The sequence below is a fragment of the Pararge aegeria genome, chromosome 14 (genome assembly GCF_905163445.1).
Source record: "Pararge aegeria chromosome 14, ilParAegt1.1, whole genome shotgun sequence".
In the NCBI taxonomy this organism is placed as follows: domain Eukaryota; kingdom Metazoa; phylum Arthropoda; class Insecta; order Lepidoptera; family Nymphalidae; genus Pararge; species Pararge aegeria.
This window is the reverse complement of record NC_053193.1, coordinates 7,529,411-7,601,499: the sequence shown is the minus strand read 5'-3', so window position 1 is coordinate 7,601,499 and position 72,089 is coordinate 7,529,411. Positions and strand designations below refer to the sequence as shown.

The window sequence follows — 72,089 nt, the reverse complement described above, 5'->3', positions numbered from 1 at the left end:
ACCCTCCGAAATTATCCAGCTAAACAGAGTAAGAAGAAAAATGCGTACAATACCCAAAGAATCTATTATTTTCCCAACTGGTATAAAAATACTGTTTGGGCTGTTTTCAGGATGCAAGAAATATCTGGTTCATTTTTTTAATAAAAATTCATAATTGTTAAATTGATGTTGCTTAAGTGAACTCGTGAAAAACACGACTTCATATCGAGGGACAAATAGGAGGAAATTTTAACTTAAAAAAATATACCAACATTGATTTAAGGTGAAAAAAGCATTGCCGCTTTTATTGTAAAGGACTCTGAATAACTGCGAGAGTTACACTTCACCATTCTAAGCACATTTTCTCGGGTGGATCGCTGAGAACCTTGGGATGTGCACGGGCCAAGAAAATTGAATCTTTCTTTAAGGTAGGGTGGTTTCCAAGGAAGAAAAAGAGTAGAGTAGAGGATAGATAATACATGCAGATTACGCCGATGCCTTATAGGAAGCCATTTTAGCTTGTTCCGATACACTGAGATGTGATCAAATTTCCGGAGGCCAAATATAAATCTGATACACAAATTTTGCAGTCGCTCCTGTTTATCAAGAAGGTCCTTGGTCAAGTCTAGATAACAGGCATCGGCTAATTAGTTTTATGACAAAATAATTCTAGCTCTCCTATAAAAAAGCAAAAGTTTACCAACACGATATTTTTGAGTATAAGTTATATATTTCTATCATCATATCACATCAACGACGATAATTACCGATCTCTTTACCAACGTCATAGGAGAAATGGAAATATAAGAGAAATATTATAGGGATGGAAAATGAGAATATTGTGACTGTCAGTCAATACTGTATCGCGTATTGTGGAAATTACCCTAATAACAATAAACATGACGTTAACAAACCCAACAACAAACAGATCGCAGTCTTACTCAATCGGAAAACTGCTTTACCATTCTTTTATTTATTCATTCCATTTGCGTCCTATGATTGTTCCACTGCACAGTGCGCCACAAGGCATATTGGATATCTGTCAGACGTCAAAAGATTTCCATAACGATTGTACATCTACTGCATTCGGATAGGTATTATTTTCTTCGTAAAGTTAATTGCAGACTACTGCAATAGAAAAAGGAGAAAGATGAAAATGCACCGTACACGTCATAAAAGAGAAGCTTTTGTAATAAACTCAAATTGAAATCATTAACACAGTACAATTCAGACTTTCATTCAGTGACAGCTCTTTAAACGACATAGATACACATTGCAATATTATATTTTATGATTTTGCAACATACTGCAATTATATGTTAAATGGAAAAAGATACTTAATATCCGACCCTTATTCCCTCCATCCTTAAGATTAAGGAATTCGCCATAATCTCTACTTGCTGTCGTTTAAGAAGTACACTGACTTATTTGTAAAATTAGTGACAGGTTGAGATCTTGAAAAGGAGATTTAAATTGCAACCGTTCCAGTTAAAACTTTTAACTTATATAATGTTTTTAATATGGAAAAATAAAGGCTGAAGAAGTGATACTTAAACGTAATAACATCTCTGACGTCACTCGAGGATAACTTGGCAAACGTTGGGCTTGAGGTCTTTCGTAATCCTTCAGACGCATCGCTAGTGTCAACATTTTGTGATTATTTGCGGAGCGGGCGTCTTCGATTTTAATTTACGGTTATTGAAGTGTTAAGACCGTAAAGGCTCATCTATCTCTACTAATAATACAGTTTTAATTGTTTAAACGCTCTAATCTCTGGAATTACTTGTAAGTTTTGAAAACTCTTGCATTTGATTTTCCAATTCTTGAGGACGGCCTATACGCCTCTATATTATATTATTACTTAGGGGATGAAAATTGTATGAAAGTTTGTTTGTTTGAAAGCTTTATTACACACACATTATATACAAAAATAAACACATATACAGAAGAAACAGAAAAGAAAATAGAGCGTGCAAAGGCACTAAATCGAAGCAATTTAAGTTTAAAATATATATGTATATATTATATAAAAAAATAATTGTAATAAACTAATAACCTATAAATTCTAATACTTCACACATCTTCTTTCATCCATTATACATCCAGTATATAAAATACCTACAAGAAAATTAGAGAGCAATCTTAGAAGGTTAAATTACTCTGTACTATTAGACCCTTTTCTAGATGGATGGTGGGACCGGGTTTGCGTCTTGACGCGATACTTAATGGGTTTGCAGACCGTTATTTCCTAAGTCGGTTAATCGATTTACCGACATTGACACTTTGATTAGTCACAATATAGAACGAAGATGGGCAATAAAATGGAAAGTACATTTTAAAATATTTATTGTAAGCCTTACAATATTTTATTAGTATTATTTTATAAACTATATACAACATTTATGGAACCTTCTGGAGAGGCTGCGCTTACCGTGATAGTGGCCTATAATGATTGTAATTTGGAAGTGAAATAATTTAAAAGCCTCTGAGATAAAATCAGTAAAGCACGTTTCAACGCACGTATTTAACCTTTAAAAGTACAACCGTGGTCATCGCAACAACGTATGCAGCGCACTCGCGTATTTGGTTGGTTCTTGATACCCCATCGCAATTTCATTCAAAATATCTGCATTTCGTTTCACTCTATTTCCTTATTTATTGTCTAATAATATATGATGACTAAATTGTTGAAAAAGTTTATGCAACAGTGTGTCATATTTTGTAGTATGCAGTAAATACACAAACATTGATTCAGATTCCAGATCTTTCAAAATGTATTTTTTTAGACATTGGTCACATTTATATATATTTAGAGCAGTTTTAGTTTTGCATATTTTATAGGATATGATAGATCTGACGTCTGATATTCGACGGAAAAAACTTAACTATTTCAATCTATATTATATACTATAATATTAGAAATATAAACCTAATTTATTTGAACGAGTTTATTTGGGGTAATCAGAGACCCCATTCAAGTACTTGCATCTTAAAGGTTAATGGTATATTAAATGGTATTTTCAAATAAGGCATAATTTAAACATCTTAAAACATTTTATACAGTAAATATCTTCTACTACTAGACTTTTTAAAACTATTATTTGTTTTAATGAGCACGTTTTGTGTAAGTAAATATTTAAAAATAATAAATAAATATATTTCTACGTAAAACCTATGTAGTCAATTTTTCTTTTCAAAAATTTTTGATTGTTTGCTCTCATCTTCAGAATATGAATTTCCTTTTGTGTACGTTGAGTGATATGAATTTTTAAAAAGCATTTCCCGGGTGGCGGGTAGAGTCAGTCGATAAAACAAACAAAGCAAGCGGCAGTTTTAGGTTTACAACGCAGACTACAGACGTACACGGTCGGTTCTAAAGCAATTAGTGTTGTTTGGCGTGGGCACGTACGAAGTGATATTTGCGTGAGCGAGCGGGTAAATGTGTTTAGTCGAGAATGTTGTGTGGTGTACTCCGTTGGACTCCGTGTGTAGTTGCCAATTATTTGTTTTCATTGCACTACAATATTGTCCACTTTCGAACTCTGTATATTTAAGTCAAAGACACACTCTTTTTAGAGCGATATTAAGACCTCCGTCCCTAGCGCAGTGTTGAGTCCTGCGATGATAAGTGAAAGTTTTCGGCGGGGGCGATTTGTAAATCTATAATTCAGATTTATGACAGATTAGAAAAAAAAAATTGTCCAGTTTGTTTAGTAATTAGCCTGTTTAACAATGTAATATATTATAAGTGCTATCAATGGGCCTCTTTGAATAAATATCTTTTTGACTTTGACTTGTGTTACAGTAATATAATCAAGTGGGTAAATAATAAATAAACAAATATGCTACGACAATACATACAACGCCAGCTAGCGCCTGTGTTATGGATACTAAGAAGACTGCCGATATTTTTATGAAAAATATATTTAAATTATTATTATATACAAATAAACACAGACCCTGAAAACATTCATGTTCATCACACAAACATTTTCCAGTTGTGGGAATCGAACCCACAGTCTTGACTCAGAAAGCAGGGTTCCTGCCCACTGCGCCAATCGGCCGACCATTTTTTCAAAAACCAATTAAACTTTTGATATCTATAAATTCATATTGTATTCAATTGATTAGGTTTTTACAAATACGCTGATAATTATATTTAATTCGTAAACATTTTTTAAGATAATTTAAAATTGTACCAATGTTCATGACATGGGTATAATATTGTGTTGGTGGGTATTTCGATATAAATACGACTGCATTATCGATAAACTTCAGTCCTACATGGACTCGAACGATGCAAAGATATCTCCCGGTGTCTTTGTCGTTATCACTTGACTATGGTACGGGAGGCCCTTTTTCGGTCGGGCAAAGATTTGTTAGATTCTGTCTGGGTTTTTCTTTTAATTCAAGAATAAACTATTTTTTTTATTATTATTATTTACTAGCCTGGATTTGGAAAATTGGCAGTCCCGCCCCAGTACCTCTGTGAGCACCTTCAGCCACCGATCGTGGTGACTGTTCTCTAGTGTAACATGTGAAAATTGTTATCGAGTCCAAATAGGTGACATTTATATTATTTTAATATTACTGATATAATTTTAATATTGTTGACGCTCTTGTTTTTGAATTTTAATCAAATGTCAAGGTTTTTAATATTAATCTTACATTTTAAAATAGCTATTCCTAAATTAAGGATTATAATAAACGATGGTAGTAAACCCACTGGTTTATCAAGATGGCAAAAAGCGCAATGTAAAGGAAATATGGAAATTGAACAATCAACTTCCTTTGTTAAGAAGCGCGGACTAAAAAGAGAAGTTTTAATTGAACTTGCTCTTCTTATAAAAGCTTTTACAGCGAATAAAAGTAAAAGTACAATGTTCGGGTCAGTAGTAGCACCTATATTATCATATATTAAGTAAATATCAGCCTCCATATCTATGTTTTAACTTTTACCAGGATAACGTTGTTAACGTAGACTCACTGCATTTATATACTATTGCGTTTTTGACTTTTGACTGGGTAGTTTAGTACCCCACAATTAGATAAATATTCAAAATTATTTTTTTCCAAGTAGGTTTACTTAAAAAGGACTTTTGACCCGTCAGGTATAGTGGCTCTTACACTGGTTTGAAAGGCAGAGTCTAACAAGGAACTCTGCAGTTGCTCTTTTTAACTTGGAAATTTAAAAAATTGACAATAAATTTGCGAACTTGAGGTAGATGAGAGGTTAGCCGAGTGCCTCCAACCATTCTCATCAACAAATGTGTTTCAACAGTGTTTCGGTTTTCAACTCTACTTCCCCACTTTCCCTTAAATGAATGCGAAAATTGTTAAATTTTTTTATAAATTTAAAATGCATATAAATATTTTCGGAACCGACAGGATTTGAACCTGTGACTCTCTTGCAGTCGCGGCCTGAGCGCTTTCTCCAATTAAGCTACGGTGCCGTCGATGCCGAAATTAGTATATGACTTTCACATCAGTCTTATAGCGACTGTAGCGACATCTAGTAGGAAACTTTGTTTCGATCTACTTTTTCAAAGGTCCATATTACATTGAGACACGTTTGAAACAAGAGATGACGCATTGCTACAGTGGCTATAAGACTGATGTGAAAGGCATATACTAATTTCGGCATCGACAATAGGAGAGCCGAAGCTTAATTGGAGGAAGCGCTCAGACCGCGATTGCCAGAGAGTCGCAGGTTCAAATCCTGTCGGCTGCGAAAATTTTTATATGCATTTTAAATTTATAAAATTGATAATTCCTCCAAGTTTAGGTAAAAACACTAATAAAAATTATGAATTGTTACATGTTACGGATAGACAGTCATAAATTCAAGTTCAATTTATAATATTACCAGGTCTCTGTAAAATGCTTTTAACCATAGTAACATGCAGAAGATTTGCACTATTCACATGACATTAGGTACATTATATTCATTATGATCATTGTCAACCTACAGGGTACGGGTTTACACTTAATGAGAAGGGTTTAGGCCGTACTCCACTACGCTGGCCTGTTGTGAATTGGTAGTCTTTACACGCCTTTGAAAATGTTAAGGAATATTGAGAACTCTCAGACGTGTAGGTTTCCCCACGATGTGTTTTCGTTCAACTTGCATGCTACCAGCTAGTATTTATTAATTGCAGAAATAAAGAGCACATCCTGAAAATGAGCATATGACTTCTAGGATCATGACATCTGTTGGTAGCTTCGGATATTCCACAACGAGGGGGAAGTTGTGTGCATCAGCTAGATTAATATATAACACGTAAAACCGTCCTCTGCTGCACGAATTGAGAAACGAAACCCGAGAAGCATGAATATAGATCTTCCGCGTCAGATATATTTAATGTAATAATGAAGTTCCACATAGCTGGAAGGGTTCCTCAAATTTGTTTTTAATGAGTTATCTAAAGAAAATGTCTTTGAGGAGTTGCCTCGCAATTTCTCGAAAAGGCTACAAAGTTGTACCTACCGAAAAGTTTAAGTCGCGGTTTGAATTTAAAGTTAATTAACTTTGGTCGACAAAAGTCAGGGTGGACGTTTGTACTATTTTTCATCGTGTTAATCATCCCTGGACAAGTAAAACCATTATATTAGATACTAGCTTTAACACACAAATTTGTTTCTTAATTATATAAAAAAACAGCAAATTATTAGAATAATATGTCAGTCTCCGTATCTTGAGTTATTTTATAAGTATACAAAATCACGTCAATCGACGAAAAATACTTTTCGAAAATTCGTTCTTATTGATAACTTAAACTAAATTAGCTACTGTACATAAAAGCAATCCATAAATAAAGTTTGAAAATAAATATAACAATGAAAATAAATTACATAAATTTATATTAATCAAAATCTTTTTGAGCTGTTCCCCGCGGCTTCATTCGCGTGAGATTGTAAATCATAACAAGAGCCACGTACTCATATAGATAGGAACTCACCACTTGAACGAACTCGTGACATCTATTGCTAACCACGTAATCGAGAATCCCAGAAATAATACGAATTATAACTTATTTTTTGATATCTCTTAAACTGTGTTTCAAAATGTAAAGGGCAAGGTTAATCTAAATAAGATTTTTCAAAACAAAGACTTTTTGTAAGGAATGTTATTGTATGTCCAATAATAACGACTGAAAAGCACATTTTAATTTAAGAATTATTTTCGAAATAAAATGCTTATCTATATAGATAACACGGCTTTGTAACTATAATTGAAATAATTAGATTGAATATTTTTAAACTACATACTAATTCACCATACACCATTATTTTAGGCTGAATTCTTATCATTACCGAAATAAAATACAGCCTGTGCTACTTACTCTCTGAGAATGTATCTTTCTACAGTTGAAAAAAAATTCAACCAATCGAAACAGTTTTTAAGTTTCGCCATTACACACAAAAAATCTAATCTTGCTTTCTTATAAAATTAGCCTACAGTTCCATAGATAAGGTAAGCATAAGTTAGTCCTGAAGGATCTATATTATTATCGATGCTTTTAGTGTATCTCAGGCAGATAATTACCTCAACAGTACCTCACGTTCTCTGAAACTGCCTCGAGCAGCAATTTGCTTATAATAGCAGAACATGCTCTTTATTATTAGTGCGGACTGTACAAATATTAGTTTCAAAACATAAAGGAAAATATTAATTATGGAATAATAACTGTGACACTATCCAGACTATCACGTTATTTGGTTGGTATACGTCCTACTAATTTTTAGTTTTTTTAATTCCTACTAGCACATTCGCGTGACTCAGCATTTTTTTTTTAGTCTACTACAAATCAGTTCTTGACTGCAGCCTAACCTGGTGCTAAGTGATGATGCATACTAAGATGGTAACGAGAGATAAGGTGATGGGAAAAGGGGAAATTTGGTGCGCTGTAGACTAAATTTTTAGGATAAATTTAAAATCGAGTAAGCAAAGATTATAGAATATTTTTGGGGTACCTATGTATGATGTCCGCTGAGGTTTAGCTAAAACCTTGTGTTATTTTCTTTTTTATCCATCGTGACATTTAGTTTTCCAAAGGAGTGAGAGCTAATTAAAAGCCAAACTAGACATATCAAAGTTAATAGTTCATAATATTTAAATATGAATCTACATATTCTCTTTTAGTAAATTTTAACGAAAATAAAGGATATTTTCTTGTCAAATCTCCCCAAAAAGAAAACAGATTTATTTGATATACTTACGAAACGTAATTCCGCAGGACTAGCTCAGACGCTTTCGTATGCACACAGAGTGGCATGCTCAATCAATTCTCAAAGAAGGTAAAGGCGGTACGGATGCTGCCGAGATCAAAGACGACGCCGTGACTCGTTACCTCACATACTTACCTGTGCGCCGAGCACCGAGCTGGTAGTAAAACTAGCCGGGCTTTATAAAATTGCCACCAAAACAACTTATGTATACTTTTCAATTTCTTTTTCAACGAAAATATAAAATAACTTGCGTATTTTACCGTTTTTAACCTGACATAAACTTCTTTACTTACTATAATTTGTCACGCGTAACTGCTAACTAGTGTTGCCCAAATGCAAGAACAAGACGAGACTTAGCCAGTCTTGGTCTTGGTCTTGCGCCAATACACCTGGTCTTGGTCTTGGTCTTGGTCTTGCGCTCCCAGTCTTGGTCGTGGTCTTGGTCTTGCAGCAAGAGTCTTGCAAGTCTTGCAATTACCTATTAGTCTATTACTATTTATTAAAGTTTACTTTAAATCTTAGAAAAACGTATTAGAATTGGAACATTGTGAGCTTGAATTAACATAGCCATAGTAAAGATCAAGCAGATTAATAAATAACTGAAGATTTGATAAGAAATTCGAAAAATCAACTGACCTATATGTCGTTTTCCATGGAAGTAACTGTTTCTTAATAAACATTTATGATTTATAAGCTTACATTTGCTAAAACATGTAAAAAAACAAATTAATTACAATAACTTGACTGTATTTTAAAGAACAATACTTATCTGTCTAGAAAGAGATTGAACCCTCAACTTATAAGAAATTTAATAAAAGAGTTTTACGATTTATCATTTATTTGAATAAAAAATAAAATACAACACAAATCAACAGCTTTATCATTAGGTTATGATACTTTATATCAATTCTTTTGACCAAGAATTAATACAAAGTAACCATCTGGCTGACTCATCACTTAACCTATTTCTATGTTTTCTAATTACTAATGATGCTTTAGAAAATAACCTCTCAGCAGGTACTGAAGTTGCAGGTATTGAGAGAAAATCACGGGCCATTTTCGATAAAATCGGATACTCTGTCTCATGCGTCCTCCACCAATCTAAAATCACCAATCTGAAACTTATTTATTCTTTGGAACACCTGTAGGTACTCTTAAAATTCGAAATTATTTTGCATGAATAGTGTCAAATGTTATGATTTCGGCGCGGCGGCAACGATTGTTTTAGATTTCAACAGAAGCCGCCGGCGCGTGTATCATAACCATGTACTTCCGAAAAGCGGCAAATTTCTTTGAGAAGTAAGTACAAAACCTTTGATGCCGCATTATCAAAGTGCCGATGGTTAAAACATAACTATGCATGCACTCAGTTTGATTTTAATAGATATTTTTTTATTCGCTATGTTTATGGTATTAGTCGTAATGCGCATAGGTCCAGTTTTTCATATTCTTTGATATAGTTTTTTGCGTCTCATAGAATTCCTAAGCGTACCTACCTACCTATACACCGAACTGTTACACCTAACTACTCCGTGAAATAGCGCTAAGTCCTAGCTGCAAGACGCAAGAGTCTTGCAGGCTATGTCTTGTTCTTGCTCAAGTCTTGCACGGTCAGTCTTGGTCTTGGTCTTGCTAAAAATACGCGGTCTTGTTCTTGGTCTTGGTCTTGCAAAAACGCAAGAACAAGACCAAGACTGCAAGACCAAGACTGAATTTGGGCAACACTACTGCTAACCTTGATAAAGTTATATTATAATTAATGTCATTGCTAAAATCATATTCTATGCAAAATTTGGCAAAGTGAAAAAATATTCAGATTCTTTGTTGGATGAAAACTAGCTCCAGCCAAAAGTAGTAGGACTATTTAAAAACAAACATTGTTACACTATTTAAGAAAATGTATTTAATAGTATAATCACCCTAAATACCCTAAAATCAATGACAAGAAAGGGCCACATTTATATTCAATCTGCGCAAAATGAAATCAGAATTCCTCATTCATTATTTCATCGGACTAGTGCAGAAACTTTTATATACACAAAGATGGCATGCTCAGTGATCAGTTCTTCAAAGAAGGCAAATATGCTGCCAAGATCACAGGTGACTTGTTACCTTACTTGTTACCTGTGCTTCGCACACCGACCTGGTGGTAAAACTAGACAGTCTTTATAAAATTGCCACCGAAACAACTTATACTTTACAGTTTGTTCTGCGACAAAAATATGAAATAAATTGAAGATTTAAACTTGGTTCAAACGTTCTTCACCCACAAAAGCGCGCAACTAACAATCCCGTCAAAGTTACTACACGTTAGCCTGCATAAAGGATACGGTAGTTAAACTAATTTTCTACGCTAATATATCTACTTTTCGAAGGTGCATATTAAGATTAGTCTCATTGTAATATGGAAATTAGAACCATTGAAATGTAGATCAAAATATAATGTTTCCTACTAGATGGCGCTACTAACATCGGGTATAAAATAATAGTCTAAAAAGCCAGAAACTATGTTTTGTGTTTATCTTACTCTGTTGGTACCTGCTACGGTTTTATAATTATAAGTAATCTAAAAAATAAGTTTCCATTGTTTTCAAGTTTCATACATTGATTTAAGAGGGGATACAAAGCAAACTCGCTTCTTTTAGATTTGATTATTACAGTAGTCCATCGAGTTTTATTTACCCAAAAAAAAACATCTAAAAACTACATCCTATTTCCAAGGGTATATCGATAGAAAAAATTACGTAATCTCACTCTAATTTTTAAATAGTATCAATTTGTTTTCAATCTGTTGCATAGTTCAGAGACAGTATTTAATTATACATTAAATTTATTCAATTTAGACAATATTTAATTTATATGAATATTATCCAGTGCCCATATTAGCCATTAAAAAAATGTATATTTAACGAGCTATTCTCTGTCTCACCACACTCGAGGTTTCACTCGAGATACAAATTTTATATAATATTTATCTCAAAAACTAGGCATCATAATATGTAATAATCATCATCATAAATTAAAGTTCACGCTTATAGTTATTGGGAACTGTAAAAGCTAAACAACGAAGTAATAATGGTAAATGTGGACTCCTAGAACTCAGCCTTAAAACAGTGAGCTTACAAATATAGTACCATAATAAGAGCGGTATAAAGCAAATAAAAAATCAAATATCACCCGCGCGCCTCATTTGCCCCGCTGTAGTCCGTAACGATGACTGTAGAAATGGCATTCATAATATTTGATTTAAATAATGTGAAACTTCCCTATGTTTTCTGACAACATAATGTTTACAAGATGCTCGGTAAAAACAAACAAAGAGTTTTTCTTTGAATATTTAGCTTCGGAATAAATGCTAACGAAGTTCCCTAACAACCCTTTTTCCAGTAAAAGTTTTGAATGAAAATATTTTTATATAAGACTGCAGTCCGGGACCTAGCTTCAGATTGTATTGTTGTAACCACAGCTTTTGTAACATTGCTATCACTGAGGAACCGTTGTACTATAACAGAGGTAATAAGTTAAAGAAGGCATGATTCAAATAATACTAGAAAAATAGTATACATAACCTCACGGGGGACTAAAAGTTCCATGCCGACAAATCCGCGAACCACAGCTGGGTTACATGCGAAAGTAAATATCAAAGAGCAAATATTATTTTTATATTGAGTGTTGATATTTGTACGGGAAAATTAACATCTTTACAATACTTTATATAATTTTCATTTATTTAGTCCACCAATCCGCACTTGGCCAGCGCGCAATCTACAACAAAGAAAATTTCGCCTAGACAAATAAAATAGACTATTACACGAAGCTATATTGTTTTTAATTCCACTACAAGTTCTTGACTGCAATCTCATTGTGTATATTAAACCTGTCTTGTTTTACGTTACTTTATTACGTTTCTATATTTTTCTGTGTAATTCGATAATGTAATTTTAATTAAAACATAGTATAAAACTATCCCACCTTACATTATTAGAAAAGGGCTTTATGTAAACTGTCAGCGCCAGTTAATTAACTCGGATTTCACATCGTGATTTGAACTTTTGGAAAGAAGAAACTTTGTAGCGTTTCAAAGGAGTTATGTTACTTTATTTCAAGTAAAATTCACACTGGACATCTATGTAATAAAATATGCTAGAGGTAATACTAGCGTCTCCCAAAGTTAATTTTTACTGAAAGATGTTTTATTTGACTGCAATCTCACTTGATGGTAAGTGATCATGTAGTCTAAAATGGTAACGGGCTAACCTGCTATGGCAGTTGTATTAACCCCATAAGCAATGGGTGATAACTAGCCACAAGACCAAATCAGAGAATATGAGAAATTATAAATTCCTTGATTGCTTCTGCCGGGGTTTGAACCCGGAACCATTCGTTTTAAACCACAGTGCACCCCGCTGCACCAGGGAGGTCGTTAAAAAAGTTCAAATGAAAATGAGACTTTGAAAACTAGGTTTTTCCCAGCGCATGACTTCAATCACACCTGATTGTTTGCCTAGAGGATGATTCCTTACTCTTGCTTTAAAGGAATCCTTACTGTTGATGAAGATGGAAGCCGTTAGGGCGGTCCTAATATTTGTGGTGACATTTTCTGCTTCCTTACCTTATAACATGAACTGACAGTTCATGTATCTGATATTTTTTCAATTACAAAGGAAATCAGAGGACATGGTATTGAATTTCTTTGTAATTTTAAACCTTTTTTGTGTGATCGGCAAATGAATAATTTCAGTTTTTCATAATACAGTATCGCGTAATCTCAATTTTTGGTCATTAACCTATTTGTCTGAGTGGGCCTCCGCTATCATATTCGTCGTAAACGTCAAGATTTACTTGAACTCCATTAATTAATGCATTCGAACATAAATTGTAATTGAGATAGCAAGGAGGAGCGGGGCACCTTCTCAATTAAATCTTATATATATATTTCTTGTGTGCATGTGTATGTCACTGAACTCCTCCTGGATGGCTGTACCGATTTGAATTAATTTTTTGATATACGTTTGGGTGGCACCCTGGATGGTTTAGATTCACAAATTAGCCCGACAGATGGCGCTGGGGTCCGCTAGTATAAATTTAAATTAAGCTTAACTTGCCATACTCCGCGAAAAACGGGAGAATCTGTATGGTTTCATTTATAAATTTTTCAATCCTTATACTCTTGCAGAGTAAACAAACATAACTACGCACGTTTCGCTCCGAAACCAGAGTATCCTCAGGGGATTTTATATTTTTCTGTTTAGTGAAAATTAGTTTGTTTTTTTCGATTTTCGAATGGACACTTGCCGATAACCACCTGAGGGGTTGCTACAGCGTCACCGGGAGAGTGGGGCGAGCGCGAAACCTCGCCATGAGAAGAGCCCCAGGGCTCGATGACATCAGGGGGGGTGACAAATTCACCAAATGTGCTTTTTATACCTTTCTTACCCCCACTTAATCTATCAAAGCCCCTTCCACCTCATTAGTACCTCTGAATATGTTCAATAGAGGGGAAGTTTATTAATTTTATTCGTTCGTTTAGTAATTTGAACCTCTTGCGCAAAGTAACGCCTGCTTCTATCCAATATATAAATGTAAAATTTAAAAACCATAGAGCTTAAAGCTTGAGACCTTTCCAATAGCTGGTATTTTAAAGACAAATACTTAATACTATAGGTAATCCTCCGATTAGAATGTGTCGCTTATACCTATAATGATTTTGCAATTTCAATGGATGTTGGATCATAGTTATCCGATTTCAAATAAAACCTTTATACTTTATATAAACACCACATTTAAAAGTTGATATGAGTTTTTTTGTAAAGTCCTAACTTAGTCCACAGAGCAACGTCTTCTGTACCAAACCCTGAACTACATACGGCAGAAATATTTATGGTTTTTCTTACCAGCTGCCGGCAAATAAAAATAACAAAAAGTGAAATCTGTATCTATGCATAGGTAGACCTTATGAAGACTCTCCAATGTTGTTAAGATTGATAGATCAATTAATGAACCAGCTTTGCAAGCATGCCACATGCCACTTACTTACCCCTTTATAGGGCCGTGAGTAGACCACTTTACATAAATGATATTGTACAGTGCACTGAAATACGTTTCGAGCACTGTATCTTGACGTGTATTGCTCACTTTAATATAATAATAATAGGTAAGTATTAAGTTTGTATACATATACTTAAAAAGTGCTGATAAATAAATATATATATATATGTTATATAAAAGAAAAAAAGGTTAACAAAACAAGCGGTAAAATTATATATATTTGCGCAAAGGCGCCCGCTCTTTACGGAAAAAGGTATAGTGCAACACATTGGTGCAGATACATAAAAGAACAACGCGTCCTGCAACATGCCACGCAACATTTAAATACAAATTAAAACTTTACTGCAATCTTGCCTCTGCTAGCTGCTGTGTAAGGAATTATATTAAAGCCATATCCCTAATCAGCTTGTACGCGGTATCGTACTGGAAAGCTAAATCGCTTGCCAATGGCGTGCTAACGAAACCCCTAAACTTACCAGACCAAAAAAAATTCAAAATTCAACAGTACACAAATTCCCCTTCCAGAAATGTAATCCAGGACCTCCAACATATAGCACCACAGCGCTCACCGTTGCGCCATCCAGGAAGGTTGACAAACATGACGTGATTGTAAGGTCTATCGCTAAAAATATAAAACATCGACTCTCTTGTTCTCAACTTTAGTAGTAGAATGGTTCTCGCCTCGGTTTGTAAGAAGAATATTTTCAAAGCTTACCTATATAAAGAGAAAATATTGCGAGAAAACTAGAGTCCTGGGTATACTAATTAACACATGAATTTTACCGAACGTCCGCGCTGGGATTTGCTCCAAGATTGCGCTTCGGTAAGCGATGTAATATATAGCGATTTTCCAGTTTCAGTTGTATTAGTACCTACTATATTATAATCATACTACCTGGGTATTAAGGAAGTGGGTATTGACAGCCTATTATATGTGACCTATTCTATGTACCTACTCTATGTGGCCATTACTAATTTATTAGTAGGTACAATCATTTCCTCAATACCCTTGTCAGTTGGACGCACACTTGGAAATAGGTCGTTCTTTAGAGATTTTCAAATACGATGGTCTTAGGCCGCTTAAGTCCAGCAGCGTCCAGTGACATATCTTAAGTAACCTTAAGAACCAGTGCGAAGTCGCCATTCCAGCTCTCTAGGACCCCAACGTCCATCGATTCTTCGATATATGTGGCTCACTCATCGGATCTCATTGAACTGCGACAGTTTTTAAATTTAACTTAGGCAATGATCATAAAGCGAGAAAATAAAAGTAAAGCTCAAAAGTTTGTTAATATACAACGTGTAAATAAAAACCGAAATAATATTTCACACGCTTTAGAGGTACATTATGTAATGTCTCCGAAACTGAAAACCTAATAGTTTTTGAGTCTAAGTCACTGCCACAGTTTTTACTAAATGAAATCCAATTCATACCTAACATCACATGCAAAATTAAAATCATGTGACTCCTATCACTTTGCTAGGTACGTGTCGCGTAGGGTAGGTACTATGCGCATGTCAGTCTTTTATCTTTAATAGGGTCGTCATAAGTAAACACTTATGATGACCAAACTTAAAACGATTAAACAAACATCCACGCTTACTATTTTACATTTGCTATGTTTTGCATTCGTTTGTATAAAAAATAAATATGCTTCTTTTCTTTTGACTTAATATTTTTATTTTACAGGGTGATTACTTATGAAGTATCCTTAGGCATCCTTCAACATTATTTCGTAATTCGGTTACACGTTGTGTATTTTTGAATGTTTTATCTCAGGAAACACAACTCCATTAAACCTAGGCGTGACAGAAACGTATACTAAATACCACTGGCTTGAGTACGCCAACTTCGGCGTAATATTTTCCCCTGCATTGTATACTACTATGCCAGCGGTATCCGTCAGGAAACCAGTAAATGCTAATTAGTAGTAATCTAAGATTCACATTGTCAACTTCCTTCAAACATTCTTAGGTATTCTTCGAATTTCTCTGTTTCTTTAAAAATTGTATATGTTAAATATTTATTCTGATTTTAATTTTAAATTTCCTTTGAATGCACTACAAATATAAGTGAAATTAATTCAGTGGCTTAAACTGTAATATCCATTAAAATGGATATCAGATTTCGCTTTAAATATTCAACATCCGATTTATGTTCAACCATCATTCCATAATATGCGAGTAAATTAATTCTTAATCGCGCCTCTACGAAATATTAAACGCTGTTTTCACAAAATCAAATGAACTATACACAATTAATGGCACAATTTCGTTCTACTTAATAATATCTGGATATATATTTAATGTATAAATCGAAGCTTGAAAAATTGGCGAGAAGCGACTATTTTCCAAATCATCAAACCGAATCAATCAAATCAAATCATTAAATCAATAAAATCAATCCTACTAATTCTATCCTATTCGACTATATTCCAAATCATCAAACCGAATCAATCAAATCAATCCTACTAATCCTATCCTATTCGACTATATTCCAAATCATCAAACCGAATCAATCAAATCAATCCTACTAATCCTATCCTATTCGACTATATTCCAAATCATCAAACCGAATCAATCAAATCAATCCTACTAATCCTATCCTATTCGACTATATTCCAAATCATCAAACCGAATCAATCAAATCAATCCTACTAATCCTATCCTATTCGACTATATTCCAAATCATCAAACCGAATCAATCAAATCAATCCTACTAATCCTATCCTATTCGACTATATTCCAAATCATCAAATCGAATCAATCAAATCATATCAATCCTATTAATCCTATCCTATTCTGCTAATATTATTAATGCGAAAGTTTGTAAGGATGGATGGGTGGATGTTTGTTACTCTTTCAAGCAAAACTATTGAACCGATATGTCTGAGTATGCAGATAGGTTATAGCCTCAACGCAGACATAGGCTGCTTTTTATTCTGGAAATATGCGCGGTTCTCGAGGGATTTATGAAAAACAGCACAAGTGCACTTAACTGCGGGCAGCAGGTTGATAATAAGACTTTAAAAAGACGTGAAATGACTAAATTCGCGGCCTTATTATTTTTTTTCGTAAAGGAATATTAGCGATAATAGGTATTTGCACAGAATTAAGAACATAACTTAAGGTGCTGGAATGGCGACCCCGCACCGGTAAACGCAGCGTAGGACGGTCCACAACGCGGTGGACGGATGACATCAGGCGAGTCGCTGGGAGCCGCTGGAGGCAAGCGGCCCAGGACCGTGGATTGTGGAACTCCCTACAAAATACCTATGTCCAGCAGTGGACGTCCATTATGTTTTAGATTTTATATTGTTTTTTTTTGGTACTTAGGAAGGTTATTTTTTTCTATGAATTTTTTTTATTAATGTATATTATTCCTTAAGGTATTCACCAGTTATCTTAGTCCGCATAACACGCTACGCTTACTTTGGGGCTAGATAACGATGTATATTGTCGTAATATATACATCTTAAAACAATAAATAAAGCTGAAGAGTTTGTTTGTTAACTTGAACCCGATGATCACAGGAACTACTGGTCACATTTACCGAGAATTGCTATATTATTTATCACGCTAAGACCACTGAAGAATATTTCAAAATCGGGTTTTTTTTTCTTTTTGAAAGCTTCTGCTGCGTAAACGGTTAAAGATTCCATCACATCATCTGTAACAAAGTTTTTACCCTATAAAAATTCTAAAAAATAGTCCACGACAACATATGTCTATCTTTAAAGTTACTAATACGCGTACAAAGTCGCGAGGGACCGCTAGTATTAAGTATACATGATTCTTCGCAAACTTAAGCAGCAGTTGAAAGGGCTGCTTTAACCTTATAAACCTACTATAACATTTTTATCCAGCTATTTGTAGTATAATTGTTAAAAATTATAAATCTTGCTTACTTCTTTTGTATCAAAAGAGCCGCCATTAGAGCTTCTATTTTCATTAAATTGAAAAAGATCCAATAAAATGCTCCCTTTGAAACGAAAGAAATAAAAAAGCATGCGGGGCAGTCTTGGGGACTGCCGATAGAAATTAAAACCTAACCTAGAGACGTATACACATCGCTCATGGGAAGCGTGCGGTGAAGATGACGCGAGTTTCACGTTTTTCAATTCTCCCAAAAAGTTCTCAACGCGCCTAAACAAGTTTTCACTTCAACAACAATATTCTTTCAATTTCGACATCGCAAACACAATATTGTTTGATTTTTTTTAACGAAATGTTAACATAGAAATAGTTACGAACAAAAAAGGGAGGAGTATTAAACTTTGAAAGAAAATTATTTTTGTAAATGTAGTTTATATTGAAAAGTTTCAGTTTCATTTATTTTTTACGCTTCCACGATACCTACACAACATCAACAATAACATTTTTTCAATCTTATCTAAAACTATTTCAACGAGACTAAAATTACAAAATAAAATTCTGAATAATTTTATGTTCCAATTTAATATTACTATCGTACACAGCCCGTAGCAAAAAAGTATAGCACTATTCACACAAATTCTAGGAATAGTAAATAATAAGTCATTGTTTTCAAGTATTGTTGCACTTTGTTGTTGTTGTTGTTTTCAAAGGTAATCCTTAAGTACTGAGTTTTTATGTCAAGAAACTATGAAAGACACTATTATAATAGGAAGTGTAAGGAGGTTACCTAATTTTAAAAAATGTTTCTAAGCTTCTACTACAAGTTTAGGCACAGAACAAATTTGAAATATTGTCCAAAAGCACTACTTAGATGTGATTAAATGTCAGGGCCGGTGATGTGGAACAGAAAAAAAGTTAAAAAAGGTAGGTACCATAATATAAAACATAAGTAACTACTCAAAAAAAAACAAAAAAAACTAAATTCATTTATTTCAAGTAGGCCTAATATAAGCACTTTTGAAACGTCAAGTCTGTTTGTGTGTAGTGACTCTACCAACGGTTTGGAAGGCAGATTCTACCGAGAAGAAGCCGGCAACTCTACTTTACTTTATAAAACAAGCAATGTGTCATCTCTTGTTTCAAACGTGTTTCTTTGAAAATTTGAAAAAGTAGATCGAAACTGCAACGTTTCCTACTAGATGACGCTACGCTACTATAAGACTTATGTTTAAGGCATATAATAATTTCAGCGTCGACGGTAGGAGAGCCGTAGCTTAATTGGAGAAAGCCCTCGGGCCGTGATTGCCAGAGAGTCGCAGGTTCAAATCCTGTCGGTTCCTAAATTTTTTATATGCATTTTAAATTTATAAAACTGTACTTTTATTATTGCAATGTATGAAAACGAAAGTCACGGTTGGGGAAAATAAAAACTTTCCTCTAGCTTTATACTAGTAAGCAGATCTTTTATTTTCTATTACCTCTATTGTATCACCTAATTTATGAAAATTTCATTATTTTCATGACATTATATGAAGTTTTAGCTAGAAAGTGTAATTAATTTATATTAAAACCGCCTACATTATTAGAAGAGGGCTTGGTTGGCAGAGTGTCAGCAACAGTTAATTAACTTTGAGGGAAACTTTAAAGGTAGGCGCTATTTTTTATCCCACAAAGGACCTACACGCAGTCTCTTTTTGTGACGACCTTCCTTGCCCAACGGTGAGTAGGTACTGTTAATTTCAGTAGGAGGTTCGATTCGCGGCAGGTGTAATTTAGAATTTATAATTTCTCGCGATAACTTCTTATTTAAATGTTCGATTAGAATGAATTTAAAAGGGTTTTGCTGCTAAATAAATACCCTTCAAGAACTCTCAAATTTAAATTACAGAATAATAGAGATAACTATTCAAAATAATATAAAAAGGCGATTTTCATAATGGATAATTTACAATTTGATTGGTCTTGTATTTGAATATAGCTTTATGCTATCCGCGCTGAATAAGTCTGTCTGCACATGCAATATTTTTATTGTAATTACATGCACAGACTTGGTGATCATGGGGAACACCGCGAAGCGCAACTAGTGTAAATCTAATAAGCATCCATACACGCATACATCTTCAAAAACTTTCACGATTATAATATCAGTGGGATAGGATTGGAATTGCATTTGGATATTGCTTTGAACTAATTGCATTGCACGTGAAACATTTAATATTAGCGATGCTTAAACATGGGAAGCGATTAGCAAGTCTTATGAAAACTGGTATATGGGGAAGCAGACTAATAATATATATAATTCTTAATTAGCCGTGTTATAAGTTTGACGTGTTTGTGTGAGTGTGTGTGTGCGCGTCTGTGGCATAGTAGCACCCGAACGGATGAACCGATTTGAATTGTGTTTTTTTTTTATATGAAAGATGAATAAGTCGGCAGTTTTCTTACCTATGTTTGCTAAAAGTTGATCCAAGATGGCCGCCGCCACAAAGCAAATTACTTTTTTTTTACAACTCCCTCTTCTAATATGAGTATCAAATGAAAGACCTGGGCTAGTAGAATAATGTACACTGTATTTGAATTCGGGGGTTTTAAATTTTATATCCATAAATTATGTGTCACCGAACTTTTAACCTCGAGAATATTTGAAACATGGATACGTTCCGAGGAATAATAAAATATAGCATATGTTATCTATGTAATGTTTTATAGCCTAACTGATCTTATGCAAATTTTGCGTAGAGATAGCTTGCATATAGAGACGTAAATACTTTTTACTATGGGAAAACTAAGAGTTCTCATTGAACAATTTTTCAAAATTCAAATAAACTCGAACGAAGTCGTGGGCGACGTAGTAGGAACTCGTAGAAAGCGGTATTATGCAATTGAACAGGCTCCATCCCAAGTAGGGCACTTAACTAACTGTAAATCAGGCATAGTGCTGTGCTTCGTAGAGCGTCATCACTTATTACATTCGCTTGCTTGCTAACATAAACATTGTCCGATACGGGCGTCTCTCGTTAGCAAACTTACGATCATTTTATATCTTCTCGACTCCTGGTACGAGGAATACGATACGACTCTCAATCGTCGATGTATTTCGATTTTTTTTTACTACAAGTTAGCCCTTATAGTTGATGATACAGTATAAGATGGTAACGGGCTAACCCTTAAGAGTGCTTGTAGCGGTCTCCACATTATAGAACTAGATGGCACCACAAAAATCCTGCATCGCGCTAGCGAAGTGTTCACAAAGAATGCCTATATTTACAACTTCCAAATTAATAATATTCACGATCACCTTTGGAGGAAGATCTTTCTATTGTTACTGTCGAGCGTATCACCATAGCTCCCGTACAGTGAGTGTCTGACAGTTATATTGAACCCATCCCATAATCAGTTACCGCGCGACATCAGACAGGAATGCTTAGCGGCACGTCTTTGTCGGTAGGGTGGTAAGCCACGGCATCCCCAACCAGACCAGAGAAAAGTAAGTAATCATAAATTCCTAAATTACCCCTGCCGAGGACTAAACCCGGGACATCTAACTTAAAAACACAGTGCCCACCGCTGTGCCAGGGAAATAAACTTCCAAAGCAAGATCAAGACAAATAATTATAGGTATAGAGTTTTTCGGCCAAAAGTTAGGTAAATGGCGGTATCAGCCCATTTGCAACGGAGAGCACGCTAAGCCATCCATCCCCGGCTATTACGATAGCCATGAAATAATAACCATCAGGGCCCACCAACCCGCATTTGTAGCAGTATGGTAGGTTGATGCGCCCAGTAGCGGAACATTTACAACCTAAAGATGATGACGGTGATCAGTAGATAATAGGTAGTTTTCTCACTTTGATCCAGGTATATTAATTTCCTTGTCGTATATTTAGCGGCATTCTAATTAAGGACATGATGTATCGTCGCTATTATTCTCAGACAGCAATATCTCGTAACCATTATTAAATCTCGTAACTTAAAACAAAATATAATATACATTATTTTACAACTAGCTGTGCCCCATGGTTTCACCCGATTGTAGCATAATTTTATATGTCCTATGTCATTAGCGTTTTAATATACTAAAAAAACCTAGAAACGAATTGCAGAACCACCAACCGGGCCTAGTTTTATTTCCAAACTAAACGGACTATAGGGACCCACTCAAACACAACATAACTTCGGATGAGTAAAAATTTAAAAAAAATATCTAGATCTCAATCGCAGCACCTCTTACCGGCTCCAACTGTGAATCCAAACTATTCAGCAACCCGCTCAAACACATACCTCGTTTGTTTGCAAAAAATCTTCTTAAAAACACTAATGCCCGTATTCACTAAAACTAGGCATCGCCTAAATCGCCTTGCCTAGTGATTTCGGTCGTCTTTAGAAAAAAAAACGTTTCACCAACTCTTAGGTGATTGGTATTGGTAAACGGTTGATGTGTGCGTAGGAATCTCCTTTCATTAGGCGTTACTTAATTAGGAATTTTTTAAATTTGTAACCGTAAAGGTAGTTTTAAATTTGCCTTGTTCTTTATTAGTGAAAACAGTCACTAGAACTAGATTGCAGTACCAACCATTGAGTGTAATTTAGATAAAAACGGTTGTTAAGTTGGACCAAATGACGTGTGTAACGTGTGCATTTTTTTTTAAATTTATCGATTTAATGCTTTCGAAGTTCATTTGAGACGGACACAGTGTCACGTTATTTATATTAAACGGTAGCTGTGCCCTGCGGCTGCTGATACAGCAGGTACAGATAGTAAAGATAGAGATGCTACTTCTTTCGACATATTCCAAAAAACTGGGCTGTGTGCGAATATATTTATTCTTGACTTGGAGCTTCAAACGCTCGCTATTCGAAACCTTCAATCACGTAAACATTACCAATCTCCCTGAGACCTGCTCCAGTTTTACCTTTTATTCTTTCAATTCTCTGTCACAAATGACTACAAATAATATGGCTGAGTAGGTATAAGTAAGCAACGTTGACCGAAGTCAGTAAATGGATGGGTGCTTGACTTTGGATGCTTGAAAAAAATTAGCATCCGTCAGTCTCAGCTCATATCTTTAATGAAAAGTAGAAAACCTTAAAGGAAGAGTAAAATCTCAGTTAGTTTACTGGTATGCAGAAGGGTAATCAAGAGCATATTAAATATTCAGTGTTTTCGTTGGAGACATTTTTTCTTTCTTTTATGATTTTTATACTCGTCGTAACTTCTAAACGATAGGTCCAATTTAAATAGTTTAATAAGCAATTTGCAGGTCCATAATCAATCTTAATGATAAAAGCATTCATTTGGATTAGAATTAATATCATGATAGAAATATCACCATCTTTCGATTGTACCTGTGTTTTAATTGACAAATTATAACAAAAGGCGGTTATTCTGACTAAAATATAACAGTTAGACATAGAGCCTCATGGACTTTTCTGTAGATAATAATGATTACTTTAAACACGTAGTACATTATTTTTGTGGTATAGTTCCGGTACCGGTCAACACCGGTAGAGTCACTACAAACAAAGAGACTTAAGGTTTCAAAAGTGCTTATATTGGGCCTATTTGAAATAAATGATTTTTGAAATTTGAATATATGAGCAGATGAATTGAAAACTTTTTTAAGTAGGTTACACATAGAGCGTATGTTCGAAATATAAACTAGTAGATAAAGGATTTTTAGATTTTCTAGATAATTTTCAGATAATACAGTAATAGTTTAAAAAAACATCCAGTCTGAAAATGTCCTATTTTGCGTTCCTTTTATGTAAATTAAATATTACCATGCGTGTTTAAAAAAAAATCTTCTACTGCCTATAAATATTGTAAGTTTGCAATTCATGTATTCCTTTTGAAGTTGTACCTCATTTCGTAATGCCATTCGCTTGGTCAACATCAAAGGCAGAATTACATTTAACGTATTCCTTGATATCCTTGCGGTGTTATTCTCAATCGCTATACTGTTTGACGAGTTCGCCGTTGAATACAACTTGTGACCATGATAATATTATACTTATACCCTCAAGAATATTATATCGGTTGTCGATGACACCAATGACTCTGCCATTGACAATCTAAATATAAAAATGTCAATGAGCAATGATCGAAAAACTGTTTCGATCGTGAAATGTTAAAAAACATTAAACCAAATTTACATATTATTACACGTACAAACGAATTAAAATTTGCTGTTTTATTTACATAGTACGTTACTGTAAAAAATATGGTATTTGCTTATGAGTTTGTGCAAGTATTTTCACATTAGGCAAATATAACATTCTATAACTGTTGGTTCAATTTTATCACAGTAGCCCGAGGCTTCAGGTCTTCCACACAATGTAAAACCCGCTGCGTAGAAGATGGACAGACCAACCAACTCACTTTTGTATATAAACATTAGCTTTTTTTTAAATAATTGTAATTAAAGTATCCTGTTTATTATTCCATGACCTCAGATACCTACAAAATTTAGCAAAATGTTTTCGGTTATTTTAGCATGAAGTGGTCGTTAGAGAATTACGCTTTAGATCCATGCCGTAAGAAGCGTACACCTTTCCGGGACTAAAGAGTAGCCTATGTAACTCACGGGCCTTTAAACTATCTCAAGATTAATAAAATCACCAAACTCACTTTCAACTGAAAAAAAAACACTTTCTAACATTCAATACTAGCTGCACCGCACGGTTTTACTAAGTCTGTACATTTATTTATTTTTATTCTAATAACGTACCTATACAGACTTATTCTGCGTAGGTAGCACCGTAGGGCGCTACTTGTATAAATCTAATTTCTGGGAAGCAAACTATATTTTAGAACATTGACATGAAATTCAGTTTTTCACAAATCGTGCGGGAAACATAGATTGTCCCGGTGAAAAAAGTAGCCTATATGTCAATCCAGGCCATAATCTACCTTCATTCAAAATTTTAGCTAAATTTATCTCGAGTAACAAGCATCCTCACAAACTTTCTTTCTTTTATAATACTCATCATAAGCCTATAGCTGTCCACTGCTGGCCTCCCCCAACGGTTTGCCCGTAAAAAACACGCTGGGCAGGCGGGTCGGTGATCGCAGTAGATGGTAGCAGTCGCAGTGGATGGTAAAGGAATATTAGTAGGATGAAATTACGGATCATTTTCGCTAAAACTGACCAACATACCGAAACAACATGATAGACTGTACAACCTTTATTACTATGAGTGGACTGTGACAAATGGTAGGATATTAGTTGGACAGATGATGATACATTTTCTTCTCATTGCTGACTCAACGTTGTATGTTAAGCTGTTGAATTTAAAGAATAGTTGCTGCACTGGTTTACCGGAGCTGCACTCGGTCAATAGGCACATAGGTACACGCGAGGTAACGAGTCACGGCGCCGCTGCCTTTGATCCCGCCAACATCCCAACGGCGTTTACCTTCTTTGAAAACTGATTGAGTGCAGCACTCTGTGTGCATACAGAAACATGTCCGTACAAGTCCTAAGATTTACTTTATTTCTCTGCCAGTAAAAAGATTTTTATGCAGATTTCGTGCCAAAACTCCCTTTCGTGAGTTACTTAGTGTTTATTACAGTTATGCAAAAAAGATCATTAAAATAGTGTCTTGATTTTTTGTATAAATTTAATTCCCACAGGTATTCATATAGCTATTGTTTTTGAAGCTGTCAAATAATGGTTATGGAACCAAATAACTATTTTGAATAGTTATTTGGCTCGTTTCCGTTCAAATTAGAATTAGAATAATTTTGTCTTCGTTTATTCATGACATCAAGATGAGCTGATGGAAAGAGCTCTGGACATGGCTGTAGGTCGCAATTAGAATCACTTTGTGTTAAACGTGCCTACGTTATTAGGGGGCTTTACTCCGACCTGTCAGCGATGAGACAGTTAATTAACTTGATTCACGGCGTGATCTTACGATCTGACTACGCGGAGACCGGTAGCACTGCGATCCGGTTCTAAGTAAGATTATAATATAATCTAATTAGATAATATAGCCTGATTTGTACCACCATTAAATAGAGCCTCTTTGTAATAATTTAGATTGTAATTAATCCGTTATAAAACGTGAAATGTGTATGAATATGTGCTTATGCAGATTTAAGCATTGAATGACATTTTGCAAGCGTCTGTGTACCTTTGTCTTCATTATCAATCCATTATCGCTCGCTACATTCATTATCGGCACGAGTCTCGACTCAAAATGAAAATGGCTTAAGCCTAGTCTGCCACGCTGACCAATTGCAAATTGGTAAACTTTACAAGCTTTTAAAAATATTATAGAGAGCTCTGAAGTATGCGGTTTTTCTTACGATTCTCACCGCTAAAGCAAATTGTGTTTAATTGCTACAGAGAGAAAAGTTAGAGGTACCGGGGATCAAACTTAGCCGAAGCTTCACAACAGAGTTACCTATGTCTTAGGGCCTATACCCCTAATATAAAATAAATCATCAAAAATTAGTACATTTTTAAGGTGCTTAAAGAAAACTCTCTGAAAATTTAAAAAACGTCAATCACAACGGAGCTATTGGATGATGATGTATTACCAAATTTAACCAGACATAGATTAAAATAATATATTTTAATCCAAAGCGCAAGATAATTCCAAATAGAATAAAAATAAGTATAGTTATTTAAGTGCATGGAGCTTTTAGCTGCTTACTTTTATCGAGTGTCAATAGGATATTGGGAATAATAGTCCAGAAATGCGATATTTCTTTATAGATACGCGATACGACGGGGTAATGTTGAACGCAATGTCTGCCGGAACACTAGCGGTGATCCCATATAACTGACACGGAAATCCCTTTTTACTTTAGGTTCCGTTCATCTTTTATGTTCATGATTAAATCAGATTGTTCACAAGAATTTTTAACCAAAATACCGAAATCTTTGTAGATTTGTCATTGGAAGTTTTAACAAAGGGGGTAGGGGAGTTCATGAAAGTAATAAAAATTTAAAACCACAAGCAGTGAAACTGTTGCAACAAAGCAGTATTTTCGAAGTTGGTTATTTGACACACATTACCTTATGTTAATAATAAAATAAGACATGCATATCATCTGCAAAAGTTACCAAAGTTAAAAAAATAATATTTAAGGAGCTTCTTCTTGATCGCATTTATATTCTGTCCAGCATTGGTTAAGCACTAAGATTTTAATCAAAACTACATATATATAACGCGACAAAAATCGATTGAGCTTTTGTTAAAGTTCATTATATTAAAATATTATTAGTATTATTGGTTACAAACAAAGGCTTCGTTTTATTTGCTTTAATTTATTTTTGTTCACGACTTTTGTTTATAGACAAATGAATTCTTCTCGAAGAATGAATTCACGATAAAAGCGTAAATTTCAGATAACAATCCAATTGTCTCGCAGAGCTGTAAAGTCGGTGTCGCCCCACCCGTTTATTGTGAGCAAGATATACTAAAAGACAGGCGATTATGTTAATCTTTTCTCTCTGTAACAGGTATCAATTTTGGTTTAATGCACGTATAGCAACGATGCAGAGGATGTTGGTGGAAAGGAAGTATTAAGACTTTATCCGGCCTAGTTTGCTGTGGGTTTTCTTTTCATAGCACGGTACGTTTAGAACTCTTTATTTTAAAGTCACTATCATGTATCGATAATGCACACCTATTAACCCACCATAACACCTACTAATCGGATGTATAACCTCAAACATATTATCTAACAGTTTTTTTTACGATTTGAATTTTTTTTTATGGACTTGTTTTTCTTCTCTTTTCTTCTTTCTCCTTTTCCTGTATAAATCTCTAAATACTTTGCGACAGTCACTCAGTTTTTTTCCGTTTCAACATTTTATGCACCAAACTATCCGATTTAGTGTTGCGGTTTGATGTCGCGTACAAACCGATTATGACTACCATACTCCTTAACAGGTTAGCCTGTTACTATCTTTGACTGCATCATCACTTACCAATAGGAGATTTCAGACGAGCGCTAACTTGTAGTGGAATAAAAATCGAACATTTGCAAATTTCTATAGATAAATTGGATACTACTTAATCAATCCTATCCACAAACTATTAACGACTAACGTAAAACTCTTACAATGCGGATTAGTGGAAAGATTTGTAATTTTCTCCTCTAGATAATAAAAATTTATATCAACGCAATTACTGATATTGGCATTATAGATTAAGGATGGCAAAATATACGCTTGATCCATCTAGAGTATAATACCTACTGGGTATGGAGAGTAAATAAAACGTTTTGATTTGAAAGTTGGCTTGGACCGGATGACGTTTATTAATTTCCAGCTCTTATTTTATCGTGATATTGACTTAGTAATTCCAAGTCTAAACTTCCTTCATTTCATTAGATTTAGTTGAAGAATTTTTTGATGTTTTCATCGAAGCAAGGTAATAACGGTGCCAGTTACATTCGCTAACACTAAACTTGGGGTTATTTAGTATTACAAGGGTATCAGATGCCCCCTAAAGAGAGGCCGATAACAACCTTAGCCAGGTATTGTTATGTTTGCATCCAGAATTAATTTTAGGACGTCAAGTTTCTCGTGACTCTACGCTTGATTCGCAGGGCTGATTCTGGTGAGAAGAATAGAAATTGCAGCAGTTCCAACAATTGCAGTTTAGTATTTAAGTTAAATTTTTCTATCTTATGAGAGATGAAAGCAGGACCGAGTGCTTACAAGCAACCTAATCATTAAGAAATTAATTAATTACATGATAAACTCGCTGTTATATATATTTTAACATATTTTTAAATTAATGCATTGGTAGGTTAATCATATTATAAAATCAAATAGGTACTCAATATGCAGGTATGCAGATGTTACTAACTTATGTAACTAAACTAAGTACTTTTTTACAACACCAAAATGTAGCATTATAATTGATCAAAATATATTATACCCCATTAATATAGTAGGACATCAATAACGAATAAGTAGGGATCGATCAGGGGAAGTTTCCGAAAAAAGGTGTTTCTCTTCTCAAGAACGTGCTCCAGTGACGTGACTTTGATAAATTATTCCCTTACGTGACTATTCAATGTTCATTCACGCTCATAATGTTGGTTGCGATGTTATTTTGAACGTTTGTAGCAGTTAAATGAGGAGATACAGACATTAATTGTTGGTTGTGTTGCACAAATTTGTTACAGTTATAATTGACTTTCCGGCTTTGGATTCTAGTATTCTTGATCATCAGGCATACCTAATTTCTAGAAGAGGATTTTTTGGATGCAACTTTTTAATGTTCTTTTTTTTAATTTGTTACAATCTTCTTGCGGGCAGACTAGCGGGCATATAGACGGGCAGATAGGCGGGCCGACAGGCGGGTAAACAGATGGGCAGGCAGGCGGGCAGACAGGCGGGAAGACAGGCGGTCAGGCAAGCGGGAAATCAGGTGGGCAGTGCCCTGTAGTGGGACGGTAATGGGTTGATATGATGATGATGAATATAGGTGAGGAAAGGTTTTATTAGTTGAATAAACTTTTTAGAATACTCCCTATAATAGAGATGATTGAAGTTATTTTTTTTTTGCTTGCCGATGCGCCATTGAACCAAGGCGTCTTGTTTGGCCACAATAATCGATAAAATATATTAGATTTTTAAAGGGTCAACAATCCGCTTTCTTGCGACTACTACATTGAAAAACCGCATTCCTTAAGTTACGCGCACACGAACAGCTAATACAGCAACAGATCGTCTCCTATATTTAGTCTAAACTGAAAACTGTCACGTCAATATGCGCCGAGTTCCATACAAGGCTATAGTCTCAATGTGGCACACAGCTCACTGATGAGGGTTTTGACGACTTCCCTGACTCAGTAATGAGTGCTGTCTTACACGTAGAGGTTCCGGGTTCGATACCTGGGGTCGGGAGATTGGGACTTTATAATTTCCGAATTATCTCTGATCTTTTCTGGTGGGGGACAACAACATGCCGCCCAGCGATTAAGTGTCCTGGAACGTTGCTGCGTAGAAACCGAGTGTGTTTGTCATAATCTTAACAGGTTAGCCAGTCAGCCATAATCATTTACCACCGGGTGAGATTGCAGGTGAAGAGCTTACAGTGAAGAACTTAAAGTGGAATATAAAAATATAATGTTTTCTAATACAAGATAACCGACGGCTTAGCGTGTCGTGTAGCGTTAAAGGCACGCTCTGGAAAACCCCAAATTTCAAACTTAGGACTGGTAGTAAAAAGATATTGACAGAAAAAGTCAAGAGTAACAAGTTTTCCCCGATTCAGCAATCAGGAACCCGTGATCATTAACCACAAAACTAGAGACAGTTCACAAACCAGAGACAGTTTATGTATATCGCTGTAATTGAGTTAACATAAATAAAAGAATAATCAAAAAAGCGCACCGACCAATAAACGTGATTATTTCCAAACGCCTATCTAATAGTAAAAATAAAAAATGTTTAAAGGTGTAACATTCTAATATCGATAGCGATTCAAACGCGGATGCACGTTACACAAGTCAAAGTTTGAAGTCGGTATGCGAAATCTTATAACTTTAAGACAGATATCCAATATTCTCCGGAGCGGAATCGAGCGCGGCGGAACACTCATAGAACACAAATCAAGCGGGAAAAATGAAGGAAAAAGAAACAAGACAAAGAGCCTGCCCGATCGTGAGGAATATTGTAAAATATGCGCTATTTTCGATGGAAATTGTTTTTGTTTTCTACCAACTTACTCGTATATTACTTACTTCAGGCTCTGGAATAAAGGCTCTGTGTGGTAATTGCGTAGTGATTTCTCTTGTCTTCTTCTTCTTCACTTGGACTATTTTCTTTTGTACAACGTATTTATACAATTTGTATCTGCCTGTTCGTTTCTTTATATGATCCACACAATAATAAAATACTGCAGGTATTGATTAAATCCGTAACAAATGTATCCATTCTAGAAGTTAACTTAGGATTTAGGAGGGAAAATTAATAGATTTACAAAACCATTTAACATTAAAGTTGAACAAATTATTATATTTCCCAGTAGTCAGTAAGTAAGTGAGTGAGACCAATGCAGGTGTCTCAAGCTATGAAATTTGGCAGCGTTTTATCATCATTATTATCATATCAAAACCTGTGGACTTCACACGCCTTTAAGAACGTTACAGGAAACTTTCCGGCATCAAAATTTCCTCATGATGTTTTCCTACACCGTTAAAGAAAGTTGTATTGAATTACTTGAAACGCACTTAACTTAGAAAAGTTAGAGGTTTGTGCCGGGGTCCGAAGTCACCATAGCTTCATAGCAGCAATATACAATGCCATATTCCTGTTTCTCTTCTTCCTTAAACTCTCTCACCTCTAAGAGAAGAACTTGCATTTCGCACCCAGCAGTGCGACAATAATAGACTTAGGACGATGATAAGGGTATTTGTGTCTACATAAAATTATTTATAACTATGCTATTTATATGGTAAATAAAACTTTTGCGAAAACAAAGTGAGCTCGTGTACGCACACCCTTAGGGTATAAACTGCGTTAAGCGTGCCTCTCGCGTGTCCATACAAAAACGACCCGCGCGTGCCCATGCGCGTGCACACGCTCGTGAGCCCGTCGCGTGATACTTCCGTGCAATGGGGCACGCATGCACGCGACGTGATCACGCATCACGTTGGACGGGTCCACGCGCGAAGCCCGCTAGCGGGTGCACGCGCGTGCTTGTTCAGTTGACAGCGCTATCTCGAACCGACCGCACGCGCGTGCCCGGCCCATAACAAAAAATGACAAATTTTGATACAGAAAGGGTAATTGTTGAAGTTCAGTGTCGTCCTGCCATATGGGACCAATCAAGCGAAATATTTAAAGACCGGGACGCTAAATCAAAAGCATGGCTAGACATTTGTAAAGTACTGTTTGAAAATTTTGATGACTGGAGTGAAGCAGAAAAAAACATACAAGGTAAGTACCTACACTCTTTTTTTATTTTATAATAACGTAGGTTAGGTAAACTATTCTTTGCGCCTAATTTTTATTTTTAATAATCTATGCAATTAGTTATATATAATTAGTTATTTCAATTGTATTTGTGTCAATTAAATGTTTTCAACAATTAATCCAACTATAAAATTAAAACTCGGAATATTTACAATAATTTACCTATGTAAATATAAAATCATGCTTATATTCAAAACTAGTGCAGAGATACTGCGTATTTCTGAACATTGTGAAATTCGTGTGAACAATGTCCCATAATATTGGTATGGTTTTATATAATTATTGCTCGATAAATTCCAAAGTTCTTTCTTTCGGCCACGCGGTCGCCGCCATTTTGCGCGTCACGAGACAACCAGTATGTTCACGACTGCGAGCTTCACACTACTTCACACTATCGGTGTATTTAGGGTTCAAAATCATTTTAGGGCAGAAACAGTGGATCGGTAGGTAAATAAATAAAACAATTATCAACTAAAATATTTATTATATTGGTTTTAGAATTGGGCTAGTAACTTTGTAAAATAAGCGTGCGTTTTGTAGTTTTGTAGGTTTTTCTTTGACATCTCTCAACTTTAGTTTACAACAATCTAAGTTATTTGGTTACATCCTATGATTTTATATAACTAGATTAGTTATACGCCCGCTTTCAAAGGCAAGAGCAATGGAAGGTAATTGCCTACCATGCAGTTAGTCACGCTCCAATCGGTGTCGCGTCTACATGTGTTTGAGTACCAATAATATTTTAGTAAAAAAGATGCCTACTTGTGTTTTTAGACACTGTACAAACTACACATCACTGGATGTGTAATGAAAGAAAAAAAGTTTCATTTTATGCGTAATTACATAACATTTTACCTATTTAATGTAAGAATACTGAATTTCTTATAATTTTCGACTGTCATGGCGGCGCAACTGGTTACATCCGATGAATTTAACAAATAAAATCATTAGGTATAAAATGTCTGCTATGCTGCTGTCAAAATATGCCTGCTATGTTAATAAAAAATGTGTGGTAAAAAACCGTGAAAATTCAATTATTGAATGTACATAAATTATAAAAAAGCCTTCAATAAATACTGCGATCTTGCCATGACAGCTGTCCGTCTGCAACGAAATAATCTGCGAAGCTATCGCGTAATGTATACGAATCTCTGTGGGTATTTCCAATTAACCCCCGAACTGAACGTATATGGTCTGGTATAATGACAATATCATGAAAGTCATTAATTTGACTTCTTGATCTTATAAAATTATGCAAAATACAAATTGTTTTAAGAAAACAAATTGCTTTGTCTTTTCCAACGTTCAATGGACGATGGAGTATGCGAAATTTATTAGCCATGATACCAAATGTACACTCAATATAACGTCGCGCTCTCGTTAACCTATAATTGAATATTTTTTTTTTGTAGTTTAAATCGAGAGCTCGAGCATATGGCCGCATGACATGGCTAGATAACCCAAATGCTTCATCTCCTACAATAATATAGGGCAAAGCTGCGGTTGCAGCAATGTTGGTTGGTTTATCATTGTGTATTACGGGCAATGCTTTGGCAGGAGGAATATCTATTAAGTCATTGTTGATTTGTTCGTACAATCGGCTTTGTGTGAAAATTGCGGAGTCAGATTCTTTACCCTGCACTCCTAACGTTTATATAGGTAAACTCATAGTTGGCGTTACACATTGCAAGCAGTACAATAGAATAGTAATGCTTATAGTTGTAATAGAGGGAACCACTATGTGGAGGTCTTATAATGCGTATATGTTTTCCGTCTATTGCACCTATGCAGTTAGGAAACTGGGCTTGCGTTAAAAAACCTTTTTCAGTCTCTACCCATAGCGCACGGGAAAATTTTGGTATACATTCTTCCTTTAACCTTTCAATTATAATTTGACAAACTTCTGTTACTATTTTTCTGACCGTGGTTAGTCCTGTCTGATACGCCAGATGAATATCGACGAAGGTATGTCCACTAACTAAATATCTGTAATAAAATAAAATACCTGTGTTATTGTTTCAGTGAAAAAGCTGCAGCAAAGATGGAAAACTGCAAGAGACACTTATATAAGAGTGAGGTCTACTAAAAAAAAACTTAAATCAGGCTCCGGTTCCAGGGCAAATAAAACATACGTTTACTATAACATGCTGTCATTTTTAGATTCAAACTCGAATACTCAAGGAGAAGAATCGGCAGACAATTTTAATCAGTCAGTAGAGCAAAACGCGTCACCGAGAACTTCACAAAATAATACGATTATTGAAGAAGATTTGATTAATGTACCTAGCACCAGCTCCAGCGTTACCAAAGAAACACGATCTTCCAAGAAACGTAAGTGCGAATCGCCAACTGATTTCGAATTAGAGTTGTTAAATTACGTGAAGAATAACACTGCAGATAATATGGACGAAGACTTGAATTTTTTTAAGTCATTATTACCAACTGTAAAAAAATTGAGTTGCTTTAAAAAATTATTATTTCGTACGAAAGTATTACAAGCTTTAATTGATATTGAAAAAGAAATGATTATTACCATTGATGACCTTTCATTAACGCAAAATACGGTAACGAATGATTTAGAATCCTTAAATGTAAGATCAGATACGAACAATGAATAAATAGGTAACAAGAAAGACTTTGAAGATTTGATTAAGACTGTTTAATTATTAAGAACAAAAGAAAGAGAAGAACATGAAGAACTATTTAAGTTAGTAAAAAGCGCAATTTTATATTTATATTTTTCTGGTCTCATGTGCAATTATTATGATATACAAGGGCATTCGCCAAAAGTTTACAAGCCTTGAGGTGTCATGTTCATAAGGAAAGAAACGGGGTCGATTCGGACACTTTTATCTTAAACCCTATTTTGGGGTCAAATAAAAAAGTGTATCAATAGACCCCTTTTTTACTTAATGGACCTTTTTTTTGAACCTACTCATAACATTGCTCCTTCATATGTCCTCTTCTTAAATTTAATCTTTTATGTAGTAAACTGTGATTATGATTGTGATGATAAATAAGAATTTAAAATAATATTAGTACCCGATCTAGTAATAGAAGGGAATAATTAATAAGGGAAATATTCATATGTAAAAACTTGCAATCAATATGCGTCATTATAATTAATACTTTGTAAGGTAGGTATATTATTATAATTAAGACATTTAGACTTATTGTACTGTTTTAACTGTTATTGTGTTTTTTTATTTTAAACTTGAACCTGTGATTTTATTAGTGTATTTCAAATGAATAATCAATGACTAATTGTAACGTAGCGTTTATGCAAGACACTGTGATGACTGTTGTGATTAAGTATATAAAAAAATAAGTGAATAAGTAGGTATAGATAAAAAAAAACGAAAAAGATAAAACTGTGTAATTTAGAAATAACAAAATATAATTAATAAATATAAGAAACTGTGATTAATATGATGATTAATAAGTGTGCGGTTATGTGTTTCGGTCCGTGAACCACATCAAGAAAAACATTTTAAGCCATATTCAGGTGTCACTGCCGAAACAATAAGAACTTCTTCTTCTTTCTTGCTTGATGTGGCTAAACAGTAATGTGACTTACATAAATTGGCAAAAAATATGAGTGTTCTAAACTTTTGTTAAATAATGACTGTTTTTTTACATGAATAAAGATGATTATTAATATCGAAATGTCTTTACTTACCGCAATGTCATTGCAAATCGTTCCATTGGTGATACGATTGACGTAGATTTCAATCGTAGATTGTTAGTCTTCAAATAGGGCTCCAGTTTTGAATATAATTCATCATAGACTTGTAATGAAACTTTAAAATATTTGAAAAAAAACCTTTCATTTTTTCTTAATATACCAAACTTCACCACGAATTCCCCGCACAGTAACCTAGATTCAACGAACGGGCTTACTGGCTGGCGTCTTTTTTTGGCAATTCGTCGTCGCCGTCGTCTTGATAAATAATACAACATTAATTTATCCATTATTACTTATTCGACTGTACACCTCCAACGTCAAAATTGTACTGAGAAAACTGCGTACGCGGATGCACGCGCCGATGCCCGCGCATAAGCACGCGAACGTGCTCACGTGCGTGCACCAGAAGCGTGGCCCGCGACGTGCTCACGTGCGTGCACACGCTTAACGCAGTTTATGCCCTAAGCTGCGGTATTTCACCCCATATCCAACATTCCATTATTATATTATTTAAATAATTTCCCCTGACATGGTGGCTACACAATATTTAATTAAATTAGATGCAAGTAGATATACTTATCCAAAAGCTCTATAATATTAAAGCAAAACACTAAAAACCTTTCCTTGTACTTACTTATCAAATTAGAAGGTAAGAAAAGTTTTATAAAATTTTCAACCAAATTTCTATTTTACAGCGAGTCAAGATTAAAACTCAAACTGCTACAGCTGCTACTAATAAGTTGCACCCAGCACAAAACACAGGTGTGTTTTGCCTATTTAACGTAGCTGACACTAACGAAGATGTTATTTGGAACATTCAAATATAAATAGTTTTCATAGTTTGGAACTCAAGCTAAAAAAAAGTTAACCTTTTATCATGCTATTAACGGACCCGCTGAGACGTACGTAGATTAAGTAATTAAGTTTTGCATACACGTTGTCATAGGCACAGAAAAGTACATCCATCCAATCCAAAAAAGTAATATTCCCTAGACAATCACTGAAATCTCCGGCAATCGCTGATGCCAAAGTTATCATAATATGCCTCTACATCAGTGTTACAGTGACCGTGGCGTCATATACTAGGAAATATTGCAGTTTCAATTCACTTTTAAAAGGTCAGTTTTACAATGAGATACTTCAAACATGCAAAATTTCAACTTGCAATATTTAAATACAGCAGCACCGAGACAGATAAAAACAAATAAAAGCTTTGCAATTAATTAAAAAATCATAACAGCGTACGTTGAAACTTTTGTTACACAAAAAGTAATAAGACTTAATGTCATTAACATAACATTCGTTTACATCTTTGAACAAGAAAATTAATTACTTCCTCGTCATTGTAATATTAAGAATATCACGAAAAGCTCATTAATTGGGTAAGTAATGAAACAAAAATGAAATTTATTTCTTAATTTTTATCGTATCTTGAATAAAGCTTGTGTATTTCTCTGTTGTATCTAATATTATGTCTGTATAGGTAATTTAAAATATTAGTAACTAACTTTGTTGGTTATGGTTGGACCGTTATTTAGGTTTTTTATAAATCCCGTTTGTTTTCTGGGCTAAGAGGTGTAAGTTCTAAGTCCATCGACACGATCCTTGCTAGCTAGCTTGCTTGCTTGAAAAATATATTAAGTCGGGTATAATTATAGCTATTTTTCGAATTTCGAAATTTCAAATACAGTTAACGGTTCTTAAGTTGTTTTCCGAGAAAGTATTCTTTATTGAAAAACTGGTAAAACACTTAATGTCATCCATTTTTTTTCTATCGTCTTAATTAATAAGATTATATTTAGCTTTGTTAGCGTTATTTAAATTCGTTTTAATGTGCAATTGACGGCTAAAACAAGTCGGACAACCTCCGACGAAAATTCAAGTGAGCCAAATACAATTTTTCTATTTTCACTAACCGGCTTTCAATAAAGGAAGAGTTTATCATTTCGGTTGTATTTTTACCTTTAATTTTTTTTATTATTAATCTGTATACATAAAAGGGAATGGTAACTGACTAAGTAATCTATCAAGCCTCTAAAACCGACTCAAATCGCTAAAGGTATTGGGCTAACATTTTCAAAGACTTATAGCGTAGACATCCGTTAAGAAAAGATTTTTAAAAATGTAGCCCAAATTGGGGTTTGTGATTTGTATGTAAATCAAACTTAACGTGAAATCAAACTTAACTTAAGCTTTTGAAATAGAAGTTAAAACTCAAATTTGAAGATCCTTTGCTTACGCTCCGTGTGACTGGGAATACCTATGCCCAACGGTGGGTAACTAATAGTATGTCGCTCGCTAAATAACAATAAAGGGGGGCCATAAACGCCCAACTAGCAATAGCCCAGCAAACGATGTTATCGACTAATTACGTTTACTCGCTTAATCGCACAAATATCGCTGGCACTCCCATTGAGCTGTAATTGCTATGGTCGGGCGTTACGTGCCGTTATGGCTTTTGTTAATGTTAAAACCTGACCACTTGATATTGTGAATGCGCTATTATACGCTTGCTGCATTTGCAACAAAGATCACATTTGGCCAATTTAGAATAGGTTTCTAGTAAAATTACGCAGTTTGGTATGTTTATATTAAGTCTCTGTGGCTCACCTGAATAAAGATGGAATTGTAATAGATTCTTATTCAGTAGCTAAAAATTTTCCTGGTTCTGTTTCCGTGCATGTATGATTTTTTTATTAATTACAAAGCTTTTGTTTGTTTTTATCTGTCTCGGCGCTTCTGTATTTAAATCTTGCAAGTTGAAATTTTGCATGCATATTATATGTCTTGTTTGAAGTATCTCATTGAAAAACTGGCCTTTCAAAAGTTGATTGAAACTGTAATGATTCCTAATAGATGACGCCACGGCCACTAAAGGACTGATGTAAAGGCATATTATGATAGCTTCGTCATCAGCGATTGCCGGAGAAGTCAGTGATTGTCTCTCTGTTATATACAGATCAGCTGATGTGGCTTCCAGCCTGGATACTCCAGCCAGTTAGAAGATTAACAAGCTGCCCAGAGAGCTGCCTAAGCTTGCAGAGTGTTTCTAGAACGTGCTTAGGAGCCAAGGTTTGCTGTGTGCTGTCTTTTTTTATAATATATATAATAGCTCGGAGGACCGATGGACGTTAGGGTCTTAAGGTGCTGGAACGACCCCGTACCGGTAAACGCAGCGTAGGTCGTAACAAGCAAAACTACTGCATCGCCATGCAATAATGCTGCATGGCGATGCAGTAGTTGTTTCAAACATAGGTAACAAATAAACAATCAGTCACAATGACAACAGTTTAGTCCGTAGTCAATAGATGTGTGGATTTCACCCACTTTTGAGAAAACTATAGAGGAAGAAGAACCCGCACCCTCACAGGGGTGCGGGTTTCCTGACAGCATTTTTCTTCATCGTTAAAGCAAGGAATATATATAGTAAGACGGCCGATTGGCGCAGTGGAAAGCGCCCCTTCATTTGTCGGCGTCGAAATGCTTTCTGGCTACCTCTGACCTTTTGGGCAGGACGTAGGTTACGTGGGACCCATATACCCAAACTAAAAACTGCCACGGCATGTTCCTCTCGTTGGTTTTACTAGACGCTCGGGGAACCCTTTGTACAGTTCCCGGACGTCTATCAACCGCCCCAACTGAGTGCCAGGGCTCCCACACTAAAGAGGAGGGGATCGGTATAGCTTGACCCCATCCTCAGATAGTAGGGAGACTTGTAAAGCGACAGGTAGCTTGAGTAGGCAGCGACCCTGCTTTATGAGTCCAAGGCTGTGAGTTCGATGTCCACATCAGGAAAACGTTTGAACAGGAATGTTTTTTCAGAGGCTGAGTGTTTATCTGTATATTATATATATATATATTATTATTATTCATAAAAAAAATCATCAGTAATATTGGTCCACATAACACAAGCTGCGCTTACTTTGGGGCTAGATGGCGATGTGTGTAGATCTGAGAGGTGGTGCCAGGGATCGAACTAGGTCCCCTCCGAAAGAGAGACCAAAAACCGAACCGTTAGGATATCATCGCTTATCATTGCTTCATATAAAGTATGGTCAAAGTCATAAATGTTGTCGTTTAGTAATGAAAACATTCACAAGAATGCTTAATAATACTTACATTAGCCACGTTAGTATTAAAACTGTAGCATTGCCTTACGTATACAATAAAATGGCAGGATGATTAAAATATCCGAACGCATCGCAGTGTGCGGTATTGTCTTTTGTGTAGGAAATTAACGTTATTTTATGAAAACTTTCCACCGAAATATCAAAGGGATTTCCCGTTTTGTATACGGGCCGTTATTGTGCTGTTACCATTGTATCTGTTATGTATGGGATACCTATTGAATTATCTGAAATTATTTGTTTAGCGTTCGCGTTTATATTGTTATTATTCCATTCAGTTTCGATTTAAACCCATAATAATTTAATTATCACGAAAACGACAATTATACGTATTCGATCGATTATAATATTGAATCGGTAACAAAGCAGTTACTCCTAGTTTAGATAGCTTTTTCAGGTATGTGGTAGGTCAATGGTCTTTAGAAGAAGGTCTTTAAAAAAACAAACAGAGGTAGGAAGTGGTGATAGCCTAGTGGTTAGGACTTATCTAAATGATTAAGTTATGTGCTTTTTACGCAATTCGAATATCACTTACTTTAACGGTGAAAGTAAACTTCGTAAGGAAACCGATGACTGATAGCTCACCATAAAGTTCTTAAGGCTTGTGAACCCCACCAAACCTTACTGGGCGAGCGCGGTGGACTACGGAAAATCCTTCTCACTGTGGGAGGAGACCCGTTCACTGTAGTAAGCTGCTAATGGGTCGACATGATGATGGTGAGACAAAAAGCTTTGCCTACTCTTGATTGCACAGGTGAGGAAAGCCCAAGGCTAAATATTTTTTTTTTTTTTTTTATTTATTTATTTCCAACTTACGACTAGTTTACAGGAATTTCCTAATGCACTAGCGTAGATACTGATGCCTACCTACACACTAAACTTTACAAGAGTAGCAAATGCACCACAATGACCAAAATATCTCATGATCCGTAGACGATCGGTCTATTCTACCTCCTAGACGCACGAGGTATTTTGATAATTGTACCTACCTGTTACCCGACTACGCTATTCTCAGTCGATATCTGCACTATCATTAAAAGATTAAGCCGTTTAGGTCCTACTGGACATAGGCAGGTTTAGGGCAGTTTTGTGCGTCTAATGGGAAAGGAATAGTAGATCTTAGACCCTCTACGCTATATAATAATCATAATCTTATCAACCCATTAATAGTCTACTATAGCAGATGGGTCTCCCTCCACGATGAAAACGGTTTAGGCCGCCACGCTGACCCAGTGCGGATTGGTGGACTCCACACTCTTTGAAAATATTGCTCTCAGGTATATAGGTTTCCTCACGATTTATTTCTTCGTCGTCGAAGTTATATTTTAACGTCTTAAAACGCACATAACTTAGAAAAGTTAGGAGTGTGTGCTAGGGTTCGAACTTGACCTCCAGAAAGTAAAGCCGAAGTCCTAACTACTGGGCTATCTCTCCTTCAGTCCACAATACATATTTAAGGTAGGTTAATATCAGGGTCACTTTTAAAATGTGTAAGTAATAGTACTTTATGTTGTATAATGATTATTATGACATTGGGTGTTTTAATGTTGGCAATAAGCTAACTGTTTCAGAATTTTGTGTAATGTATTTAAAACATGTGTGTAGAAACAGTAAGTAATACAATTGGATAAAGTAGTATCCAGAATATTTTAAGAAGAAAAAACTAGACTAAAACTATTATGCCTTACTCTTTCTGGCCACTTTCCTCTAACTCGCTACACAGTAGAAAGTTTGAAAGGAAGTTATTTTCTCGAACTAATCGAAACCTTATTGAAGTCAACGGCTCGCTCTTACCACAGTTGGCTTTTTGGAATTGAGGTAAGATCCATTAAATATTCGCGGTTTAATTTTCTCAGCATTGAGGTTTCCAGTTCGCTTTATAAAGTTCATTTTAAATTTTTACTTTTCATAAGATAGGGTTTACTTAGTGGAATAGAACAGAAAAAAACGGTTAAGTGTCTCTAGCGACGTGCATTGTAGGTTCTTTTTTTATGGTTAATAATTAATTGACCGAGCAGATAGCATTAGTAGAAACCGTGGCTTCAACATAGATATTATTTATTATACAAACACAGAGCAATACTTCGCAGGGCATGAAAGGAACACATCCTGCAAAGCGTTGCCCTGGGTTCATCAACCTCAGGCGTAGATGTGAAGACTGTAATTAATTTCCCGTCACAAAAAGAGGATTTGTATCTGAAAATTCTGAACATACCCGTTCCAACCCGTTTCTTCGTCTTTCCTAACGTCAAAGGTTGTCTGGAAGAGATCGCTTTAGCTATATGTATAATATACTAGCGTACCCAGCCCGCTTCGCCGGGCTAGTTTTTGCTTTATTTTATTTAAACAACACATCATTAAATTTTTAATTTAAGTCTCAAAATATATTAAATCACTTATTTCCCTCCGTATTCATTATCTTCTATTCTCTTCTCGAGCGGGTGAAGATCATTATCTACACCCATGTACACCCAACAATAGAATATTATCATAGTAAATAAAAACTGTATTTGACAGTTTGACAGTTCAAAAATAGGAGTGTTCTGATCGTCACCAAACTTTACAGGATTACTTGCCAGGTCAATCCGGAGATTCCCTGAAAGTTTCATTGAAATCGGTCCAGCCGTTTCGGAGCCTATACGGAACATACCCACACACTTTCTTTTTTATATTTATAGAATATATTTATGTCTTTGCACGCCCCATATTTTATTCTGTTTCTTCTGTATTATATGTGTTAACTTTGTATCAAATGTGTGTGTGCATTTTCAAACAAACAAACAAACATAATAGTAATGTTTTCGTCTACTTCGTTTAATAACATTGTAGATGAACTGTTAGTTTTAAATAAGAGCCGGTGAAAAAAAAAAACACTCACTCAATTTGGATTTTATTTTCGTTACTTTCTTAGCGGCAAAGGCATGTGTTCGTGATTCACGTCCGAAAAACAATAAAATTGTCAGAACACTCTATTTAAAATAAAGATATACATACCTTAAGGTATCACTCTGGTGACAGAAGGGCTGGCTATTTTTTTGTGCATAGAATGAGCCTGGTTGTTCAGCGTGGAAACACAGCCAGTATTCTTGGCACCATTCCACGTCACCGAAACCTTTTTTTACTTAAAATACAGAAAAATTGTACATAAAAAGTTTACACAAAATATACAATTTGGCGGCCTTTTCGCTACATAGCGATCTCTTCCAGGCAATCAATGGCGTAAAAAATAGTTTTATTTTAACAGTACCCAGTTAATATTATAAAGAGGAAAGAGTTATCCACTCTTATATTATAAATTCGAAAGTATCTCTGATTGTTTATTTGTCACTTATGTTTGAAACAACTACTGCATCGCCATGCAACAATGCAGCATGCTTTCCCCCCCCCCAACCAACGAGAGGAATATATATTCTTTAACGTTGGAGAAAAATGAAGTGAGGAAACCCGCACCTGGGTGAAATCCACACATCTATGGACTACGGACTAAACTCTTGTCATTGTGACAGGAGACCCTAATAGTTGTTAGCCCGTTATGGGCTTATGATGATGACGATACTTTACACTTATTAGAATACTGATGCCGAGCAAAAACAAAGCAACGATTCGTTTCTTCTTTAATAAATTAATCGAATGAAATTAATGAATTAGGTGGACCGAATGAATCGAAAACCCAACTCACATACTTGGAATTAAATCTGTTTCGTAAATACATTCTGTATGTGCTGCAATTTAAAACAATGAAAATAGTAAATAGGACTCCGGGGTAATACCGTCTAACACGATTTGTGCATCAAAGCTCTGAAAGGTATAGTTTTCCGTATTTCATATTATTAACAAAAATGTTTTTTAGCTTTTAGCATTTTCTATATCTATACTTTTTACTATTATATTTTAATGAAGAGGTAAGATGGCTCCGGAGCTACTGGAACGATCTTTAGCAGTTGAATTGACTGGTGTTGATAAAGTTTGTGGACATATACGGCACCCACGGCTTTGCTTGGATAGGGTGTGGCATTTAATACAAAAATCTTTTCAAAAAATTGTCTTGAAAACTTTTTTTTTTAATTTGCCAGCGTGACAGCGTGTCAGCGTGGTGGATAACTTAATTTTTTTTGTTTTAATTTTTTATTGTAAACCTTGATTTTTCAATGTTGATTTTACAACAATTATACTAACTATTAACAAGTAGTTTAAAATAAAAGCTTCAATTAAAAGTAGTTTGAAAACTAAACAAAATAAAGTAAACTCTGCTAGTAATTTGCGGGTAGATCCCAAAATAAAAAATCAGCATATTGACTGAATTTAGAAATTCTGACTTTTTAAGTCCACATCTCCACGAAATAAGTAGGTACCGAAATACTGCTATAGGTCCTTATTTTCAACGAGTTCCGGCGTAAATTCACCAACATCTTCCTGCCGAGCATCTTCCAGTGCATGGCAGGGCATTTCAAAGGAAGCTAATTTTACCAAACTTGATAAAATTGTATTACTTACGAGAAGCCAGTATTCGAACTTAGCTTTTGGGAGTCAATCAACTTTTAACTAATTGCTATTTAATTTTCATCGACCTGAGATTATGAATTAATAAAAGTAACTTTTTATATACACACATATGACTCCATCATTCAATCAGCTGATAGACGTTCAATGCTAATGTATTTTCAGTACCAACCTGGAGTTGGGAAATGGACGGCGTCAACCCCCATCCCTCGGAGATCATCTGAAGCCGTATTTCCCGGTTATTCCAACTTACTTGTGAACAACCATTGCCGGACCACCCGCACGACCACGAGCACGTCTATCCTCTCAGAATGAGGAGGGTTTGACCACGCTGGCCATGTGTGGTAGACTTCACATACCTTGGAGTGTTATAGAGAACTCGCAGCCCGCAGGCTTACAGACTTAAGACTCGATGTTTTCCGTTAAAGCCAGTGATATTCTAAATTTCTTAAAATAAAAAACCTTAAATGACTGCGAAAAGTTACAGGTGAAAAGGAGCCCGAAGCTCTGACCACTAGTCTATCACCGCTTTTAAACTTTTGATTATAGTTGAAAGAGTCCAAAAAACCAGCATTGGAACAGCGTAGTAAATCTATCCTCTAAAACCATATCTCCTATGAAAGAGGATGTCTGCCTACAAGTAAGACTAATAGGCTACGGATATTGATGGCCTTGGGCCGCTATTGTCCATGACCTGCTTATTGTTAGATATCGACTCCACGTATTGGGTATGTTCCATCTGTGGCTTTTTGGCTAAACCAATTTTATGACTTTTTATCCCAACCTCCAAACTTTTGAACGCTTCATCATTCATCTCTCTTTCTCCCGAGTTTTCATTATCCACCATGCCTGTTAAAGTATACCTAGATTTTTATAATTTTTGTCAAGTATTTGATCAACGTGTCTTCTACTAGTACGATTGTCATCGTCTGTTTTGACAACATAGGAGACGGGACCGGTTCTATCCAACACTACACCTTCCTTCCATTTTACTAAATTATTATTATAGTTCCGGACCAGAACCCGGTCTCCAGTGCTCATTTCTCGCAATGAGCCACCGCGACGTTCTTCTTGACTTGATTGTTTATCGCGAATGACATCTCTGGTATTCGGTCGTAAAAGATCTAACCTGCCGCGTAACCTGTGTCCCAAAAGTGCTACGGAGGGTTCTTTTTGAGTGGTACAATGTTCTGTATTTCTATATGTAAATAAAAATGTACATAACGCTTTTTCTAAATTCACGTTTTCGATTATAGCCTTCTTTAATACTAGCTTTACAGTTTTAACAACGTTTTCAGCTGCACCGTTACTCGATGGATGATATGGGGCGACTAATATTCGCTTGATTCCATTCTTATTCAAATAATGTAAGTATTCGGATGAAGAAAATGGTGGACCATTGTCGCTCACAATGACCTTGCATAGACCGAACCGGGCAAATATTTTGCGCAGGCAAGATATAACGGTAGCTGCCGAAGTATTTGGCACTGGTTCCACTTCCAACCATTTGGAATGAGCATCTAAAATAACTAAATAATATTTATTACGAAACGGACCTAAAAAGTCAACATTCAACCGCGACCAAGGCTCCACCGGCCACTCCCACGAGTGCAGCGGCGCGGGCGGCGGCTGTGCGCGCAGCGCGGCGCATGCGGTGCACTCGCGACACACGCGCTCAATATCGGCGTCCAAGCCGCTCCACCACAGATAGTTCCGAGCCAGCTGTTTCATTTTAACAACGCCTATATGCCCGGAATGTAATTCGTCTAACACAGCGGAGTGCAAACTGGCAGGGATAATTACTCTATATCCCCAAACCAAGCATCCCTGTTCTAAAAAAATATTTTCCCGCCTTAAATGATATTGTTTGTAACGATCCGATTCAATTTGTTCGGGCCATCCGAACTTAACATACCCTACAATTTTGTTTAAAGTAGTGTCTTTAGCAGTTTGATATTTAATTTCGTGAAACGTTATAGGCAATTTGTCCTCTATAAAAAATAAATAACTATTATTTCCGTTATTATTACTTGAAACGATACTTTGACGATTAACGTTTTCTTCTAAAGGCAAACGAGACAACGCATCTGCGAAACAGTTTCTAGCCGAAGAAATAAATTCGATGTCAAAGTTGTACGCAGCTAAGCGAACTGCATATCTCTGTAAACGGCTAGCCGCCGTTTGCGGAATACCTTTGTTTTTACCGAAGATATAGCTTAAAGCCTTATGATCGCTGCGCAAAATGAAATGCCGACCAAACAGATACTTATCATGCCTGCTGACTCCAAACATTATGGCTAAGGCTTCTTTATCTAGCTGCGAATAATTACGCTCGGCCTCATTAAGGGTACGCGAGGCGCAACTGATAAGACGTTCCGATCCGTCGGAGTAGCGGTGCGTGAGAACCGCGCCGAGTCCATACGCGCTACTGTCCACCGACAACAGCAACGGTAACTTGGGATCATAGTGTGCTAGCACAGGCGAACTACTGAGAATGTTTTTAACTCTTTTGAAGGCACTTTCACATTCGCAACTCCAATACCATTTTACATTTTTCTTTAGTAAATCGTATAAAGGTTTTAATACAGAACTCATGTTAACACAAAATTTATTGTAAAAGTTAACGAGACCAATAAAACTTTTTAATTGCGTTACGTCTTTCGGTGATGGCGCCGAAACAATAGCTTTTATCTTATTTGCATCAGTGTGTAGACCCTTTTTATCAATTTTGTATCCTAAGTATGTTACACTGTCCTTAAAGAATTCACATTTAGACCAATTTACTCGCAACCCGGCCTCTTTTAATCGGGCTAAAACGGCACGTAAATTTTTACAATGAGTCTCTCTGTCTTTGCCAGTCACACAAATATCGTCCTGAAAAGCTACAGTAGAGGATAAGCCACACAGAGTTTCTTCGATCAACTTTTCAAAATACTCAGGAACACATTTTATTCCAAAAGGTACTCGCTTGTAAACGAAGGTGCCTATGTGTGTAGTTATAGCGGTCATGGGTTGCGAGTCCTCCGTTAATAACACTTGCTGATAGGCGTGGGACAAGTCTAATTTAGAAAACTGTTCGCCTCCCCCAAGGGTAGCAAATATATCTTCAATTTGTGGAAGAGGATAATGAAAATCTTTTAATAGCGGATTAATAGTGACCTTAAAGTCTCCACAAATACGAATGTCTCCATTTTTTTTTTATTATAGGAACAATAGGCGTACCGTAATCGGAACGGTCTACCTTATAAATGACGTCATCTCGCTGCAACCGCTCCAACTCGCGCTCGACCGGCGCGCGAAGTGCGAGGGGAAGCGGGCGCGATTTAACGAAAATTGGAGTCTTGTCAGCTAAATGCAACTGCATTCGAGTTTTAAAAGTCCCAAGCCCATCAGCGAAAACCTCGGGAAATTCTTTCCTTAATAATTCTATAGTATTATCATTTTCGCATCTTTCGGATAAATTATGGCAATTTGTGATATCGATTTGTAAAATTCTTATCCAGGCACGGCCTAGTAAAGGAGGGCCGCCGTTTTCAACAACATACAACGGTAATTTATACAAACGATTTTTACATTGTACATTTACCATAATAAATCCCAGAGGTTCAATAACACTACCTGTGTAAGATCTTAACCTTAAATTTTTATGTTGTAAACAAACGCTAGAAAAATGATTATCATAAAAATGCTTTGAAATTACAGAGATCTTACTACCAGTATCTATTTCAAATTTAACTACAGACTTTTCTACGTTTAATTTGATATAATACGGGCCGTCATTACCCTCGCAAATTATATTATAAAAATCTAAAACACTGTCATCGGAATCATTAAAAAAACAACTGACCTTTTGTGTTTTTCTGTATAACCGCATCACTACACTTATCAACATTACCGCACACGACCTTCAGGTGGCCCCTCTGCCCACACGAATCACAGCTGTAGAACTTGTAGCGGCACCGGGACGGCGGATGCCCGCTGCGCCCGCAACGCCAGCAGCCGCGCCGTGAGCCCTCGAGGCTCAGCGCACCGGCCCTGGCCGCCGCGTCTGCCTGCACGCCACCCGCTCCCTCGCGCCGTTTCATGCGCCCGCGCTCCGCGCGCGCTGGTGAGGATCTGATGCGATGCAGCCCTTCCGAGATGGCGCTGGAACTCGCCCCGGACGCTGCCTCCGCTGCATGTCTCTCCGCTGCCTCGAGCGCCAATGCGAGTTCTATTGCTCGCTTATAATCGATGTTCCGCTCGGCAAACAATCGTGACCTCATATCTTCACTTTGAAGGCCAGAAACAAACTGGTCTCTCAAATTTACCTCCAAAGAATCCCGAAAATTGCAATGTTTGGCGAGATGTTTTAGACTTTTCAAATAATCACTCACTATCTCCCCTTGCCTTTGCTTCCTTTGCCGGAACATATGTCTCTCTGCGATCTCCGACCTTTGTGGCTCCAAGTGGTCTTTGACAATCTTCACTAATTGTTCAAACTTCTTGTCTTCCGGTAAATCCGGGGAACACAAGTCGCACATCAATTCGTAACATGCAATGCCGACATGTGTTACCAACGTGGCCACGTGTAAATCTTCACTGATGTTATTTAACGCAATAAATTGCTTCACCCGACGACAATATGCATCCCAGTTGTGGGAACTAACGTCAAAAGGCTCGATTTTACCAAAAGGCATGATTTTAATTAAAATAACCGACTGCGCCAAAATGTAATGTACTTAATAAAACGACGGACTATCGCAGAATGGTTTATTGGTAGAACAACATAATGAAGTGCGGGCTAATTATTAAACTACCTACATTACATACCCGTTATCTCGGTTCATCTTGCCCTATAGGGGTTCTAAGGTTTCTTATATGATCTTATTCAACTATTCAGTATCGCTAAGCCTTATATTAGGGGTTTGCTGCTGTCCGCCGAGGAGTTCTGTCCTCTTCCTTCAACAACATTCATCAGATCTACACAAAGTTTTGGTAAAATTAAACACATATTACCAAAACTTTGCAGATCTGATGCACCGCTCTGATACCTCTATAGTACAAAAATAATTATTTAAATCGGTTATAATTGAGCTACGAAATTTAAGAGCTCAAGAAGGTAACAATCTCCCGATATGTCATTCAACCACGTACTCAAAAGTCCCCGTTATACCCGTTATCTCGGTACATTATATATCTCGCCCTATAGGGGCTCTAAGGTTTTTCATATGTCAAATATCTTATATGCCGTTGGTAATGAGTTTTCTTGAGGGGTTAATGTATAAATTTTATTATTTTAACAAAAAAGGTTATAGAGCCAGCAAAAAAAAAACCTAAGCTTTGATTATATTTCATTAAGTGACGTCATTAAAATAATTTTGTTCATTGTTTCTCACGTTTCTGTGTTTCGTCACGTTTCGCGCGAATCTATTATTCATATCCTACTAAATTCAGAGTTACCTAAATGTATTATTAATTATGTTGTTATATGATAATTTGTCCCAATATTGAATTCAGCAGTATTAACATTGTGTTCGCGGTTATCTAATTACTTAGCTTGAATAGTTATACCGTACGAGTGAAGAAGCTGTAATACCCAGTTGCTACGAAATTTTACCTAATGTTCTTTCAGATATCAGGTGCATCTAATGCGGTTCGGATAATGATCTAAATTGTGCATCATCTACTTTAGTAGATTATCAGAATGGCGCTACATCATAAGCAACTTTTCATTTACTTATCTAATACTAGCTGTTGCCCGCGACTTCGTCTGTGTTTGATTTTGGTTTTTGATGTGGCATTAAATTAGAATTCAACGTCAAAAACTTTCATCCCCTCTCAAAAAGGAACCGAGTTTAATGTCGGAATAAAAAGTTTCCAATATTACTTCTACCACATCTACCCAGAATAGGTGTACAAAGTTTCATGAGGATCGGTTCAGTAGTTTATGCGTGAAAGCGTAACAAACAAACTTACATTGACATTTATAATATTAGTAGGGATAGGGAAGGGATTGGGATAGGGATAGTGATTTATGTGGTTGTATCTCCATGTTTTTGTTTTTTTTTTTCATTAAAAAAGAGCCGTTATTTCATTACATTATTTCATACATTTGGACGGCCGATTGGCGCAGTGGGCCGCGACACTGCCTTCTGAGTCTAAGACCGTGGGTTCGATTCCCACAACTGGGAAATGTTTGTGTGATGAACATAAATGTATTTCAGAGTGTGGGTGTTTGTATGTATATTATAAGTATTTATATTTATATATAATAGTCGCAAAAATTATTCATCAGTCATCTTAGCACCCATAACACAAGTTACGCTTACTTTGGTGCTAGATGCCGATGTGTGTGGTGTCGTGTATATTTATTTATTATTATACGTATTCTAATCTAAATTCTATCTTAATCTCATCTTAAGTTTGTACTATTGTTATGTTAACTCGAGATATCTCAAGAGTCGTACGTACTTTAATTCATCTGATTGGTGGAACCCTATGCGTTTAGATTCACTGCGAGACTTCATAGCTATTTGTTTGTGAGTACCGGCGTCATAATCGAACCAACGAGTCACTTTTCGTCAAGTTAGCGTTCTGAAATCGAGTTACCATCTATTAGCATTTCGGGGTTAAATTCCCGTAGAAATGGCGTTTTAATTTTACCCTTCGTGAAGTTTCGTTTCATAAAATTTTATTCATCTACTCCAATTTCCTTTGGCTTTCCTTCAAAGGAGTTTATTAGTGTTTCAACATACTGTATTTATAGAAAAAGCCAAAGCTCTTTGAAACCATACATTAAGCGAAACAAAAGATTCTTATTAGATATACCAGTACATATTTAAAGATTATCGTACATTAAAGAAGATACTCAAAAACGCTTTAAGCAGACAATCGATAAAGAGCACTTAATTGTTTTCCCATTTATTCCAATTTGTTAAGATTTTTCCATAAAAAAGCAGATATAAATATATATAAAATGAGTTGAATAAAATATGTAAAATATTTCTTTAATACTGTTAAATTAAAAATGCTTTGGTTTTTTTCTGTTAATTAGTAGGTTTTAAAGGAAACTGTATACGTTTCAGGCAAAAAATTACGTTCGTTTATTATAAATCGTGCATATAAATAATTTATTGGCTGGCGGAAAATTTGCGGAACAACATAACATACAGTAACATTTAGTTATACACAGAACAAAATTTCAGCAATGCCGGGGAAATTTCGACATTTTAATCATCTCACTCATATATACCCACTTGTACCTATTCGAACCTTCAAGCGCTTTGAATTCTGTAGAAATATAAATGTTTAAGCCCTTCCGAGACGAGTTTCAAGAAGTCAAACACCGACCTTATTTACCCTTAAGTATCTTTCATTGTTTTTGACATTATTCTCAGTTATTCATTTAGGTACCTACTTTAAAGTAAACACATTTCTTTCGAACTCTTGTTTCATCGGAACTAAAACAGGCACAGTTTGTGTTTAAAAAAAAAAATAGAAGTTTGATCAGAACCAAGAATTTCCATCAAGAAAGAGGTGCCTACCCGATTTCTTAGCAGATTTTGATCAATAATTATTAACGGGGTTCGTTTGTAATCGCACTCTAACCTAGTTTGTATTCATCATAACTTTTGATAAGTTTAGCTACGAGTAGGTGGAATAATGTTAAAAAAGTAATAAATAAAATAAAAGTTCAGAAACTGAGACCCAACCCGATGATGCATAGGCATAGAAATCCTAAACTGTCTGACAAGTTTGAAATCCTGATAAAATAACTAAGATTTTTTTCAATTAATTAATAGGCGTAGTCGGTGGCTACATATTCCATTTAATGCGCGTAAATGCGCATTTTTACGCGGTCAAAATAATTATTGACAGGTTTAGAAAGTCACCGTATAATCATCAGCACTACAGTGGCCACCAACTACTCATTTTTGTTGAATATAAGGTTTTTGTTGTGCTTAAAATCTTTCTCAATAAAAAAGGGCTCAAATTAATACCAGTTTTAGACTTACTTTTTTTTTATCAAGGGCTTTTAAGAAGAGCCAAGTAAAAAAAACGTAGATTGGACTTCGCATAACTCATTAACTCCACAACGACTTTGACAGTGTTGTATGACTCAGACAGAAAATAAAGCATAGAATTATTCGCCGTTTCATCATTCTAATTTACTTTTGATTACCTTGCTTTAAATCATGATCAGAGAAGGTAAAGAAAGCGATGATGAAAATAATCGCCGCAGGCTAGTATGAGCTGATGGCAAAGTACACTAGAAAATGTTACTGTTAACATAAACTCGATTTTGTTTAACTTTATAATTAAATTTCTGCCCAGTTAACCCCTAGCGCATATTCATTAACCCAGCGGAGTTATTTTATACGCATCCGGCCAATACAAAACTCTATTAGGATAATGGAATAGTGGTGTCGGGTTCATAGTACGGCTGGCCAAACGCCAATGGACAAAGCGTATGAAACCTATATCTTCGATGTCACTTTTATACTAAATTTATACTAGTAAATGACCTAGACTACGTTTTTGTGCCAGAAACTTCTAGAAAACGCATCGTGAATCTATAGTGAGTTGATTCCTTTGCTAAAAGAAAGTCGCTTGCGCTGGCTAGAGAATGAGCACCGAATGGAACCTTTATATTTTCTTTGACCGGTTCTTCTTGGTGAGGTAGCGGATGCAAACAGTGGTCAAGTAGCTACATAAACGACCAGGTTTAAGATTTGACTATTGCGCCAAGAACCCTCTTGGTCAAATTAAACATTGGAGATATCTTCGAAGATAGAGAACGGACACAACTTTCGCAATCAGTAGATACCTAAAATAGCTGCAATAATATAATAGAAAACAAAATACCACTATACGTAGCACACAGAAGTGGCTTTCGTTTTTTTTTCAATTCTATTAGTCAAGTCGTAAAAACTTTCCGAGGGCTGAAATAACTCAGCCTAACACGAACTGTGCATCAGGACTAGAAAGCCGGTGATAGTGATTTATCATTGTTTGGTAAGACCAGATGAGTTTACTTTATTATTATCTTTGTGTATCTCCACTAAGCAGATAGATACAAGAGAATAATAAATTAAGGTAATTTGAGTTCCATACAGGTAAAATGATAAACCTGCTTTTGCTGATTGGTTAAAGAAAAACTAAGACATGCTGGGACGCCTGGCAGATGTGAAACCGCTGGGTGATTACGTATCTCGCGACAGGCTTGCGACAGGCGTAAATCTTGCAATCACTGTTGTCAAACGTCACTTTAGTTTATTTATTGTATGGATAAGTGACGTTTGACAACAGTGATTGCAAGATTTACGCCTGTCAAAGCGTGTCGCGAGATACGTAATCACCCTGCCGATTCCTTATTTGCATTGAAAATATGAATGAAAGGATTATTTTTGCTAAAAGAAACAAATATGATATAAAAGAAAATTCTAAATTTAGATTTTGCGACCATTATGATTACGAGACAATGTGTTTTTTGTTTGAGTAAGTGTGATTTGTTTTATGCGCTAGGGGTTAACTGGGCAGACATTTAAGTATTATATCCCTGCCTACCTTTTATCGGTTTCTAAGCTGCATAGTACCGGAACGGTAAGTCGCTTGATTCGTTAGTAGCCATGTTGTTTTTTACGGCGTTCACGTGTAGTAGATTTACCAATATGTTCCGTACCATTTCTAACATCTGTACACCATTCATCGTTTTTAGTATTCTGTGCGCAGTAGCTCTAAACGATTAAAAACTGACGACTCTGTACGAGTATGTATACAAACTTTGTCGCTTGAACTTGAATAAAGTAGTTATTTGGGGTATATTTTTTTTTAATGTTTGACAGATTAAATTGTTTTTCAAAAGAACGATAAAGAAGAGCTTCGGTGCTTGCTTAAAAGCCAATGTACCTGTGGAAATGCCATCAGCAATTATCGTATTAAAGCTGAAAAAACCTAAAAGCCAGTTGACTCGCACTTAGCCAATATTACACAAACATGGCGTATCGTATCTATGCAGCGGTGCGGCCGGCACGATGCATGATGTTTGCAAAAAACATCCAAATCTGTCCCACTTTTGCATTTCAAACATGAAGTAGAATTTTATTTGCAGAAAACATTTTAAACGGAACGCGTGATTGGAATTGGTCGCAGTGAGATTTGGTTTTTATATTTATCGTTGTAAATTGTCAAATAAACCAACTAGTCGGGACTTTTTATTTTGTTGTCGCTCTTTTTTTTGTTTTCAGCCTAACATAAATCGTCAGCCACAAGAGTCTTACGTAGACAGTTATAGTTAGATTTTGTGAAAATAATGACAGGATTTCATAAATATACTTGGATAATATAAATATATAAAACTAACACCTTAACCTATATAAGTAACTACTGTTTATATTGATCGTTGTAAATTATGACATAAACAAACTATTCGGGAGATTTCGTTTTGTTGTGAGAATGTAGTAATCACCTTCATCTTAACAAAAACGCCTATTCATTATCAAATTGAACGTACTGAAGAGTTAAATCTTTTAGCACGCTGATGAAACGATTAAAATTGTCTACTTTTGTATGCAGTTGATTGTGATATTCCAAATATTCGTATAATAGTAAGTAAATACAATAAAGCATACCTACCTACTCGTATTAACATAAATCCAAAAACTTTATGTACTTAACATGTATACTCGTACAAAAATACGTTTGTTACTTAGACAAATTCGTATAAAAAAGTTAATATGCAAAAGACGTTAGCAAAAGTTTCCTTGAAATAATATATTGTACATCGTAGGCAGTCGACAGCTTAATTTATCAACTAACCCCTTCTGTCGCGGCGAATAAAGAAAGAGCTCCTATAAATAAAGAAAGGAATCGCTGTAAAAGCCCATCATAACTTCAACACTTCGCAAAGAGCGCTCGTCACATACGCCACGCGACATTAAGCCCACTCCAACTGAATAGCGAATAAAAACATTGCCATCGGAGAGTGAACATCGGTGAGTAAGCAGTCGACTCTATATTCGATGGCGTCAAGTATAAAGCAGACTGCACATACATCAGTTCTCAAAAACTGGACCTGCTTGATTATTTTTATCAACCTTGCAATATGAAAGTCTGAATTCAAATTCAAAATTCAAAATTTATTTATTTCATGCAAGTATTACACAATAAGAACTGTTGCAACATCAAGGTTGTCTATAATAGGTCTACAATAGAAAGTCTTGTCGCCCCGGTGTAGTGGAATTGAATTTTGTCTGATCTGATATTAAGATTTCTGCCATGGCTAGTTACCACCTTACCCACAAAGGAATAAAAAAAATATTTTTAAAATCAGTCTATTTAAAAAATATTTTGTGTTAAATAATCCGTATACTAATACGTAATATATAATAATACGTATATAAGATAACAGTTACCACGGGTGTTTACCGCAACTTATTACTATTTGATATTTCATATCTAAAAAATATATGTTTACTCAATACTTACCTACTGTAGTGTTGATTTTTGCGAGGAATTTTTATTTCTGTAGTATATATTTAAATAAAAATTTTATCTTATTCAACTGAAACCCAAAATACAATTTATTCATTAATTTAATTCAAACAAACAAAGAAATTGTCTGTGATTTCCACGATAGGATTCCATGTGTCGTGGAAAAGTTCTTTCTGAAACAGCTGTTTAACTTAATAAATATTAAGTTTTCTGAAAACTTACATTTATATAAATGAAATTTTTAAATATTATAAAAAAAAAAAACCCCGAGTTTTAATATAGTGTACATTATTCTACTAGTAAAGCCCTTTCATTTGATACCCATATTGAGGGAGTTATAAAAATATGTCATCAAACATAGCTTAGAACACTCCAGACTAATTCACATTTCAAACGAAAAAAAAAACCGGTATATTCGTTCTGAGTTAAGATACGATGCCACAGATTGCGACAAATACTAACGCAAAAACACACACACACACAAAGACTGTACACATACACACTGTACACACAAACACACTGTACACACGCACTGTACACTAATAATAAATAGCCTGTCATTTTTGCGTCGGGAGTAAATAGTGCCCCATGTACGGCGTGGTTTTAGTGGAATGTGTAACAAGCTCTACATATATAGCATCGAAAACGCTCCGGTGCGTGCGTAACTGCCTTAAAACTTGGTCTAAGTGAACTTCGCAATATACTTACGAAGAAAGCTAAGTTTGCTACATTCGGCCTCGAAGCTGAGACTCCAATTAATAGTACTATGTATGGCTGGCTGAACAAGCCTTAACTTAGCGAGAAGCTTTAGGCCGTGTACAAACGTAGACACTTTCTGATATTGACACGGGATATCTTCACAGGAAATTCTGGTTAAAGTAGCAGGTTACTGTTACTAGATACTCCAATCACCAACATATTATAATCAAACAATTACCGGCCCACGTCAGGGCACTGGTCTCCTTTCAGACTAAATATATACAACAATACACACATCGCCATCTAGCTAATAATTAATCGTAGCTTGTGTTATAGGTACTAGGATAAGTAATGAATATGTTTATGAATAACATACAGATGTAGATAAACCCTCACACTGAACAACGTTAAAGTTCATAACAATTATATTTTCTAGTTGTGGGAATCGAACCAACAGCTTTGAACTCGCAAAGCAGAGTTGCCGTAGGCCGTAGTCCACCACGCTGGCCAATTGCAGATTAGTAAACTACACGGGTCATTGAGAACGTTACGGATAATCCTAAGACATGCAGTAGTTGACACGATGTTTTTCAAAAGATAAATTCGAAAATTACACATTTCCAAGTTTTAACGCGCGCGGGATTAAATCCGAGACCTCTATAACCGGGTAACCAGTGCACCAGGGAGGTTTTCAAAATTTTAAAAACCCTAGAACCAATTGTGTTATAGTTTCAATCAGCCAGTAGGCACCCAAATAGATAAACGTATGGCTAAGTGTTCGCCCAGGGGAAGGTATTAAAATTATACCTACTAAACATATGTTATTTTATTTGATATGGCTGGGGTTCTACGGAATCTGAAGTAAACGTTCACTTTGTACTCATACCTAATCATATGGTTTCCGCAAAAATAAAGTTATTTTATAACTTTATTTTTGTACTTTAACTTTAATGCCCAGAACAAACAGTCTATGCCTCTGTTTTCATTAAGTTTGTATGCCCTATAAATTACTTTACTCGGGTCTGGTAAAGATTTCCTATTATAGCACACTGTTTGATCGAAAGTGTATAAAGTGAAAGCACCTGAAAACCACAGTGGCTGCGTGTCCATATGAAATGATCGATTTAATATTAACAATATGAAATTAAAAACTTATTTCCAGTTGATGTGTTCCGTTTGTACTTAACATAATAAACCTAGCAGTATTTACAAACAACAGTGCCTTTATATTTTTACTTAGCCTCAATTTATCTAAGGAATTTCCTACTTCTTATCAATGTCTTAAATGTTGTTCACGCACGCACACAAGCATCCACTTGCACACTCATTTACGTACTCACGCACATACGGTTACACACACACACACACACTCACACGCACACACAATAGAATGCCCTATACAGACCTACACAATTTATTCTACAGTTATTGTTTAATTTTTATTTTATTTTCTTATTTTTTAGCTTTTAATTTGTTATAATATGTAGATTAAAATATTTAAGCACCCTTTGTAACTACTGGAAAAAGTAATGACCTACCCTCTGTAACACAGGTTTGCCCGCAGAGGTTAGGGAATTCATGTAATTATTGTGTCCATGATTTTTAGCCTGAATAAAAAAATAAATGCTTTTGAATTAGTAAGAAGATACTTATTAAATGAAAAAAATATAATTTACAGCATTGTTTTATTTTTAACGTACCTTTATATTATTGGCATGCACAGTTAATGATATTTTATCAATCACAGAATATTATGATGCAATACGCACGTACGTGGGTTGTGACTCAGCTAGAGTCAAATATTTGTTTTTTTTGTTTCGAATCCTTGAGATCATAAATTTTCCTACTTGATAAGACTAAATAATTTTTGAAAATATGACCAATAGACCGGACCTAAAGATTAAAATTGCTATCTAATATATTGCTAAGATAAAAAAAATCTTTTGCGACTTAAATTTAAACGTTAGACAATGGATGAATGAGGAAATACACTTTTATTGTACACCAAAGAAAAAAAGTTACAGACATATAAAAATTTATATAGAACATATGAGAACATAGAACTCATATATAACTATATCTCTCGTTAAAGCAGCGTTCGTAAGAAATGTTTTAGTTCGACCATGTCTTCTTCGACTTACTTTTTTTGCAAATCCGACTAACCCGAACCAATATTTTAGTTTTTCGGCGGTGGATTTCTATTAGTATAAGAATTTTCAATATGGGTTCAGGAGATTCAGAGATTTCTCCTCATATCCTCACTAACTCACAAACTGACAAACTTTACCTCTTCATAATATTAAATTAAGATAAAGAAGCTACCTTTGTTTGGCACAAACGCTAAACTAATCTTAAAGTAATTAAGTATTGCATTTTCTATAGGATTGCCTCCTACAGACAGACCAAGAATACTTTAAAATCCGAGATATTTGAAAATAAATATTAATGGTACGTTTATAATATGTATAAAATAAACGCGAGTGATATCACGGGCCCAGCTAGTAAATAATAAAATTATAATATTCCAATTAAATCAATGCAAGAATTTATCAAAAAATAAAGAAGCTTTTAACAACAGGTCTACATAAAATGTAAAACCTTCAAAGCAGTAGGCGATTGATAATAAGCTGGCTAGACACACCAAAATAATATTAAAAATTTACTCATAAATCTTGTATCACCAAAAATACAAGTCAATTGCTTACGGCAATATGTTTCAGATACTTTGTGCCAATACATTACCGTGTTGTACGAAAATGACCAAAAATTGCCAAAAATCTGATATTATGGAATTGAGGGTAAGCCTCGGGAGACGTTTCATGCGGACGAACTCCTATCTCGGTTCAACCTTACCTTGTTTTTCACCCCGATAAATCACAACTCCCTTGTGAAAGTGGAATTGTAAATGAGAATTACATTACCATAGTTGAATAATAAGAATTTTGAAAGATATTTTTTTTCCTTTCCACAAAATTACATCGAACAATAATGTAAAGGCCCTGGAGCATCACCGGGATCTGAGCATTGGGGATAGACGAAACTAAAAATACATAATTTTTTGCTTGTTCATACAATAGTGCAATCACCTCAGAATTGCGCTTTTTGAGACAGAGCTCATCCGTCAGGTTGCTGGACGCAGGGTTGAACTTTGTAGGACGTTCTTTGCGGGTTCTCGGTTTATAGGCGATGGTTTTTCCCTAAGCATCAAGTGGGACCAGTGGGCGGGTATGCTGGCTCCGTCAATTAGGTAGTAGAAAAAGAATTCCACTCAACTTTTGATTTATATAATAAAAACTTACATTAATCTCGTATTTAACTTGATTGAGGATGGCTTATCGTGCTGCTTTGAGGCCAAAAGAAAAGATTAATACACAATTCTAACCTCAACTCCGTTATCAAAGACAATAATCCAATAGAGCTTAAGACATTGCACCAACCACGAAAGTATCACCAGTTTTATCTTAAATTGCACCAAAACTTACCATCAGATGAGTTTGCTTGCAAAATTCAACTTTTCTCAAAATAAAATAAATTGCAAAGTTTATGTAACTTATGTTTATGTCCTACATAGTGTTAAAATTGTGCATAATGATTTTGATAAAATTTTGCATTTCACGTTAAAACGATATTGTGATATACCTGAACATTGATTTAAAATATCCTTTATCTCGTAGGTGTGCTACGAGTTACGGTAGCACTAAGATTTGAGTAAATTCCAGTCGTAGCAGTTCCGGAGTTTGATTTCGGTTTTCTCAACCGAAAAGCTCGCAAACACGCTTGTATATGTGAAACAAATAACCATACCTACCAAGCATCGCCAATTCGATTCGCAGAGATTGCAGTCTTATGTAAACTCTTTTATACCATTACAAGCCTCTTTTATACCATTACAAGCTAGCTTATGTACAAGGTGTTGTTGAAGTAGTTCGAAATAGTAGCGGGCTTTTCTTTTAGAGAAATGGCAGTTCTATTAAACTCATACCCCTAATTATTAGTTCCTATGCAACAGCGAACCCGAACGCTAAATCGGTTTGTGCCTGAATACCTTTGTCGTTAGGGTGGTATCTAGCCAAAGCAAAATTTCCCACCATAGCAGACCATAGATAAATCAAAAAGTTCAAAATTCTCTCATTGTCCCTACTTGAGATCGATCCTGGGACCTCCAGCGGAGGTCAACAAAAGTTGTCACGATATACGCTGAGGAGGTGAAACCATTTCCAGCCAAGTAAGGGTTGCTGTTCCTAATACCAAGGAGTTCTGTTTGGGAGCTAAAAAGGAGTTTTTTATAGATGCTACCCCAAAAAAAGTAAAATAAGGACCTGTCACCCAATTATAGAAAAATAACATAGATATTATTGCCTTGAGTAGGTATACTGCTAACACATATTTAACTGTGGCCATAATTATGGAAGTTTCCTATACAAATTGTGTGTGGTAAATTCCTATAACAAAAAATGGAATTTATTTCACGAAAAGTTTACGCCAAGCTTTTTCAAAAATAGGATTTTCTTTTCAGGCAGCACTATATCTTAAACATGAATATCTAGTGTCTACTCTACTTCACAAGGAGTCTACACACTTACTTCGGCGTTCTGGTGATTTAGCCCCGTTGCAAAATAGCCTATTGGCTTTTACCTTATAAGCAACAATGGAAATCTGAGCCGAGTCGGGCCGTAGCTTAGCCTGCGAAGTATGCTATAATAATTTTAAACCCACTTCCCGAAGAACTAGGTTATCAATTCGACGACAATTGTTAATTTCACCATGTTATATCCGTCAAAAATAAATCGGTCTTGATCTTTGTTTTTATTAATATGAATTATTGTGGATAGTAGATCAGATCACCTGATGCTAAGTTATAGCCGCCGCTGTGTGAACGTCTATAGCACCAGAGGAGCAATGCGCCAGGCTTTTGAGGAAATAGTTAATTATACGTCCTTTCATTCACAAATTGTAGTTTTGCAGGAAAACCACGGACCAGACAAGTTGGTATAATGGATGGTAAAGGAAAACAAGAGGAAATCAATATAATTTAAAGTAAGATACGATCAGAAAACAGGCATGGTGGTATTAGTAAACAGTGAAACCTTCAGGATACTCTGTTTAATGAAATTTGTTACGGAGCAAGAGAAGTTTTTGGTGAGAGAAGTAGTGGAATTCCTTCACGGACAGCAATCAATCTCGAACCAACAAACATAGTTTTTACTGTTTGTATGACTTTTTGTGTGGACTATTGAACATCACACGCAGGAAATATACGATGATCCATATACAATGTATTAAATGATATAGAATAATATTCATTATTTAGAGATTTGAATCTGTAATTAATGTGTTTTAATAAATTTTAATTACAAAATTGGATTTCACAAATCTCGATGTCGATTTGGATTTTGACTATAGATTAAATCAATCCAGTAAATTCGTAGTGAACAAAAATTTCTGGAATTTATGCACCAGCTTCGACCGCTGCAGTGCCGTGTTCAGATTCACATAATTCAATTAAACGGCTGAAATTAGTAGCCAGAGTACCAGTAATTATGGAAACTTATGTTTAGGCCCATAATTTTGGTAACCAAATTACGACGCGATACCTATTCATGATTTGGAAATTATTACAGCTTTATTATTTATTCTGTTCTGTTGTTTATTCTGTTCAGTATTATGATAAGGTCTAATATTACATATTACTATTCACGCTTTTGGCATGATCAAAAACAATCTTAGCATTCATAGCCCATAATTAAATAATGCTGCGTTTATGCAAAAGTTTATTTTTATTTTATTATTTATAGAAACTTACGTTGCGCCCATAATTTTGATAACTATGTTACGATTTAAAACCTTTTCACGTTTAGGGCATTATAAAATATTGGAGCTGTTTACTAAGACGAAGAAGTTTTTTTTTTTTTAGAATCACTCTGCCAATATGAGGGATATTGGCAGAGTGATTCTAAAAAAATAAAAACTGCATTCTGAAAAGGCATAATAGGACAAGAATTGTATCCCACTTCTTATGTTTATGCTTCAGAAAATACTTCCAGTTATTTATATATGGCATGATATTATATATGATATGACATTATGATTCATCATAATAATCTTCACTTTTGGCATTTGCGAGAACAATAAAAAACTATAGCTATCTGCTATTAATAAAAAACATGGATGTCTCTGTACTTGAAACAAAAGGGAGGACTTAAACATAGAATTATGTTTAAGCCCTCTATTTTGGAAACTCAATTGCAATGCGATTCCTATTCATGTTGGGAATTCCTATCACTTCAAATATCTGCAACAGCCGTGATGCTTTAAATTACTGCCTACCATATTAATTATTTACGAAAACATGTGTAGAGCATACTTAGAAAAGTTTCAGTTGGTACTTTGGACGTAAAAGAAGGAAATATTTTTTTTTTTTGCATGCATGAACACGTTAAAATACTCCAAATAGTTGCAAAATTGCACCCGTAAGCCTCAGAAACTAACTGTTCGCGACTCAGCGTTTTTCAAAAGTCCTGCAACTTTTAAATGATAATCGGACCGCTGATTAGTACGTAGTCCACCACGCTGGAAAAATGCGGATTGGTAGACTTCACACGCCTTTGAGCATTACCAGCGAATGCGAAGTGAATTATGGCGAACTCTCAGATTTCGTAAAGTTGTTATCTCCTTCACCTTCATGTCAAGTGATATTTAATTGCATAAATTACAAACGCACATAGCTCAAAGCAAGGAGTGCGTATCGCAGTTCGAACATGATCCCCTCAAATTTGAAGCCTAACCTACCCTAAGCACTAGGCAATCACTAATTGTCTTAGAAAACAGTAATGAAAGTCGTGAATTTTAAAAATTCAACCCGTTAGGTAAAAAATTTAGTATTTTTTAAGAAGTAAGCTTTTGTTAACGAAGAGTCCTTTTAGAAAGGCAATATCGAAGAAATGTCTTAGTTATGAAATGAACTTTATCCATTGCGTTCACTTGAACGTATCCAGAGGACAAAATTTGTGGAAAAATGAAAAAATAATTTCAAAATAAACATCTAGCAAAGCCTGTACATCGGAGCCAACGGAATAGTTGCGGAACGGGCGCTTTGAACGGCTCACAATATGAAATTCAAAATGTCGACAATGGAGAAACCATTCAGTGGCAAAATACTTCCCGCTTTATTGAAACAGGATAACACGGCGCATTCCAGTTTGGCGTCTCGCGATACGAGGCACAATACGATAAAATTATTTTATTAAAACGCGACTGGGCAAAAAAGGAATGCTAGTTCTTCAGGGTTTTTATTTTTATGCGTAGGTGAGTTTATTTATTTTATCATAACTTTAAATACGTTATCAGATTTCATTTTCGATGAATTGTCGTTTTCGTTAGAATAACTTAAGTGTAAAAATTAATATGGCAGCTTTATGGCTCAATTTTCAAATGCGATAATTCGTACTGTGGTAATCTGTCGTGTTGTGAATTTTATTTATGACGTAACTGTTTAACAACATTTCGTCTCATCACACTTGCACGTTACTCGGATGTTATTACAATGTCTCAAAGCTTATAACCCAAGATATGAAACACGCGTGTTGTATTTTAACAATACCGCACTTGTGTTATATTTGTACTTCACTGACAGTTGTAGGTAAATATATATAGACTTTTTTTAAGGCAAACAAAGAGTTTCTTATGCGACAAAATAATAGTTAATAATAAAATAATTACTCAAAAATTTTGACTTCACCCCACGCCGCTGAATAAGTACCCAATACAAAAAGCGTAAATCACAATTACGGTGCAAATGAGGGGCTAATGTGGCTAAGCAAAAGTACGGCAATCCTGAAGCAGAAGGCGAAACTAAGAGTAATGTTTGCTCTGAGATATAATGGCTTACAACACTTTGCTCTATGCTATAATACGCCCGTCGCTTATTTAATGAAAACAAGTAGTGTTGGGTACCTATCGGGTATTGCCTAATGGCGAAATTTAATACTGTTGTCGCGCCTAAGTTATTGCCTTAATCTATGGTATTATATAACTTCTAAGCAAATTTCGCAGGATTTTGTTATTGTTTCAGATAGACTGCAGTTGATAACCGCGGTTAAATTTGTAACTGCATCACCGAGAGGCGGATCGAGCCACCTTGCCTCTGGGCTCGCCCACAGGCTAAACTGCAAAAACGAAACACGAATGACAATGTGGAAACTGTGAGGCTCTGACCTCGACTTAGGTTAGACGTTGGGCATTTCGGGTTAGTTGGACCAGGTTGTAGTCCATATGCCCCCGTGACTATTTAGATTCGGATAGTTAAAAAAAGAATTTGGATCCGAAAATTTAAGTTAAAAAGTATAAAAGTAAAATGATAACATAGCGTTTTAGTTGCCCTTAACATAATGTACGTAAAGGACTTGTAACAATAATAATCATTGATATATTTCCAATTAAACTAAATCAATGATAAATGTAGCATAACTCTAAAATACAGTAGACTTTATTTATTGTAAGCTCAAAAGCGAATTGTATATTAGATGAATGAGATAAATGAAATTTATGTGCCTACAGTACCGTCAGCGTGCCCTTTGTATCGGTGTATTTGTTTTGATGACGTCAAAAGATACGCGAGAATTTATGGTGCTGTATAATTTTCACCCAAATCAATTAGATAGCGCAGTAATTTTTTTATTGCCTGCTACATTATTTTTGTAAAGAAATCATTAAAATTAATTAATTATTACATTAATTTGTTTCAAAATAATATTCAATTTCTCTTTAATTAATTACCAATATTTTGTTAAGTTATTGGTGGATAGGAAATGATTCATAGAAAGTTGGCCGCATTTCCCAGATCCGAGATCACCAAAAATAAATACTTTAAATAATATCTAATTAATTATTTAATTAATTAATTAGATGTCATTAATAATCTAATTTAATAATATCTAATTAATTAATTAATTAGATATGATTTAAAAGTGTTTATTTTTTGTGATCTTGGATTAAATTAATTAATAAGATATCATTTAAAAGTGTTTATTTATACCGGCGGCGAGGCAGGCAGGCGGCCAGGTGGGAAAGCAGGTGGCCAGTCAGGCGGGCAGGCAGAAGGCAAGGCAGGCGTGCAGACAGGTGGGCAGAATGGCAGGCAGACAAGTGGGCAAGCAGACGGGCAAACAGACTGGCAGGCAGGCGGGCAGGCAGGCGGGCAGGCAGGCGGGCATACAGAAGGGCAGACAGGCGGGTTGACAATTGGGCAGGAAGGTGGGCAGGCAGGCGGGCAGACAGGCAGGCAGACAGGCGTGCAGGCAGGCGGGTAGAAAGGCGGTCAGGCAGAAGGCCAGACAGGAGGGCAGAAAGGCGGGTAGACAGGAGCTTATAGAAAAATTCTATTATAATATTGAGGATTACATGAATGATTAAAGAAATGAGATGGTGATAACAAAAAAAAACCCCGGCTAAGTTGGTTGTTCTTAGACCAGCCTTTGAAAACCTCTTAGATTTAGTTTAAGTTAACGAATGTAATTATTACCTTCACCTCCCAAAAAACCTCTTGAATGAGATATAATAATAGTAACCCAATAATCATCAATATTAGATAACTTAAATTATCATCAATATTAAACGGTACCCGTGTAATGCTGAACATTGCACGGGTAAAACTTGTCATACAAAAAATTTACGCAGACGCTTGGGAGTATAATGTTTGAAAAAATTACGAGTATTATTCCTGGAACCACAAAAATATATGTTTAATGCGCCGCTATGCTACTTTTTACACTTTTTAATTACTTTCCTAAGGGTTGGCTGGAACTGATTGCTTAAGCATCACGGTAGCCTTTGCATACCAATGTTATTTAATATCACTGAAGTGATGTTAATTCGTGTGCAATATATGTCTATCTAATTATATATTGCCTTTGAATGTTGTATTATGTAGCTATAAGCATAATAATATATAATATCTTTTCTTTCTGTAGGCGAATAATTTTAGCAACTTCATTTGCTAACTTTTGGCCCAAGAGCCAATTCGTTTTGGAAGCGAAAAAGTAATTAAAACGGCGGAGGCATCACTTTTTCAGCTCTACATTTTAGCGGGGAATCTGCAGAAAATATAGCTTAGTTAGTAGTTATTGGCTCCATAGTTTTGCGTGTAGTGAAATCCATTTTCATTATCATAAAACGTACGGATTGAAAAAAAAGTCAGTAAAGTAATAGCTATATAATGCCTGCTATTTTGACCGAATGAAATTCGTATTTTTTTATCGGGCTGAGCTATTTTCCTGTGGTATATAAGTACCCCATTTCCATAATTAAAACTACTTTACGATATATTCAGCTGTTTAGCTGTGGAAGGCTACAAGTACCCACTTTATTATTATTGTGACTCAACCGATGGACTGGTAAACATGTTATCTTTTTTAGTGATTTTCCGACAATGTTATCTGTCCATATTGTAAGCAACAATTTTAAAACATAAAAATGGTTACTTAGACGCTGCGGAATTCTGGTTACCTTTGAGCAGTGATTAGTTCATCTGATATAGACGCAGGCACTGTAGTTTCTAGTATATTTGGGCGTCGTCATTGGGGTGTAAAGTGTTACACGGACGGGAGCGTGGGTGTTACAGATCCGTTTGTAATATATGCAACATACCATTTATATTATTTTATTTTATTTATAAAAAAAACATAATTTTACATAATGTTTTAATCATAATTATGAAACTAAATAGGAACAAAATAAACTTTCTCTTCTAGGAACATTAATTAGCAATCAGCCTTAATGTTTTATTGGCACCTTTATATCCGAGTCAGTTTTATTTACAAAATGGCAAATAAGCTGTCGTTCCGCCTCTTATCAATCAATTATTTAACTACATACAAAAACCCGTTTAAATGTCTAAAATTATATATTGCCAACATAAATCATAAACAAAAAAGAACTCTATATTAAAGGCTAAATACATAAATAAATATATACGTATAAATACATAGGAGAGAATTCAAGTCATATTTGTACAAAATGGCGCAAAATTATTCTACTATATACGAGGATGATTCACGTACCTTCAACTTTGTGCACGTGCAACTCTCCGTGCACTCACACACAGTAACCGAATTGCAAGCAAAAGAATGTACTCGGGTCTTGAGGGCGTGGACTGTCGAGTGGTTACGATCAGGAACCGTGTCCATTTTCTGCAACCAGATATTGCAACCACCGATTCCTGTAATAGTTTCCGACCATAACAGAAAGTATCTTCAGGGAAGTGTCCTTAGAAAAGGAAAGTGAATGTTAGATAAAGAGAGTAATTACTGTGATAAAAAAGAAACTACAGCTTTATTAAAAATATTTATTTTATAATTTGAAAATGTTACGTACGAAATTTTTAATGAAAAATCATCTCATATCTTCAAGACATTTCATTTGAAACTCAGTTTCAGATAAAAATTTATATCGCAATAGTCCACCCAGTTGGAGCAAGTCCAAGCGTTAAATCTATAAACGAGAAAAAAGACAACTAACCCCAATATTCTATTGTTTTAACTCTCTATTTAGAATATGTAATTCACAAGGATAACGATTTCAAAATCCATCATAAAATACTATTCTTGCATTTATAACTTATGAGTGTTTTAAGTTATTAAAATATCACTTGCTTCAACTGTGAAGGAAAACGTCTTGAGGCAACCTGCATGCCTCAGAGTTCTCCTTAATGTTCTCAACGGTGTGAAGAGTACTTGCAATAATGTAACCCAAAGTAGCAAAGTTATGTCTATAAAATACAGGTACTTGGCGTGCGCTAAAATATTGTTAAAACATTAAAATTATGTAATTAAAGCATTATTAGTTACAAAAGTCCGCGAGGCAATATATCTAACCATCATACTAGTGATCATATAAACAAAAACTGGTTTGATTCTATATTAGGTTCTGTATCAATATCGTACCAATAGGTAGGCTCACCAATTAATTAATTATGCAACTTTCATGCAAGCTGTTCAAACAGAAAGGAAATCAGACTTCCATATTTGTTTTACAATCGAAATTAAATAAAGCTTTCTTCGATGCGTCAATTTTATATTCAAACAAGATTTTCAATGAGTGATGGGGATGTGAACACGGTGCAGTCGAAGTTTGCGCATAAATTTCAAACATTCTAGTCCACAAATAATTTATGGGAATGCGAGCTAGATGTGCGGCACCTCCTCGTATTGTCCAAAACAAACATAATGCAAACTCCTATGCATTTGAATGTACAGTTTAAATTATTATTCTAGAGATTTTCAGTGTATTTTGCTAAAGATTTCTTCTTTTAGAAAATATAAACCACGATCCGGACCACTTTCTATTTCCGTGCCTGAGAGAGCACGTCTAACTGACGTTTATTACTACTACCTTCTTATCGACAAAACACATTTCGAATAGCGTAGGGGTAGAATATTATCTATCATCGAAAATATAATTAATTCTAACAACAGCTGGACTCGAGTTAACTGAAATTTGAAATAATCGAAATTCAAATTAATTCATTTCAAGTAGGCCTAAAAAATTCATTTGAAGCACTTTTTGAAACAACAAGTATGTCTATTTCTAGTTACTCTATCACCGGTGCGAAAGGCAGAGAGAAAAAGCTGGCAAGACACTCAGCAGTTGCTCTTTTCTAACATTATTTTACAAGTTAACAATCATTGTTTAACCTTTTGAGAGATGAAAGCGGTATGATTCCAAGCAATCTTGTCTTTAAAAAAAATCATCAAATGTATTCAAACCACGATGTATTCGTATAATAATTCATATAATTTATTAATATCAATAGTCGATCAGATTGGTCAAAAAAATTAATAATGCTTACCTAGATTGCCGAAAGCGAATCTGCTGAGCGGAACTCTATGCATTTTAGTTGACGGTACAAAAAGCTGTAACGGCAATGGACATATGAATTTCATTAAAAACGAACGGTTGGACGGCGCGCAAAAAGCGTGGCGACAGTTAAACGAATTTTTAAATAACACAAAAATCATTCGGAATTGAATTCCCGTTAATCTGAATCTGAATTAGGCTGAAGCCGTATTCCGTAGCCGTATAGTCTGACGTTATAGTTATTGCACTCTGAGGACGGTTATGTTTACATTTATATAAAGTCGTATTCTGACGCCACTGAACCATTTTGTCTTGCTTGTATGAAATTGGAGAAATTTAAAAAAAAATTGTATATTTCCACTTTATCAAAAGAACTTTGTCGTCAAGGGCCCGCAGATGACATACATCAAAGTTTAGAGAAAAGATTAGACTTTTATGTGTGCATATTAATTAACTCAAAAAATACTTAGGAGATTTAACAATCTTTATTCGTAAACAGCTACTCGCATATTTAGCAAGTATTATGCAAAAAATAACATTTTCCATAAATTATATAGTAGTATTATATAGTACTAGCGGTCCCTCGCGACTTCGTCCGCGTGTAAGTCAACCTGAAAAAAAGACATATGCTTTCTCGGAGTTTTTTTTAGAAACAACTTTGTCATACATGATTTTATCAAAAATTTAGCGGAAGCTCTCAAAAGGAAAAAAAAACCCGATTTAGAAACATTCTTCATTGGTGCTATGCTCCTATTTGTCTTTGCGTGTTGATATATAGCCAATAGCTTTAGACTAGTAGTTCCTGAGATCATCACAACAAACCAGAGTAAGCAATCAAAGAAACAAATAATTCAGCTTTATATATTACTATTAAATTATGTATTAGTATAACATGTAAATTTCTTTATATTTAAGTGTAGTGTAAATATGAATTTCCCTGGCTCCCTGGTGGGAGAAACCCGTGGGTGCAAGGGTCGCTTCCTATATTTATAAACAAGAATAGCCTAAAATAACCTTTGTAACAACGTAAACCTATATCAAATATAAAACGTCTTTGAAACAACACAACATTGTTAATTTTACGCCCACAATCCCCCCCAAATTACAAATCTTCAGACTGAAGATTTGTTTTTTGTTATTTCATTACTGAGACCTTTTTAATCTGTGATCTGGAGATTTTAAGTTAGATTTACATATATAACCATAGATTAAAATTGGTCTGTTTTCTTTTCCCTAGATTCTTCTATGGTTCTTTGTCGATTTATACAAACTGTTTATTTAATGCTTCAGGACAGCATTCATTTTAAACGGGAACAGCTGTATAAAATAACTTTGGAGACAATGGATCATTAGTATAATCGGCACCTCCATTACTTGGGAAGGTGCTCGTTGAGCATCGTTACGGAAACCTTCGCAAATATTAATATTTATGAAATGCACAATATTTAAACAAAATTTCCCCCGATATCGCGGCTCGTTAATTTAATCGTCACCTTCATTAGGACACAAACCTTATTTAAACTAAATCTAAGTAATTGCTTAAAATAACAAAATACATTTACCGTAAGCAATATTTTTTAGTCGTTCCCTAATAACTGTAGCTGTTGACATCAAACTCATTGGTAATAACTGTCTGTCTCTTTGATTCTTGAGTCTATGAGTCTTATTGATTGCCGCATGATTAGCACGTTAGATTAAAGATCGCAAGGCCGTGGGATTTGTTTTTCGGTTCGGAATAAAATTTAAAGGTAAGTATTGGTTTCTCTGTTATAAATTTCTTACTACCAGCCGGGGTTTGGGAAATTTGCATTGGTGACTTTACCTACTCTCTGAGGCACGGAGTGACCCTGTGCATATACTTGAAGTGTTTGTGAAACTATCTGCCTTTGTTTTTGAATATACGGACAGACAAACGTAACTGCAATTGTCATTTGAAAACATACCTATTTTTAAGCATCGATACAGCATCATAGAAGTAGTAAAGGAATAAAGAAGTAGAGTAAAAATGTGAAGTAATATAATATGCATTGACGTAATCAAAGTTTAAATTGAATTTGAGTTTGCTTCGGGCGATATAACAACGCATATAAAATCAACTTAGAGCTCGTTTCTAAGCGAACTTTGAAATACACTTAGGAAGAAAGCAAAGTTCACTACATTTCGACCTCGTGGAGATTCGAAGTAAGGCGGCGTGTGGTTGAGGTAGCTTAGTATCTTCTTGAACTTAGCGAAAGGAGTTTGTGCTTAGCTTATGGTTGATTAACTGTATGGTACATTTTATATAAGTCATTAGAGAATGTGAAACAATGCACACGTATCCGATGATGTATCAGTTCATCTAATTTTTTTAGAGGTATGAGCAGCTATAAGCGCTTTGTTCTGCAGCCAAAGCCTCAGTACAAAGGGCCGGAAGAAATAAAAAAGAACCATGATTGAAACTTATTTCAATCATGGTTCTTTTTTTATTTCTTCCGACCCATCTTAATGCTGTCAAGTTATACGTTCTAAAAGTGTCATCATGATCACTTGAATCAGAAATACTTGATTTGTTGAAAATTTTACGTTTATTAACTATCGCTATACGCTTACTCTTTTCTCTTAGGTATATCATAATAGATACCATACCTATAAGTTTTACAGACATTTGAGATAAAATTTCTTAGCTTATG

General features: G+C 35.3%; 3 protein-coding genes across 3 annotated transcripts; 1 reads left to right on the top strand and 2 right to left on the bottom strand.

The window, feature by feature from the left end:
* The first annotated feature begins 31,620 nt into the window (after nt 1-31,620).
* LOC120629286 lies at nt 31,621-35,890 on the top strand. Its single transcript, XM_039898185.1, has 2 exons — nt 31,621-32,046; nt 34,105-35,890. The coding sequence occupies exons 1-2, from the start codon at nt 31,869-31,871 to the stop codon at nt 34,698-34,700; spliced, it is 774 nt and encodes a 257-aa protein (XP_039754119.1). The 5' UTR covers nt 31,621-31,868; the 3' UTR covers nt 34,701-35,890.
* Nucleotides 35,891-45,040: 9,150 nt separating this feature from the next.
* On the bottom strand, nt 45,041-49,132 carry LOC120629458. The gene is made up of 5 exons (XM_039898400.1): nt 48,237-49,132; nt 47,617-47,752; nt 46,725-46,865; nt 45,312-46,226; nt 45,041-45,243 (listed from the first exon to the last, which is right to left on the bottom strand). The coding sequence occupies exons 1-5, from the start codon at nt 49,071-49,073 to the stop codon at nt 45,041-45,043; spliced, it is 2,232 nt and encodes a 743-aa protein (XP_039754334.1). The 5' UTR covers nt 49,074-49,132.
* A 16,516-nt stretch (nt 49,133-65,648) lies between these two features.
* LOC120629457 (keratin-associated protein 9-4-like) lies at nt 65,649-67,751 on the bottom strand. The gene is made up of 2 exons (XM_039898399.1): nt 67,626-67,751; nt 65,649-65,945 (listed from the first exon to the last, which is right to left on the bottom strand). The coding sequence occupies exons 1-2, from the start codon at nt 67,749-67,751 to the stop codon at nt 65,649-65,651; spliced, it is 423 nt and encodes a 140-aa protein (XP_039754333.1).
* Between the last annotated feature and the right edge of the window lie 4,338 nt (nt 67,752-72,089).

Bases quoted from the DNA above. Each gene is read 5' to 3' on its own strand.
- LOC120629457 (XM_039898399.1), bottom strand. From the start codon at position 67,751: ATGGACACGGTTCCTGATCGTAACCACTCGACAGTCCACGCCCTCAAG. The intron at 65,946-67,625 runs GTACGTGAATCA...ATATTATAATAG, and splicing joins GCACGTGCACAAAGTTGAAG to AATTTTTCTATAAGCTCCTG.
- LOC120629286 (XM_039898185.1), top strand. From the start codon at position 31,869: ATGACAAATTTTGATACAGAAAGGGTAATTGTTGAAGTTCAGTGTCGT. The intron at 32,047-34,104 runs GTAAGTACCTAC...TTATTGTTTCAG, and splicing joins AGCAGAAAAAAACATACAAG to TGAAAAAGCTGCAGCAAAGA.
- LOC120629458 (XM_039898400.1), bottom strand. From the start codon at position 49,073: ATGCCTTTTGGTAAAATCGAGCCTTTTGACGTTAGTTCCCACAACTGG. The intron at 46,227-46,724 runs GTAATTATTCGC...ATATTTTTTTAG, and splicing joins TACCCTTAATGAGGCCGAGC to AACAGGGATGCTTGGTTTGG. The intron at 45,244-45,311 runs GTACTAGTAGAA...ATACTTTAACAG, and splicing joins CAAAACAGACGATGACAATC to GCATGGTGGATAATGAAAAC.